General features: G+C 43.7%; 1 protein-coding gene across 2 annotated transcripts; it reads left to right on the top strand.

The window, feature by feature from the left end:
• Positions 1 to 38629: 38629 nt before the first annotated feature.
• Positions 38630 to 43928, top strand: LOC120066117 (calcitonin gene-related peptide-like). 2 transcript variants are annotated; one of them, XM_039017244.1, is made up of 5 exons: positions 38630 to 38712; positions 39780 to 39871; positions 40589 to 40732; positions 42767 to 42955; positions 43266 to 43928. In XM_039017244.1, the coding sequence occupies exons 2-4, from the start codon at positions 39786 to 39788 to the stop codon at positions 42927 to 42929; spliced, it is 393 nt and encodes a 130-aa protein (XP_038873172.1). In that variant the 5' UTR covers positions 38630 to 38712; positions 39780 to 39785; the 3' UTR covers positions 42930 to 42955; positions 43266 to 43928. The 2 variants fall into 2 exon arrangements, with proteins under 2 accessions (XP_038873172.1, XP_038873171.1); XM_039017243.1 differs by lacking the exons at positions 42767 to 42955; positions 43266 to 43928 and adding an exon at positions 41604 to 42067.
• Positions 43929 to 72089: the final 28161 nt, after the last annotated feature.

Raw genomic sequence — 72089 nt, 5'->3', positions numbered from 1 at the left:
GTGGTTCAGAGGTGATCTATAATTATTAATTTGAAGTAATCAATAGATTATACTTGTACAAAGCCTGATTTAGATTAATGTAGATAATAGATAAACAGCCATGTTACTTGGTTCTCCCCTGAATAGTCAGGGTTTAGAAGTTCTGACTGACAGCTGTGATGGCTCTTCTGTGTGTGGTGTTGTGTGGGACACTTGCATGCTGGGACATGGTGTGTCTTTTGATGTGCTATCGTTTCATGCTGCTCTGACAGGTGTGATTGTCCGATGGAGAAGCTTGACTGGCAGTCTCCGGGCTCTGGGCCTTCTGTGTCCATCCAGCCTTTGGAGAGAGGAGGAGAAAATGAGACCATGTATGAGGAGGAAGCCCAAGCTATCCCTTTGTGGGTAGTCCCCAGCTAGTCCCCCTTTTGCCTGTCAACCATGTCATGTGAAATCAACAGGTGGTCTCAGAGGGGTTCATCTAGGAAGATATCACTCAGGACCATTACCTCAAGGGAAGGGTGATCTAGGGAGGTCTTTTGATGTAATAGAGAATAACTCCAAATGTGTTTCAAACCCCCAGGTGCAGCACGGATGTTGTTGCAACACACACATAGCTTATTGTGAAATAAACACAAATGACTTCTTCAAAATTCATGACAGGCACATGAATAAATCAACTATTTTGTGTGTATTGCACGATTTTCATCACAACGCATTTTGTGTGTATTACACAAATGTTCTTTCTTCATAACGCATTCGTGTACATTACACAAATTCAAATTTGTTGTGGCTAAATTTTAGCCAGGCTAGTTGATGGCTAACATTAGGTAGGCTAGGAGTTAAGGTTAGGTTTAGGGTTATGGTTTAGGGTTAGGTAAAATGCTAGCTAAGGAGTTAAAGTAATTAAGGTTAGGAGTTAGGTTAAAGTGAAGGGTTAGCTAACATGCTAATTAAGTTGCAAAGTCGCTAAAAAGTAGCAAGTAGCTGCAAAGTTACTCATTAGCTAAAGTTGTCTGTGATAAGATTTGAACAAGCAACATTTGGGTTGCTAGACGATCGTGTTATACGTTCAACCAACCAACCACCATCCTATCGTTTCTGTGTTAAGTTACGTACTGTCTTTATCTGTGATTGAAATTCACGGTATACAAAATTGAAAATTTACTTTTTCTTGTGGCTGTCACGAATTTCCAATTTGTGAATAAGCAATTTGTGTCTATTTCACAATATGTGATACTGGGTTGGTTTATCATGACTGATTTCCTGGCAAGGTGTCACGACTTCAGCCGAAGTTGGTTCCTCTCCTTGTTCGGGCGGCGCTCGGCGGTCGGCGTCGCCGGTCTACTAGCCATCGCCGATCCACTTTTCATTTTCCATTTGTTTTGTCTTTGTTTCTACACACCTGTTTTTCATTCCCCTAATTATTGTTCATGTATTAACCCTCTGTTTCCCCCATGGTGTTGTGCGGGATTGTTTTATGTGATGTTTGGTATGTTGGTGACTGGTTATTTCGACGGGTGCTGTTTCTTGCCCGTGCCTAAAAGTTGATGTTTGTGTTTGGGCAAGTGTATTGTTTTACCTTGCACCATTCATTATTCTGAGTAAAGTTACGTTGCTCCCAATTCTCTGCTCTCCTGCGCCTGACTGCATACACCAGCTACACCCACCATTCTGACACAAGGTTACTCATATCACTAGTGAGAGTGGAAGGTGGAGTGAATTTTCTGAGATAATTAGAAGCTTTTGTCATTCTCATTTCAAAGCATCTAACATATTCCCTGCCTAAAATAGTACATAAAGATTATTGGCTTTTTCAATAAAAAAAATAATCACACAAGCACTGACAGACAAAACGCAACTCTCTCCATACTGTATGACAAAGGTAATTCAAAAAGTGCCTCAGCACCATCTGTTTCTTCAACTTCCTCCTTTGTGGGTATTGATGGAGAAAACGGTCGATGCCAAGTCTGGGAAGCAAGAAGACGTCAAATCATTACCGAACTCAAAGTATTTCCCTGGCTCCACAGCAAATGCTCAAACATTAATTGCATTTGCTCATCCGATACTGTTCTTTTGGATTAGCTAATGTGAGATGGTCACTTTTTGAGATGGGAGAGATTCTTGGCTCCACTTCACCTGTTTTATGAGCAGTCTCTTTAATTTTGTCACATTTTTTTCTCTGGAGCTCCACAACAAATATGTGAGCTGCTCTTTAAGCCTTCATGGGTTGGGTACCCACTGGGCAAAAACTGGTTGAATCAACATTGTCTCCATGTTATTTCAACCCCCAAAATCTATGTGTTGACATTGAACCAACGTGGAAAACAGATTGAATTTGGAAAAAGTAATCAACCTAAGGGAATTTCGTATTTTTTTCACCCAACTTTTAACCTAAATCCGATGATATGGTGACCTTTTTGATTGATTTCGCGTTGAATTCACATTAGTTGAAACCTCAACCAAAAGTAAATCAAAACTAGACATTGAACCGATGTCTGTGCCCATTGGGTATGAGATGATATTCCTCAGGAATGTGTCCTTAGTTAATCTCCTGTGAAGCACAGTATTTTATATTTTCCTAAAACTGACTATATTATAACATGCTGACCACGCTTGCGTTGCGTGCACAAGCGCAAAATAAATGTACACATACACGCGCGTTCCCAGTCTAGACAGCATGTAACTCATCAACAATAATACTGTGTTATAAATAAGGTTACAAATCCCAGGTGGAAAATTATTGGAATCAGCTGGGTTAAGGAGAAGATCCATGAATCTTCCAACCAGGATTTCCACAAAACCTGGTAATTTTGGGAAAGTTACCAGAATTTTTCATCCCTAGTTATAAAAATACAAATATTATTTATGAAAACACAGCAACACTATTGTAAACTTTAGCTATCTCGGAAACACAGAACTAATTGCGTCAGATGGTCGATACATAGTCTGTCCACGAGAGATTAGCGCACCTCAGATATCTCAGTTTATTCCGATGAGCATTGTATTTCTCTCTTTAGCCAGTAAATATTGTGTGCCTTCACAGCATTGTGTACTAATTGATTTAAGACACCCAATAACCAATTCAAATTACTGTCAATGTCTGTTTGACAGTTTTGAGATTAATGTTGTACACATTTATAGAACACAGATTATTTCAAAAAACATGACAGTTTTAGACAACACATACAAGGTAATGGTATGATATTATTATGAGGACAGGAGATTTAGACAACACATACAAATATGACGTAAAAGTTGGTGATTGATTCATACCCTTCATTTCAGTATATAATGTAATCCAGGTCAGACAGAAGGATACAGACAGAAGTGTTCTACAGGGATCGATTGGCCTTCTGGCAATTCTGGCAGATGCCAGATGGGCTGGACCATTTTGTAGTTGGGTGGGCTGGTCGAAACTGACACACACCCCAAAAATGTTTTGTATTAAAATAAACAATGAAAAGGTTGACAAGGCCTGTGGCCCATGGGCCTGTTAAGATATGTTTTAAAGATATTTGCACAATTTTTCTGTTATACTAATCTATAATGAGCCTTTGGCTGATCAGTGGGCAGTGACGGCCACTCTACCAAGATGGGCCGGCTCGGTTTTCTGATAGGCTGAGCTGAGGTCATGCAATCTCATATTCAAAGTCAAACGCGGCATCAGTAAAGAACCTGCTCCGACTTGTCATCAGTTAAATAGCCAAGATCATGTATCATAAAAAACAGAAAGGGTACCTATAAACGTTGAAAGAACACATTGTCACCTCTATCAAAACGTCCTACTTATGTGGCGGCTAAAACCATGATTTGGTCAAACAGTAAAGTGCATTATCCCCATGATTCCTGTAATGAAAGTGTCTGTCCTGCCCCAGTGCCCTTGCTGGGCCCTGCTGCTGTGATGAGCGAACCACTCTCTCCTCCCCACATGCGCTCGAGAGAAAAATACATTCGATCTTATAACGTTTCAAAATGCAATTGCTGGAAAAACACAGTGTTGGTTGCTTCGTCTCCTTGTCCCTGTCAAATAGAGGAGGGTCTCAACTCTCTGTAGGTATACTTTTTATTTCTCAGCTCTCAACATTCAGCTCAATAGCAACTATTTTACAACCAAGATATTTGATATGGCTTTGAGATATACTGTATACCCACATGGGTGATTGAATTCTACAGGCAATTCTCTGAGCGGTTGATGCCTTTTTTTCTCCCTATGATCAAGGACTGTCTGGCCAAAAAACAGCTTCCTTATACTTTATGTCTTGCAGCTATTACTTTACAGAAAAATAAAGACAAAAATAACACGTTGTGCTCCTCCTATAGACCAGTGTCACTTTTAAATGTTGATTGATAAAATATTAACTCTGCACCTAGAATCTGTGCTGCTCAATCTCATTGACAAAGACCAAACAGCTTTTGTGCAGGGTCGTCTCTAATCTGATAATTTACGTAGATATTTTGACATTCTTTTTCATATAAATGATCTTATTACCCTAAATGTTGTAGTCTCCCTTGACGCTGAAAAAGCATTTGACAGAGTGGAATGGAAGTACCTTATGTCTGTATTATCAAGGTTTAATTTTGGTCCAATATTTATCTCTTGGATTCAAATTCTTTATAATTCACCAATGGCCAACACCCAATACTCAGCCCCCTTCCTGTTGTCTCGAGGGACAAAGCAAGGCTGTCCGGTCAGCGCAGGACTTTTTGCTTTGTCATAGAACCCGTTGCTGCCATTGTTATAGGCTTTGTTTTTTCTATTCATGTTTTAAGGTTGGACTTTAGCGCGTATAGCTCTTTAGCACGTAGGGCGCACTGATTGGTGTCACCTCGTTAGTCAGTATGTGTTACAGCTGTGCTGGTTGCCATCTCGTTAGTGGGAAGATGTTTCACCTGTGCTGGCCCAGGTACTATTTAAGAGTGGCTGGCCTAGTGCTCCAGTTGTCTTGAGGGATGTGGAGGGTCAACACCCTTAGTTGGCGTGCCCTATTTGATTTATAGAAAAACAATAATTTTTCTGATTATTTTTCTTATTTTTCTGAATAATTTTTCTGATGATTCCCTGGGTTTGTTTAATGTCTTTAAGTTTGGTGTGGGTTTTTCTTTTGTTTGCCTCTTCTTCGGCAAATTTAGTGTGTGTCTTTTAGGTTCCAGTTGTTGCTAGTCAACTTTCAGTGGACACCCCCATGAGTGTCTTTCAGAACCCCTCCTAAAATCCCACCTGTTTCATTTTGGTTGTTGTCAGTGACTCTTAGTTCCCCCTTCTGTTTTGAGTGCCATTTTTGGTGTTCTTGCTGAGGAACATAACACCATGATTAGATCACATGACCAAATTTAAGGAATTACAATTGGCAAAGAATACCATATTATATAATGGTATGCGGATGATGTCTTGCTCTATCTTCAAGACCCCTCATACTCAATTCCAGTCCTCTTGTCATTGCTTGAAGATTTGTTAACTATCTGGTTATAAAGTCAATTGGTCCAAGACAGAGATTATGCCTTCAGAAAGTATTCACACCCATTGACTCCACATTTTGTTATTACAGCCTGAATTTTAAATGGATTAGATTGATATTTTGTGTCCCAGGCCTTCACACAATACCCCATAATGTTAGTGGAATTCTGTTTTAAGAAAAAAAAAAAATATATATATTAAAAGCTGAAATGTATTGAATCAATATGTATTCAACCCCTTTGCTATGACAAGCCTAAGTAAGTTCAGGAGTAAAAATGTGCATAAGTCACATAAGTTGTGCAAAAATAGTGTTAAACATGATTTTAGAATGACTACCTCATCTCTGTACCCTACACATACAATTATCTGTATGGTCCTTCAGTCGAGTAGTGAATTTCAAACACAGATTCAACCACAAAGACCATGGAGATTTTCCAATGCCTGGCAAAGAAGTGCACCTATTGGTAGATGGGTAAAAATTGAAAACAAGTAGACAATGAATATCCCTTTGAGCATGGTGAAGTTATTAATTAGACTTTAGATGTTGTATCAATACACCCTGGTCACTACAAAGATACAGGCGTCTTTCCTAACTCAGTTGCCGGAGAGGAAGGAAACTGCTCAGGGAGTTTAAAGGCTGTGATGGGAGAAAACTGAGGATGGGTCAACAACATTGTAGTTACTCCACAATACTAACCTAAATGACAGAGTGATGACAGAGCAATAAGGCACTAAAGTATAACTGCTAAAAATGTGGCAAAGAAATGAACTTTATGTCTTGAATACAAAGCGTTTGCGGCAAATCCAACACAATACCTCACGTAGTACCACTCTTCATGTTTTCAAGCATGGTTTTGGCTGCATCATGTTATGGGTATGCTTGTCATCGGCAAGGACTAGGGAGTTACAAAAAAACAACAAACGGAATAGAGCTAAGCACAGGCAAAATCCTAGAGGAAAAACCTGGTTCAGTATGCTTTCCAACAGACACTGGGAGACAAATTCACCTTTCAGCAGAGCAATAACCTAAATCACAAGACCAAATATACACTGGAGTTGCTTACCAAGAGGACATTGAATGTTCCTGAGTGGCCTAATTACAGTTTTGACTTAAATCAGCATGAAAATCTATGGCAAGACTTGAAAATGGCTGTCTAGCAATGATCAACAACCAACTTGACAGAGCTTGTAGAATTAAAAAAATAATAATATGCAAATAATGTACAATCCAGGTGTGCAAATGTAACAGTATAACTTTATGGCGTCCCCTCGCCCCGACTCGGGCGCGAACCAGGGACCCTCTGCACACATCAACAACGGTCGCCCACGAAGCATCGTTACCCATCGCTCCACAAAGCATCGTTACCCATCGCTCCACAAAGGCCACGGCCCTTGCAGAGCAAGGGGAACCACTACTTCAAGGTTTCAGAGCAAGTGACGTCACCGACTGAAAGGCTGCTAGCGCGCACCACCGCTACCTAGCTAGCCATTTCACATCGATTACATTCACCCCCCTTTCGACCTCCTCCTTTTCCGCAGCAACCAGTGATCTGGGTCAACAGCATCAATGTAACAGTTTAACTTTAGTCCGTCCCCTCGCCCATACCCGGGCGCGAACCAGGGACCCTCTGCACACATCAACAACTGACACCCACGAAGCATCGTTACCCATCGCTCAACAAAGGCCGCGGACCTTGCAGAGCAAGGGGAACCACTACTTCAGGGTCTCAAAGTGAGTGACGTCACCGATTGAAATGCTATTAGCGCGCACCACCGCTAACTAACTAGCCATTTCACATCCGTTACACTCACCCCCCTTTCGATCTCCTCCTTTTCCGCAGCAACCAGTGATCCGGGTCAACAGCATCAATGTAACAGTTTAACTTTACGTCCGTCCCCTCGCCCATACCCGGGCTCGAACCAGGGACCCTCTGTACACATCAACAACAGTCACCCACGAAGCATCGTTACCCATCGCTCCACAAAAGCCGCGGCTCTTGCAGAGCAAGGGGAACCACTACTTCAGGGTCTCAAAGTGAGTGACGTCACCGATTGAAATGCTATTAGCGCGCACCACCGCTAACTAACTAGCCATTTCACATCCGTTACACTCACCCCCCTTTCGATCTCCTCCTTTTCCGCAGCAACCAGTGATCCGGGTCAACAGCATCAATGTAACAGTTTAACTTTACGTCCGTCCCCTCGCCCATACCCGGGCTCGAACCAGGGACCCTCTGTACACATCAACAACAGTCACCCACGAAGCATCGTTACCCATCGCTCCACAAAAGCCGCGGCTCTTGCAGAGCAAGGGGAACCACTACTTCAAGGTCTCAGAGCAAGTGACGTCACCGACTGAAAGGCTGCTATCGCGCACCACCGCTACCTAGCTAGCCATTTCACATCGGTTACACAAAGCTCTTAGACTTACCCAGAAAGACTCACAGCTGGTATCGCTGCCTAAGTGGTTGCAAATAGATTATACAAGTGATTAGGCATTTTCAACCCACAAATGTTTCTTAAAAATACTTATAAGAGAAGTAGTCAATTTCTCCTCAAACCTCCATCATGAAAGGTTTTCATAAATGTTGTTGATGTTAGTTCTGTGTGTACAGTTAAGGGGAAGGAGTGCTGCCTCGTTTTGAGCCAGCTGCAGCTTTGCTAGGTCTTTCTTTGCTGCACTTGACCATATTGCCAGACAGTAATCAAGATGGGACAAGATCAGAGCCTGAACATCGAGTACAGTTGGTCTTTGTGTCAAAAACGCAGAACATCTTTTTAGATTAGAGATACCTCTCACCATCTTCACTACAACTTTGTCAATATGACTTGACCATAATAACTGAACCTCCAATGTTACTCCTAGGATTTCAGCTTCTTCAACTTGTGGTCACACCATTTATGCGCAACTACAGTTGAGGTTTAGGTCTAAGAGAATGCTTTGAAATAAATACAATGCTTTTGGTTTTCGATGTATTTCAAATCATATTGTATTTGTCACATGTGCCGAATACAACAGGTGTAGACCTTACCATGAAATGCTTACTTACGAGCCCATAACCAACAATGCAGTTTTAAGAAAGAGTTAAGAAAATATTTACAAAATAAACAAAAGTTAAAAAATAAAAAATAAAAAAATAACAATAATGTCGCTATATACAGGGGTTACCGGTACTGAGTCAATGTGCGGGTGTACAGTTTAGTCCTGGTAATTTGTAGATTTAGGTAGGGGTAAAGTGACTATGATTAGATAATAAACAGCGAGTACCAGAATGCAAATAATCCGGGTGGCCATTTGATTAATTGTTCAGCAGTCTTATGGCTTGAGGGTAGAACCTGTTAAGGAGCCTTTTGGTCCTAGACTTTGCACTCCGGTAACTCTTGCCGGGCGGTAGCAGAGAGAACAATCTATGACTTATGGTGACTGGAGTCTTTAACAATTTTTTGAGCCTTCCTCTGACACTGCCTAGTATATAGGTCCTGGATGTCAGGAAATTTGGCCCCAGTGATGTACTGGGCCGTATGCACTACCCTCTGTAGCGCCTTACGTTCAGATGCCATACCAGATGCCATACCATAATGCAACCGGTCAGGATTCTCTCAATGGTGCAGCTGTAGAACTTTTTGAGGATCTGGGGACCCATGCCATATCTTTTCAGTCTCCTGGGGGGGGAAATGTGTTCACAACTTTCTTGGTGTGTTTGGACCATGATAGTTTGTTGGTGATGTGGACACAAAGGAACTTGAAGCTCTCATCGGTGTCAGTGATCAGTGATCAGGCCTACCACTGATGTGTCGTCAACAAACTTAATGATGGTGTTGGAGTCGTGCTTTGCCACGCAGTTGTGGGTGAACAAGGAGTACAGGAGGGGACTAAGCACGCATCCCTGAGGGTCCCTTGTGTTGAGGATCAGAGTGGCAGATGTGTTGTTGCCTACCCTTACCACCTGGGTGCGGCCAGTCAGGAAGTCAAGAATCCAGTTGCAGAGGGAGGTATTTAGTCCCAGGGTCCTTAGCTTAGTGATGAGCTTTGTGTGCACTATGGTGTTGAACGCTGAGCTGTAGTCAATGAATAGCATTCTCACTTACAGTTGAAGTTGGAAGTTTACATACTGTCACATCTGCTCCTGCTACACCCTCTGGTGTTCATCCGGTGTCATCTTGACCTGCAGTTACTCCCCCTGTACACACTTTCTCTCCCTCTCCCTCTCTGTGTGATTGTGTGGTTGGAGACAGGTGTGCTGGAGTCAGAGCAGATCCATACCAGCTGCAACTCGTTCCATAATCAAGACCTCTACAAATACTCAGTCCTGCCACTTCCACTCTGCCAGATCGTAATCTCTGCTCATTACCACTCTGTCTCTGGCTCCAGTCTCCTGTTCCACATCTCACCACCCAACTACCACACTCTGGATTTTACTCACCACCACTACCTTGGATTCCCCTCAGGACCTGTTTACCCTGTTCTACTCAGCTAACTCCAACCTCAGTCTCCACATCTGTTTTTTCTGCAACTCATCCAAGCTTCCCCGGATCTGCACTCCATATCTTCCTGTGTAACAATAAATATTTTGGTTCATTCATCCCTGTTTCCTCATCTGAGTCTGTTCTTGGGTTCCCCTGTGTTGCTCCGCTTAACACATACACCTTAGCCAAATACATTTAAACAACATTTTTCACAATTCCTGACATTTAATCCAAGTAAAAAATGCCCATTTTAGGTCAGTTAGGATCACCACTTTATTATAAGAATGTGAAATGTCAGAATAATAGTGGAGAGAATGATTTATTTCAGCTTTTATTTCTTTCATCACATTCCTAGTGGGTCAGAAGTGTACATATACTCAATTCGTATTTGGTAGCATTGCCTTTAAATTGTTTAACTTGGGTCAAACTTTTTGGGTAGACTTCCACAAGATTTCAACAATAAGTTGGGTGAATTTTGGCCAAATCCTCTTGACAGAGTTGGTGTAACTGAGTCAGGTTTATAGGCCTCCTTGCTCGCACACGCTTTTTCAGTTCTGACCCACACATTTTCTATGGGATTGAGGTCAGGGATTTGTGATTGCCACTCCAATACCTTGACTTTGTTGTCCTTAAGCCATTTTGCCACAACTTTGGAAGTATGCTTGGGGTCATTGTCCATGTGGAAGACCCATTTGCGACCAAGCTTTGACTTCCTGACTGATGTCTTGAGATGCTGCTTCAATATATCCACATAATTGTCCTCCTCATGATAACATTTATTTTGTGAAGTGCACCAGTCCCTCCTGCAGCAAAGCACCCCCACAACATGATGCTGCCAGCCCTGTGCTTCACGGTTGGGATGGTGTTTTTCGACTTGCAAGCCTCCCCCTTTTTCTCCAAACATAACGATGGTCGTTATGGCCAAACAGTTCTATTTTTGTTTCATCAAACCAGAGGACATTTTCCAAAAAGTACGATCTTTGTCCCCATGTGCAGTTGCAAACTGTAGTCTGGCTTTTTTATGGCGGTTTTGGAGCAGTGACTTCTTCCTTGCTGAGCGGCCTTTCAGGTTATGTCGATATAGGACTCGTTTTACTGTGGATATAGATACTTTTGTACCTGTTTCCTGCAGCATCTTCACAAGGTCCTTTGCTGTTCTGGGATTGATTTGCACTTTTCGCACCACAGTATGTTCATCTCTAGGAGACAGAACGCGTCTCCTTCCTGAGCAGTATGACGGCTGCGTGGTCCCATGGTGTTTATACTTGCGTACTATTGTTTGTACAGATGAACGTGGTACCTTCAGGCGTTTGGAAATTGCTCCCAAGGATGAATCAGACTTGTGGAGGTCTACAATTGTTTTCTGAGGTCTTGGCTGATTTCTTTAGATTTTTCCATGATGTCAAGCAAAGAGGTACTGAGTTTGAAGGTAGGCCTTGAAATACATCCACAGGTACACCTCCAATTGACTCAAATTATGTCAATTAGCTTATCAGAAGCTTCTAAAGCCATGACATAATTTTCTGGAATTTTCCAAGCTGTTTAACAAGCTAATATTAGCTGGCTGGCTCGTTAGCTAATATATGTTACGTGACTTGTGTGTGTGTGATCTTACATGTTGTTTACCTAGCTAGCTAGCTACATGTCTTAAGCTAAAGTGTACAACACCTGTTGAATATGTCCGGTGTCAGTAAATGTCTGCAAAAAAGTGTAATGAAATTGTTGCCAGCAGAGCTGGTTAAGCTGTTTTCAAGTTATCCACAGGTGAACAAATCATCGACCAGAGCGTCAAGTGTGCCCTCTGAACGCTCCGAGAGCAAATCGAGATGGGTGAGGCTAAAGCTTAAGAGGGTGTGAACGATGCTGAATGGGTGTAGACAAAGAAGAGCTCTTCACTAGATAGCAAAACATTTAAAGGCCATTTTCTCAAAAGTGAGTTTACAAGTTTATCAACTTTCAAAGCAGAATTGCTTTCCCATTGTTCCTCAAATGCAGTGTATGATATACCATTTTGTAGCTCTGAGTCTCTTTTATCCAACGTAAAAAACACCATTTCAACTGTTGCTACATAAGACCGAATCCAGGTGGTGAGTCACAAATGGACTTGGTATTTTACTAAATCTTCTGTATACCACCCCTACCTTCACCCCAGAACTCAAACACATTAAGAAGGAAAGAAATTCCACAAATGAACTTTTAACAAGGCACACCTGTTAATCGAAATGCATTCCAGGGGACCACCTCATGAAGCTGATTGACAGAATGCCAAGAGCGGGCAAAGCTGTCATCAAGGCAAAGGGTGGCTACTTTGAAAAATGTTCAATATACTGTATTTTGATTTGTTTAACACTTTTTTGGTTACTACATGATTCCATATGTGTTATTTCATAGTTTTGATGTCTTCACTATTACTATACAATGTAGAAAGGAGTAAAGTAAAGAAAAAGCCTTGAATGAGTAGGTGTATCCAAACTTTTGACTGGTACTGTATGTAATTCATTTCTATTGAACAAAAATCTGGAAATTCTGGAGTCCTATTTTGACAGTAAAATAGCAACTATAGTCTTAATTGTCAACCCAAAATATTTGACAATCAGTGGATTAGGTTGCACATCAAAATATCTTGAATCATGCATTTCTGATTGGATGTGTTAGATGAAACAACTTCTTGAATACCTCAGTAGTCTATTATATTTCTTAATAAAGCACTATGAATGACTTTATAAAATGATTACTCATTTGTGATGGGCTGGTGCCACCAACTGTAAAAGTTAGTGGCACCAGGGGAATTTTTTTATCTGGAGCCATGTTATCAGGTTTCAGGTATGACTCAGATGCAGACAGTGTCGAAGAAACAAAAGTTTATTTCTAGTACAGGGGCAGGCAAACGACAGGTCAACGACAGGAGGTCAGTAATCCAGAGAGGGTGCAAAAGGCCCAGAACGGCAGGCAGGCTCAGGGCAGGCAGAACAGTCAAAACCGGGAAGGACTAATAAAAAGGCGCAAGAACAGACAGGAGCAGGGGAACAAACACTGGTAGGTTTCAGGAAACAAAACGAACTGGCAACAGACAAACAGAGAACACAGGTATAAATACACAGGGGATAATGGGGGAGATGGGCGACACCTGGAGGGGGGTGGAGACAAGCACAAAGACGGATGAAAGAGATCAGGCTGTGACACATGTAGTAGTAGATAACACTTAGGGTAGGTGTTGATTCAGGGGAAAACACATGTCCGGCACTAATAAGTCATTAGCTTGGCTTTTATAGCGTATAAGGCTTGAGCATACGGACGGACGGACGGATAGATAGATAACAGGAAGTACAGAGTTGGTGGCGCATGCAGGTGTGTATTAAATGCCAGGGCCAAATTCTTGTCCCAGTCCACCCTGTGGAACTGTATCCCATCAAAGAGGACTGAGCATGAGAGCAAAATAGGACAGAGAACCTTGTTGATCAATATTGTGGGTACAGACATGGAAAAATACAATCCATGCTATCAAGAGCTTAACAAATACGTATTTCTGTGTACTTCGGACACTTTTGAATGAACTCATGAACTTACTATGGGACATTTAACAGGAGAACGCTTAGCAAAATAAAACTCTGAAATTGCATGTGGAGACTTTTTTAAACTAAATTGTGTTGTCATTTACAGGTATTTTTATTTCCTGTGGTAGATAGTGAAACTTCAGGCCAGGATTCATATAGCGGTTTCCCACATTGTGCTTTCAAAGTTGTTTGATTTGCACAGCAGCATATCTGTTATAAAGGGGGTTGAAATACATAATACACAATCAGAAATACACAATCTTCTGTTGATTGAATCTCAGCCTTAATACAGTTGCGCCTGATCCTAGATCAGCTATCCTACTCTAAGACCACTTGATGAATACCAGCCCAGCGATTAAAAAAACAAGTTACCAGTCAATGTCCTCATCATAACAACTGTCTGGGTTTGCATACAAGCCTACTAAGATCTAATGCTATAAGTTAGTGTTGCAGGAGTTAGGTGGGTCACGAGTGGTCAAGTGTTGTTCCTGAGCTACCTGGCTGCTCCTCTGGCTAATCAATTCATTAAAGTCGTTAATGGGCTCTTGTGCTTTGGAATCCATCAAGTCACAATAATGGCTTTTTAAGATTGACAACTTTTACTGCGTTTGACTAATTGGCCCCATTTCCAAGCGCGGAGGGAAAATGCAATCGCTGCATCTGAACATGGTGTATTAATTTCATCGTCGCCACACCATCCAAGCCATTAGCTTCAAGACTCAATTACGCCAATGAGGGTGACACAGCCATAGAGGTGAGAGAGTAGTGTCAGAGGTGAAGAATGGGATGGCCTCCTGCCGCCTCCTGCTTCGGTTCCTCTGAAGAGATGCAACATGCATGAAGTGAATGGTGGCCATGGATGACAAGGAACTCAGACGGTGTATCGATTGTTCCAGGTCCTCTCTTCAACGAGCAGGTTGACTGACATGCATGAAGTAGCGCTCACACTAGTCCTACACAAGAGTAACAATACAATCCATTTTCTGCCCTTAATCATCAATAAAATAGTTAGCCTATGTATATTAGATTTTTATACCTGTGTAGTAACTTATACCTGTGTAGTAACACTTATTTATTAATACAATAACATTGTTAAAACACATTATTTCAGTAATTGCGTTGTGATTGCTCAACTATTACCATGTGATTATAATGCAGTTACTAAAGTACCATTTAACAACATGCTATTACAATGTTATTACTGTAGCAATACAGGGTTATTACACAGGTAATAAAGCAAGTTAATGTCAAGTGTTACCGCGTTTTTCAATGACTCAGCGATCTGGTTGTAGACCAGATATTTTAACTAGTCACTTCAGAAATTAAATGCTCAGAATCTGAGACTCTTTCCTTTTAAACTCTCAGCTTTGCTGTGGATGCAGAAATAACGGCAGACATTAGCGTCTGCCATGTTTCGTACCCGCATACCGTTTAACTTTCTATAAATACCGTGGGACTCGGTCCAAGTTGATCAAGTGTGATTGAATCTGAAATGGCTCCAAATGTGGGAGCCAAGTTTTCTTGAGGGGAATTGCTTGCCTCCATTCTGGCTTCTGAAAGGGCACCCTTCTGATTTCTTCTCCAGTGGTGATTGAGCCAAGCACACAGTGGTGTCGCTGCAATATCAGTGCCCCAAAGCAAGATGTGTATCTTTTAGAAGTGTAGAACTGAGCCATGTATATTGCTGCATTAGATACATGTAATGTGCCACTGTGTGAAAGTATCTCATTGGTGTTCCTTAACTCTGATCAACACAGATGACTATGTTAAATGTCAATTGGAAGAGCTTCATTTGTTCCTTCATATCGAATCCTATCCCAGGGAAACCAAATACCAATCTCACGTATAAGTGGATATGGATCCCAGGGGGATATCAGATATATGAAAAATAACCAGTGAAAATATCTGTTGTTGCAGGTGATATGAGTTGAACAGTTAAGACTTTAACAATACATAATGGCTGGAATGCATGTGATGCTCCACCTGCAACATTTGTTCTGCCTATTTGTGATGAGCCATATGCATTATAACCAAACCTTGTCTCTGTGGTTGTACATTTCTAAGTGTTTTTCACCGTGTAACTTTCACATGCAACAACTTCATGAAATATTTAAGACATTTTTCAAAGGCACTTTTCAGAAATCTTTTTTATTCTCTCAAACCACATCATTTTAAATGTCTAGAGCAGTGCATGAAGTAGAATGAAAAGGGAGCCGGTACTCATGGTACTGTATAAAGATCCAGCACTCAGATCTGTTAGCCCAGCACCAGCCCACATCAACCACTGGTCTAGACGTTGATTGTTGAGGGGGATATTATATCTCTGGACTTTTTCTTGAACGGGAGTGGAGGAAGCAGTCTACTAGAGTAGCAGAGCTGTGCTTGTAGAGAGCATTGGATGATATCAGGGCTAGTCAAGCTTCCTCCCACGCATTATACGCCACGGCCATCTAATTGATGCCCCAAAGTTTCAACGATTAAATGTAATTTCCCTAACACTGGGTGAAAAGGGTCCATATCAGGGGATATCTTTAAATGACACATTTTTGATGTTCTAGAAAATACAGACCATTTCCAATGCATATTTTGAGTTTTGTGGATTTTAACCATATTCGAATCTGGATATGTCTTTTAGACATATACGATATTCGGATTACTCCGAATATCACACGTGGAAATTTCCTATGGTCAGATATGGACTCATTCAATATTCTGAGATACTTTTGTAAGTATAGTGTACGTGGACACCCCTATTTCAGCCACACCGTTGCTGACAGGTGTATAATATCGAGCACACAGCCATGCAATCTCCATAGACAAACCTTGGCAGTAGAATGGCTTTACATGAAGAGCTCAGTGACTTTCAACAGAGCAACGTCATAAGATGCCACCTTTCTAAAAAGTCAGTTTGTCAAATTTCTGCCATGCTAGAGCTGCCCTGGTCAACTGTAAGTGCTGTTATCGTGATGTGGAAACGTTTAGGAGCAACAACAGCGCAGCCGCGAAGTGGTAGGCCACACAAGCTCACAGAATGGGACCATCGAGTGCTGAAGCGTGTAGCGCGTAAAAATGTTCTGTTCTCGGTTGCAACACTCACTACCGACTTCCAAACTGCCTCTGGAAGCAACGTCGGCACAAGAACTGTTAGTCGGTAGCTTCATGAAATGGGTTTCCATGGCCGAGTAGCTGCACACAAGCCTAAGATCACCATGCGCAATGCCAAGGGTCGGCTGGAGTGGTGTAAAGCTCGCCGCCATTGGACTCTGGAGCAGTGGAAATGTGTTTTCTAGAGTGATGAATCATGCTTTGTATTAAATTGGACGATGTTGGCTTTGTTCATGCCTAAGTACAAAGGCTTAGATATGTCAGCATGTTGACACATACCCTTTCTGGTGTGCGTAATGATGGATCCCAGGACTGGTGGTTAGTATACCGGCGACATCGAACGGAGGAGCGGAGGAGCGGGAGTAGACATGACAGGAGTGGGAGTAGACGTGATTTGGGGATCCAGAATGTCTGGTCTGAGAAAGGAGACATAAAAAGAAGGTGAGATACGGTAGTCACAGGGAAGCTGTAACCTATACGTCACCTCGTTGACCCTCCGTGGAACCTTGAACAGCCCCACAAACCGGGGGCTCAGTTTCTTGCAGGGCAGGCGGAGTGGAAGGTTCCTGATAGAAAGCCAGACACGATCCCTAGGGTGGAACACAGGGGTCGCACTGCGGTGACAGTCTGCCTGCTTCTTTTGACAGTGGACGGCACGCTGGAGTCTCACGTGAGCATCGCTCCACACTTCTTCTGCGTGCCGGAACCACTCATCAACCACAGGAGCTTTGGTTAGGCCCGGGGTCCACGGAGCCAGGGCTGGCTGACAACCCAGAACACAGTGGAAAGGGGTCAACCCAGTAGAGGAGTGACGTGGCAAGTTCTGGGCGCACTCTGCCCATGGAAGGAATCGAGCCCACTCTCACTGCCGGTCCTGACAGTGATTCCTTAGGATCTTCCCCTGCTCCTGGTTCATCCTCTCCACCTGAGGCCGGTACCCGGAAGTGAGGCTGACCGTGACCCCGAGCAGCTCCATAAACGCTCTCTACACCCGTGGGGGCCACGGTCGGAGACGATGTCCTCCGGAAGGCCATAATGCCAGAAGACCTGCTGAAATAGTGCCTCAGCAACCTGGAGAACAGTAAGGAGACCAGAAAGAGGGATTAAACGACATGATTTTTAAAATCTATCAACAACCACCAAAATGGTGGTAACACCATCAGAGGAGGGGAGATCAGTAACAAAGTCAAGGGATAGATGGGACCAGGGACGCTGAGGTACGGGAAGGGGAAGGTGTTTCCCTGCTGGAGTGTCCGGGGGGATTTGGTTTGGGCACATACGGAACAGGAGTTGACGTAGCGGGTGACATCCTTTGCCAAGGTGGGCCACCAGTATTTCTCAGATGGATTGGGTAGTGCGAGAAATACCTGGATGTCCAGGGACGACAGCTGTGTGTGCACAGGTCAGTAGCTTATCCCCGTAGGAATGTAGATGTGCTCAGGAGGACAGTTAGTGGGTGCGGGCTCCCTCGCCAGAGCCTAGCGGATGTCCACATCTATGTCCAAGACCACAGGGGCAACGACTCGGAAGGATGGGATTATATGTGCATTCTGGACAGGACCCTCTCCCGAATCGTAGAGGCGGGACAGGGCATCGGCCTTGTTGTTCTTTGAAGTCAAAGCTTGTGAAGAAAAGGGACCAACTTGCTTGGCGCGGATTCAGCCTCCTCACTGTCCATATGTACTCCAGCAACCGATGGTCGGTGAGAATGACAAATGGTTCCTTGGCGCCCTCCAGCCAGTGTCTCCACTCCTCTAATGCCAACTTCAACACCAGGAGCTCACGATCACCAACGTCGTAATTCCTCTCTACAGGGGACAGTTTCTTCGAGTAATATGCACACAGATACAATTTCTGGGGATTATCCTGTTGTTGAGACAGAACTGCCCCCACGCCCACATCTGAAGCGTCCACCTCCACCACAAAGGATATTGTGGGATCTCGGTGTTTGAGCAATGGGGCGGAGGTGAAACGTCCCTTGAGTAGACAGAAGGCCTCATCGGCTGCTGGGCTTCACGCCAACCTACGGGGACGACCCTTAAGGAGAGAGGTGAGAGGAGCGTTCCTGATGAAACGGAGGTAGAGGTTGGCAAACCCCAAAAACCGTTGTAACCCCATTATGGTTGTTGGGACTGGCCATGACCTGACTGCATCTACCTTCTTGTCATCCATCCTCACTCCCTGCGGGCTGATTTGGTAGCCTAAGAAGGAGACAGCCCTCTTCTCAGCCTTGACGAACACGTGGTTAGCCAGGAGGCATTCCAGGACTGCTAGAACGTGAGTGATGTGATCCTCCAGGGTAGCCGAGTAGACCAGGTTGTCATTGATATACACGACCACCTGACGTCCGAGCATGTCCCTGAACACCTCGTTAACGAATGCCTGGAACACTGACGGAACATTGGCTAAGCCAAATGACATTATTAAATGCTCGTAGTGACCAGACATCATGCTAAACTCAGCTTCCACTCATCCCCCTCCCAGATTTGAATGAGATTGTGACCACTTCGCAGGTCCAGTTTGGTAAAGAACCGGGCCCCGCAGATCGGTTCGATGGCTGCCGGCACTAACGGGAGAGGGTACCGATACTTTGTGGTGATTTCACTGAGTCCTCTGTAATCAATGCATGGACGTAATCCTCCATCCTTCTTGGCCACGAAGAAGAAACCAGCCGACGCAGGAGAAGTGGATATGCGGATGAAACCTTGGAGCGCCTCTTGGATGTAATCCTCCGAGGCCCACAGCCATCGACATAGGGTAGAATAGTCTGTGTGGAGGCGCTGAACTTGCAAGCAGGTCGATGGCACAGTCCCAGTCCCAGTCCCACAGTCCCAATGGTGCCAAAATCCTAGTGGCCGACTATTGAGGGCTTGAATCGGGAAAGGAGAGGAGAGCAGGTATGAGATGATTTTAAGAGAGGAGGCAAGGATCTGGTCAATAAAGTTCTCCGCGGCCCCGGAATCCACTAACACTGTAGACACAATACATGAGGGACAGTCAACTAGTGTGATGGACACCAAAAAGAGTTTAGCAGAGAGTGATTAAGATGGAATACTCACTCCTGCCTCAGGAGGTGGAAGATCAAGTGACTTTCACTCTGCTCTTGTAGAGCCCGGATTAGGAAGTGCCAGACACCGCTGGAGCTGGTGCCCTCCTTGACCACAATACCGACAGAGCCCCAGCTGTCTTCGTCTGCGTAGCTTCGCCGTGGAGAGGTGTGTGACCCCTACCTCCATGGGTTCAAGCTCTGATCCAGTGTTCACTGAGGGGGGAGAGAAGCGATCAGAGTACCGACGCTCCCGAAGTAGGTTATCCAGACGAATGACCATCGCAATGAGTGTGTTCAAGGAGAGCTTGTCATCTCGACAGGCCAGTTCCGTCTGGACCTTCTCGCGCTGTCCTCTTCTGAATAGCGTACAAAGCGCGGGCTTGTTCCGTCCGCTGGATGCTGCTACTGTGAGCGTGTAGGTGAGCGTGTACTCGGCAGCCGTCTGGTCCCCCTGCCGTAATTGGAGAAGAGGCTCAACCCCCTCTCAACCCCCATATGAATCTAGCTCCTCCTCTCCTCTCTCCCAAATGGCCGTGGCCCACTCCAACGCCTGCCAAGTCAGCAGAGAAATAACCGTGGCAACCTTGGACCTACCGGTGGTGGGAGCTCCCCTCTGGTGCGTAAAGTAGAGGGAGCACTGAAGTAGGAAGCCACAGCATTTAGATGGGGTGCCGTCATATTGATCGGGGAGGGACAAACGGGCATTGCTGACCTGAGCGGGTTGCTGAATGGGCTGTTGTGCTGGCTCCCTGGGTCGACTGGTTGTAGAGTATCTTCCACTAGTTGACTACAACGCCTCATGGGTATGTTCGAGACGTTGCACACTGCAAAGAACTTCTCCCACATCCGTCCCCAGTTGTGCCAGCTGGTCCTGTTGATGCCGTAGAAGGTGTCCCTGCTCGTTGACCGTCTGAGAGATATTTTGTTTTCCTGCTGCTTCCATTGTTTGAGTCAATATTCTGTAACGAAGACGCTGTGAGTCGAAAAGCAGGTGCAGGTGAAACGTTTAATAAAACCACAAATATGGAATGAAACAACATAACAGTAGCGTCTTTGCATAAACACAGGATCGATACTGACTGGGGAAGTTAGTACACCGGCGACGTCGGAGGGGAGGAGAGGGAGCAGATGTGACAAGCCTGTCCAAATTTGAGATTTTTGGTTCCAACCGCTGTGTCTTTGTGAGACGCAGAGTAGGTTAACGGATGATCTCCGCATGTGTGGTTCCAACATGAAGCATGGAGGAAGAGGTGATATGGTGTGGAGGTGCTTTGCTGGTGACACTTTCTGGGATTTATTTAGAATTCAAGGCACACTTAACCAGCATGGCTACCAAAGCATTCTGCAGCGATACGCCATCCCATGGTTTGTGCTTATTGGGACTATCATTTGTTTTTCAACAGGACAATAACACAACACACCTCCAGGCTGTGTAAGGGCTATTTGACCAAGAAGGAGAGTAATGGGGTGCTGCATCAGATGACCTGGCCTCCACAATCACTCAACCTCAACCCAATTGAGATGGTTTGGGATGAGTTGGACTTTTAGAGTGAAGGAAAAAGCAGCCAACAAGTGCTCAGCATATGTGGGAACTCCTTCAAGAGTGTTGGAAAATAATTCCAGGTGAAGCTGGTTGAGAGAATGCAAAGAGTGTGCAAAGCTGTCATCAAGGCAAAGGGTGTCTACTTTGAAGAATCTGAAATCTAAAATATATTCGGATTTGTTTAACACTTTTTTGGTTGATTGATTCCATATGTGTTATTTCATAGTTTTGATGTCTTCACTATTATTCTACAATGAAAATAGTAAAAAAAAAAAAAAAAAACTTGAATGAGTAGGTGTGTCCAAACTTTTGACTGGTACTGTATAGACTGAATAAAAATATAAATGCAACATGTAAAGTGTTTAATGATCTGAAATAAAAGATCCCAGGAATGTTCATCCCTTTTAGTGAGCATTTCTCCTTTGCCAAGATGATCCATCTCCCTGACAGGTGTGGCATACCAAGAAGCGGATTAAACCGCATGATCATTACACAGGTGCACCTTGTGCTGGGGACAATAAAAGGCCACTCTAAAAGGTGCAGTTTTGTCACACAACACAACGCCACAGATGTCTCAAGTTTGGAGGGAGTATGCTTACTGCAGGAATGTCCACCAGAGCTGTTGCCAGAGAATGGAATGTTAATTTCTCTACCATAAGCCAGAGTCATTTAAGAGAATCTGGCAATACATCCAACCGGCCTCACAACCGCAAGCCACGTGTAACCACGCCAGCCCAGCACCTCCAGATTGGGCTTCTTCAACTGCGGGATCATCTGAGACCAGATAGCTGATGAAACTGGGGAGTATTTCTGTCCGTAATAAAGTCCTTTTGTAGGGAAAACTAATTCTGATTGGCTAGGCCTGGCTCCCCAGTTGGTGATGGCTGCACCCCTACCCAGTCATGTGAAATCCATAGATTAGGGCCTAATGAATATATTTCAATTGACTGATTTCCTTTAATTTGAACTGTAACTCAGTAAAATCTGTCAAATTCAGTATTCAGATCCCTTTACATTTTGTTTTACATTACAGCCTTATTCTAAAATTGATTAAATCGTTTTTCCCCCTCATCAATCTACACACAATACCCCATAATGACAAAGCAACATTTTTTTTTTTTTTTGAAATGTTTGCTGATTTATAAAAAAACTAAATGGAAATATTACATTTACATAAGTATTCATACCCTTTACTCAGTACTTTGTTGAAGCACCTTTGGCAGTGATTACAGCCTCGAGCCTTCTTGGGTATTGTAACGGCAGTCTAAGTCCTCCTCATCCTCAGACGAGGAGAGGCGAGAAGGATCGGAGGACCAATGTACAGCGTGGTAAGTTTCCATGATTTAATAACAAGAAAACTAGACAAAATACAAAAACAACAAACGTACTAACCGTCACAGTCCCGTGTGGCACAAACACTGACACAGGAAACAACCACCCACAAAATCCCAACACAAAACAAGCCACCTATATATGATTCTCAATCAGGGACAACGATTGACAGCTGCCTCTGATTGAGAACCATATTAGGCTGAACACAGAAACAGACAAACTAGACACACAACATAGAATGCCCACCCAGCTCACGTCCTGACCAACACTAAAACAAGAAAAACACATAAGCACTATGGTCAGGACATGACAGGTATGACGCTACAAGCTTGGCACACCTGTATTTGGGGAGGTTCTCCCATTCTTCTCTGCAGATCCTCTAAATCGGTGTCTGCTTGGATGGGCAGCGTTGCTGCACAGCTATTTTCAGGTCTCTCCAGAGATGTTCAAGTCCGGGCTCTGGCTGGGCCACTCAAGGACATTCAGAGACTTCTCCCGAAACCACTCCTGCGTTGTCTTGGCTGTGTGCTTGGGGTCGTTGTCCTGTTAGAAGGTGAACCTTCGTCTCAGTCTGAGGTCCTGATCGCTCTGGAGCAGGTTTTCATCAAGGATCTTTCTGTTCTTTGCTCTGTTCATCTTTGCCTTGATCCTGACTAGTCGCCCAGTCCCTGTCACTGAAAAACGTCCCCACAGATCCTTTTCACCATAATGATGGTGCCAGGTTTCCTCCAGACGTGATGCTTGGCATTCAGGCCAAAGAGTTCAATCTTGGCTTCATCAGACCAGAGAATCTTGTTTCTTATGCTCTGAGAGTCTTTAGGCGCCTTTTGGCAAACTCCAAGCGGACTGTCATGTGCTTTTTACTGAGGAGTGGCTTCCATCTGGCCACTATACCATAAAGGCCTGATTGCTGAGTGCTGCAGAGATGGTTGTCCTTCTGGAAGGTTCTCCCATCACCACAGAGGAACACTAGAGCTCTGTCAGAGTGATCATCGGTCACCTCCCTTAGTCACCTCCCTGACCAAGGCCCTTCTCCGATTGCTCAGTTTGGCCGGGCGGCCAGTTCTAAGAAGAGTCTTGGTAGTTCCAAACGTCTTCCATTGATTGATGGAGACCACTGTGTTCTTGGGGACCTTCAATGCTGCAGAAATGATTTGTTGGCCATCTCCAGATCTGTGCCTCAACACAATCGTGTCTCGGAGCTCTACTGACAATTCATTCGACCACATGTGTCACGATCGTCAATGGGAGAGAGAGAGGACCAAGGCGCAGCGTGTTGAAAATACATCTTCTCTTTAATTGGAAGAAGGACAACGAAACAAAACAACAAACAGACGACCGTGAAGCTATAAATCCAGATAGTGCTGACACAACCACTACACATAGACACAGACAATTACCCACAAAAACCTAGTGCCTATGGCTGCCTTAAATATGGCTCCCAATCAGAGACAATTAATGACATCTGTCTCTGATTGAGAAACCTTCAGGCAACCATAGACACAGCTAGACTTCTATACTAAACATAAACCCAACTACTCTAATAAACCCCCTAACCTTACAACCACCCTAGACACTACAAAAACACATACATTCACCATGTCACACCCTGACCTAACTAAAATAATAAATGAAAACAAAGATAACTAAGGCCAGGGTGTGACAACATGGCTTGGTTTTTTTCTCTGACATGCACTGTCATCTGTGGGACCTTTATATAGACAGGTGTGTGCTTTTCCAAATCATGTCCAATCAATTTAATTTACCAATCAAGTTGTAGAAACATCTCAAGGATGATCAATGGAAACAGGATGCAGCTGAGCTCAATTTCGAATCTCATAGCAAAGGGTCTAAATTCTTACATAAATAAGGTATTTCATTTTTTTTTATATATACATTTGCAAAAATATATAAAAACCTGTGTTCTTTTTGTCATTATAGGGTATTGTGTGTAGATTGCTGAGGAAAAACATGTATTTTAGAATAAGGATGTAACGTAACAACATGTGGAAAAAGTCAAGAGGTCTAAATACTTTCCGAAGGCACTGTAGATAAAGATATCCCCTGATATTGACCAGTTTCACCCAGTGTAATGTTCCCAGGATGAACAACAGCAATGCCAGCAAGTGCTTGGCTGCTCTTACAAGTCAAGTGGCACTTCCCATGGGCCTTTAAGTAATGACCTGTCCACAAATGTGAGCTTGGTATTTGTTTGAGCCTCCTATCCCGTTAGCATAATGGATTAATATATTTATGTTGTAGGTGTGTTTGTGTGTGCATGTGTGTCGCCAGGTGTTCAAATGTTCCCTCAAATGTTCCCAAATGTTCCCTTAGCTTGGTCACACACTTGAACTTTCATTTAATCAAGGGAGAGCATCCTTGCTGGTGGTGGTGTACAGCACTGATTAGATTCGGAGATTGAGAGCCATTACAGAAGGTCTGCTAATGACTTAAGTGCTGTTGCTTTTTCCTTTCTCTTGAGGAAGTGATTTATCTGGGCAGGGTACTTGCCCCGAAACTCGGAGCACCTAGCAGTGACCGATAGATCCATAGATCATATCACCCCACTTTGGCCCTTTCACGATAAGCATGTATCTCTGATATCAGGATTTACGGTCTCTGTACATCACATGTGATATTTGTCATCCATATTGTTGTACTTTGTAACATTCAAAGGTGTCTATATCCTCATAAATCTTTTTCTGTCATTAAAAGGTTAAATATTTCGCTGGCGTCATCTTAATGTTGTATAGTACTTACTGTACTTCTGATAATCCCTTGCAAAGAACAACAGTAACATGTTTTAAACTAATGAATTAACTAGAAATGTCCTGAAGAAAATGTGGGTGTTTGCTTTAGCAGTCTAAATGTATGTGTAACGATAGTCTATATCGTCCTCCTCATCGGACGAGGAGAGGCGAGAAGGATCGGACCAATATGCAGAGTGGTTCGTGCTCATGATGATTTATTAAAACCGAAACTGAACACTGAAATACAAAACAATAAACGAAGTGCAGAAAACCGAAACAGTACCGTGTGGTGAAAACACTAACACTGTAGACAAACACCCACAAAAAACACGTGATACCCCGGCTGCCTAAGTATGATTCTCAATCAGGGACAACAATTGACAGCTGCCTCTGATTGAGAATCATACCAGGCCGAACACACAAAACCCCAACATAGAAAACAACACATAGACAACCCACCCAACTCACGCCCTGACCATACTAAAATAAATACAAAACAAGGGAAAACAGGTCAGGAACGTGACAGAACCCCCCCCTTAAGGTGCGAACTCCGGGCGCACCACCTAAAACTCTAGGGGAGGGTCTGGGTGGGCGTCTGTCCGCGGTGTTTGTCTACCGTGTTAGTGTTTTCACCACACGGTACTGTTTCGGTTTTCTGCACTTCGTTTATTGTTTTGTATTTCAGTGTTCAGTTTCGGTTTTAATAAATCATCATGAGCACGAACCACTCTGCATATTGGTCCGATCCTTCTCGCCTCTCCTCGTCCGATGAGGAGGACGATATAGACTATCGTTACAGAAACACCCACCATACCAGGACCAAGCAGCGTGAATCAAGGCAGCAGCAGCGAACGCACGATTACAGGAATTGGGAGGAAATTCTGGACAGCGGAGGACCCTGGGCACAACCGGGAGAATATCGCCGCCCCAAAGCTGAGCTGGAGGCAGCGAAAGCAGAGAGGCGGCGTTTTGAGGAGCTAGCTTGGCAGCATGAGAAGGATCTGGGCTATACAACCTGGGAGGAAATAGACAGGTGGTCGGTCGACCCAGGGAGAGTGCCGGAGCCCGCCTGGGATTCGATGGAGCAATGTGCGGAGGGATACCGGCGAATGGAGGCAGCACGGCGACGCGGTAGGAAGCCTGTAAGTCAAGCCCAAAAATGTATTGGGGGGTGGGGGGGGCTAAAGGGTAGTGTGGCGAAGTCAGGTAGGAGACCTGCGCCAACTTCCCGATCTTACCGTGGAGAGCGAGAGTACGGGCAGACACCGTGTTATGCGAAAGAGCGCACGGTGTCTCCTGTACGTGTGCATAGCCCGGTGCGGTACATTCCAGCTCCTCGTATCGGCCGGGCTAGATTGGGCATTGAGCCAGGTGCCATGAAGCCGGCTCAACGCGTCTGGTCTCCAGTGCGTCTCCTCGGGCCGGCATACATGGCACCAGCCTCACGCATGGTGTCCCCGGTTCGCCAACACAGCCCAGTGCGGGTTATTCCACCTCCCCGCACTGGTCGGGCTACGGGGAGCATTCAACCAGGTAAGGTTGGGCAGGCTCAGTGCTCAAGGGAGCCAGTACGCCTGCACGGTCCGGTATATCCGGCGCCACCTCCCCGCCCCAGCCCAGTACCACCAGTGCCAACACCACGCACCAGGCTTCCAGTGTGTCTCCAGAGCCCTGTTCCTCCTCCACGCACTAGCCCTGTGGTGCGTCTCTCCAGCCCGGTACCACCAGTTCCGGCACCACGCACCAAGCCTCCTGTGCATCTCCAGAGTCCTGTGCGCCCTGTTGCTGCTCCCCGCACTAGCCTTAAGGTGCGTGTCCTTAGCCCGGTACCACCAGTTCCGGCACCACGCACCAGGCCTACTGTGCGCCTCAGCCGGCCAGAGTCTGCCGTCTGCCCAGTGCCGCCTACACTGCCCGTCTGCCCAGAGCCGCCTGCGCTATCCGTTTGCCCAGCGCCGTCTGAACTGCCCGTCTGTCCCGAGCCGTCAGAGCTGCCCGTCTGTCCCGAGCCGTCAGAGCTGCCCGTCTGTCCCGAGCCGTCAGAGCTGCCCGTCTGTCCCGAGCCGTCAGAGCTGCCCGTCTGTCCCGAGCCGTCAGAGCTGCCCGTCTGTCCCGAGACGTCAGAGCTGCCCGTCTGTCCCGAGCCGCTAGAGCCGTCCGTCTGTCCAGAGCCGTCCGCCAGACAGGAGCAGCCAGAGCCGTCCGCCAGACAGGAGCAGCCAGAGCCGTCCGCCAGACAGGAGCAGCCAGAGCCGTCCGCCAGACAGGAGCAGCCAGAGCCGTCCGCCAGACAGGAGCAGCCAGAGCCGTCCGCCAGACAGGAGCAGCCAGAGCCGTCCGCCAGACAGGAGCAGCCAGAGCCGTCCGCCAGACAGGAGCAGCCAGAGCCGTCCGCCAGACAGGAGCAGCCAGAGCCGCCCGCCAGCCATGACCAGCCAGAGCCGTCAGCCAGCCATGACCAGCCAGAGCCGTCAGCCAGCCATGACCAGCCAGAGCCGTCAGCCAGCCATGGCCAGCCAGACCCGTCAGCCAGCCATGACCAGCCAGAGCCGTCAGCCAGTCCGGAGCTGCCCCTCAGTCCGGAGCTGCCCCTCAGTCCGGAGCTGCCCCTCAGTCCGGAGCTGCCCCTCAGTCCGGAGCTGCCCCTCAGTCCGGTGCTGCCCCTCAGTCCGGTGCTGCCCCTTAGTCCAGTGGGGTTAATATGGAGGGTGGCCGTTAGGAGGAGGCCACGGAAGCGGGGATTGACTATGGTGGGGTGGGGACCACGTCCAGAGCCAGAGCCGCCACCGTGGACAGATGCCCACCCAGACCCTCCCCTAGAGTTTTAGGTGGTGCGCCCGGAGTTCGCACCTTGAGGGGGGGGTTCTGTCACGTTCCTGACCTGTTTTCCCTTGTTTTGTATTTGTTTAGTATGGTCAGGGCGTGAGTTGGGGTGGGCATTCTATGTTATGTGTTTCTATGTTTAGGTTCATTGTTAATTAGCCTGATATGGTTCTCAATCAGGGGCAGGTGTTTTACGTTTCCTCTGATTGAGAACCATATTAAAAACTTCTTGAGCCTATGGGGGGTGCTATTTCGATCTTGGAAAAATTTGTCTCCAAATTAAACTGCCTCGTACTCAATTCTTGCTCGTACAATATGCATATTATTATTACAATTGGATAGAAAACACTCTCTAGTTTCTAAAACCGTTCGAATTATGTCTGTGGGTGAAACAGAACTCTTTCTACAGCGAAATCCATGACAGGAACTGCGAAGGTCTGAAAACTAGGCTCTGCTCTCAGTTCAGTTTAAAGCTCTGTCTGTATCCTATGGGTCGACATGAACTGCACCCGCCTTCCCCTGGATGTCAGTAACCAATGAGAAGTGGAATGGACTTTCTACGTAGCTCTGAGTTCATAAAAGGCCAAGGAACGAGGGGACCTCTCTTTTCAACGCTCGCCATTACGCAAAGCAAGACCTCAGGATGGCGTTTTGAAATGCTCAGTTATCGACCTTAGATATATCCATCTGTAATTTAATTCGATATAGGTGTTAGAAACATCATAACGAAGTTATTTTAAACCGAGTTATATCAGTTTATGCGAGTATATTGCTATTTTCTGAATTTCCTTAGTATTGAGTTTGAGGATTTGGGCATGCTGTGGCCGCATAGCTATTGGTAGCTGCTAATTCCGAAGTTGAACACGACGTTTTACAACCAAGCAACAATTCTTTTGGACAAAGGACCACTTCGCCAAGATTCTGATGGAAGCTCGTCCAAAAGTAAGAGCTATTTATGATGTTATTCCGTATTTATGTGGAAAAATGTAAACGTATTTGTCCGCCATTATTGCGGCACTAGTCTGGCTGTAACGCACACTGTATGTCTAGTAACGTTAATTTTAAAAATCTAACTCAGCGATTGCATTAAGAACTAATTTGTCTTTCAATTGCTGTCCAACCTGTATTTTTTTAGTCAAGTTTATGAATAGCTTTCGATAAGAATAGGTGCCTTTCCAAGATGGCGCAGGACAGATTGCTTGATTTTTTGCCCACTAATCACGTTGTGTAACCACGAATTGTGCGGCTAAATATGCACATTTTCGAACCAACTCTATATGAATTGTGTAATATGATGTTACAGGACTGTCATCTGAAGAATTCTGAGAAGGTTAGTGAAAAAATTAATAGCGTTTGGTGGTTTATAACGTTATTGCTATTTTTGCCTTGAATCAATGCTGCTGTGTGACTGACTATTGTAGTAAGCTAAGATAACGCTATATTGTGTTTTCGCTGTAAAACACTTAGAAAATCTGAAATATTGGCTATATTCACAAGATCTGTGTCTTTCATCTGCTGTACGCTGTGTATTTTTAAGAAATGTTTTATGATGAGTAATTAGCTAATACACGATGGTCTCTGTAGTTATTCTAGTCATTTTAGTGAGAGTTGTGATGGGGGCTGCAATTGTAAACTATGATTTATACCTGAAATATGCACATTTTTCTAACAAAACCTATGCTATACAATAAATATGTTATCAGACTGTCATCTGATGAGGTTGTTTCTTGGTTAGTGGCTATTTATATCTTTATTTGGTCGAATTTGTGATAGCTACTGATGCAGTAAGAAAATGGTGGAGTAAGAAAAGTGTTGTCTTTTGCTAACGTGGTTAGCTAATAGATTTACATATTGTGTCTTCCCTGTAAAACATTTTAAAAATCAGAGATGATGGCTTGAATCACAAGATCTGTATCTTTCATTTGGTGTCTTGGACTTGTGATTTCATGAACATTTTATTTTATGATATCCCTGTAACTTTAGGCTAGGCTATGCTAGTCAGCTTTTGTGATGGGGGGGATCCCGGATCCGGGTTTGGGAGGTGTTAGAGGTGGTAGGCTGTTCACACCGTTTGTTTGTGGGTGATTGTTCCTGTGTCAGTGTTTGTACCACATGGGACTGTTTCGTTTCGTTCGTTCGTTCGTGTGTTCCGTCCTGTTCGTGCGTTCATGTGTTTTGGTTCTCAAGTTCAGGTCTGTTCACGTCATTTGTTATTTTGTAGTTTGTTCAAGTGTTTTTTCGTCTTCGTTAAAAATAAAAGAAGATGTATTCACTTCACGCTGCGCCTTGGTCCACTCTTTCACCGAAAGACGATCGTGACAGTATGGATGTGTCCGGAGACCCATATTTGCATCCTAAATAGTAGGTTGTTTGGGTATGCAAAAATAGAATGTTTTCTAGTAGGGTTAAATTTTGAAAATGTTGTATGACATCCTGAATGCCAGGATGTCATACACATTTCGGCTTTTCATCTAGTACAAATTCGCTGCATGCTACTGAGGAAGAGAACAGTGTTTACAGATCCACGTGTGTTTGACAAACAGCTGATAATCAGATAAGGGGATGGGCTGTACCAAAAAGAATGAATGGTGTGAACCCATACATGTCACAAACGTTGTTGGAAGAATCGGACCAAAATGCAGCGTGGTTTGGGTTCATCATCTTTTATTATGAGAACCGGCACAAAAACAATAAAGAGCAAAGAAACGAATGTGCAGCTTTGTCGTGCTCAAAGGCAACAATACAAAAACAAGATCCCACAACCAACAAGTGGGAAAAGGCTGCCTAAATATGATCCCCAATCAGAGACAACGATAGACAGCTGCCTCTGATTGGGAACCATACCAAGCCAACCTAGAAATAAAGAAAGTAGAATGCCCAACCTAGGCACACCCCAACCTAACCAAAATAGAGAATACAGATCTCTAAGGTCAGGGCGTGACAGTACCCCTCCCAAAGGTGCGGACCCCGGCCGCAAAAGCTGACTATAGGGGAGGGTCCGCGTCGGCATCTAGCCCCGGTGGCGGCTCCGGTACGGAACGTAGACCCCGCTCCGCTCGCGGATCCACCCACTTCGGTGGCGACTCTGGTGCGGGGATCGTCGCCTGAAGCTCCGGACCATGGATCGTCGCCGGAGGAACCGGACCGTGGATCATTGCCGGGGACTCCGAACCGTAGATCGTTTCCGGAGGAGCCGGGCCATGGATCGTCGCCGGAAGCTCCGGCCCGTAGATCTTTGCCGGAGGAACCGGACCAGGAACCCTCGCTGAAGGCTCTGGACTGGGAACCCTCGCAGGAGGCTCTGGACTGGGAACCCTTGCAGGAGGCTCTGGACTAGGAACCCTCGCTGGAGGCTCCGGACTGGGAACCCTCGCAGGAGGCTCCGGACTAGGAACCCTCGCAGGAGGCTCTGGACTGGGAACCCTCGCAGGAGGCTCTGGACTAGGAACCCTCACTGGAGGCTCTGGACTGGGAACCCTCGCAGGAGGCTCTGGACCATGGATCATCACTGGAGGCTCCGGGCCATGGATCATCACTGGAGGCTCCGGGCCATGAATCATCACTGGAGGCTCCGGTCCATGGACCATCACTGGAGGCTCCGGGCCATGGATCATCACTGGAGGCTCCGGGCCATGAATCATCACTGGAGGTTCCGGGCCATGGATCATCACTGGAGGCTCCGGGCCATGGATCGTCACTGGAGGCTCCGGACTGGGAACCGTCGCTGGAGGCTCCGGACTGGGAACCGTCGTTGGAGGCTCCGGACTGCAGACCGTCGCTGGAGGCTCTGGGCTGCAGACTGTCGCTGGAGGCCTGGTGCGTGGAGCTGGCACTGGGCGTACCAGGCTGGGCAGACGCACTGGAGGCCTGGTGCATGGAGCTGGCACAGGGCGTACCGGGCTGTGGAGGCGCACTGGAGACACAGTGCGTAGAACCGGCACAGGACATAATGGGCCGCGGAGGCGCACTGGAGGTCTGGAGCGTAGAGCTGGCACAACGTGTCCTGGACAGATGACAACCTTCGCACAGCAAGTGCGGGGAGCTGGCACAGGACGCACCGGGCTGTGGAGGCACACTGGAGACACGGTGTGTAGAACCTGCACACATTGTACCGGAACAATGACACGCTCCTCAAAGCGAGTGCGGAGAGCTGGCACAGGACGTACTGGGCTGTGGAGGCGCACTGGAGACCTGGTGCGTGGAACCGGCACAGATGGTACCGGACAGATGAGACGCTCCTCAGGACGAATACGGGGAGCTGACACAGGTGGCATCAGATGGCTAACACGCTCCTCAGGGCGAATGTCTTGCCTCCCCAGCCAAACCAACAGCTCTTCCGCTTCAGTCTCTTCACATTTCGCCAACCACTCCTCAACGGTATCTATCTCACCCCTCCGTTCACTCTCTCTCAATCTATCCAACGCTTCCTCCATGTTCTCTAACTCACCCCTCAGCTTCGCCGACCACCCCGTGTGCCCCCCAAATTTTGGGGGGAGGCTGCTTCTTGGGCCTACGTCATGGCCGCAAACCCCGGTTTCGTCGCTGTCCCTCCTTCGCTGCTTCCGCCTGCTTCCATGGCAGGCTTTTGTCTCCTGCCATTATTTCGTCACACGTCCAGGATGTCCTCCACTCCTGGCGTTCCTCCCAGGCCCAGGATCCCTGCTCTTCCTGGGCACGCTGCTTTGTCAGTGGGTGGTGGGATCTTCTGTCACCAACGTTGTTGGAAGAATCGGACCAAAATGCAGCGTGGTTTGGGTTCATCATCTTTTATGAGATCCGGCACAAAGACAATAAAGAGCAAAGAAACGAATGTGCAGCTTTGTCGTGCTCAAAGGCAACAATACAAAAACTGTGTTGGCTTATAAATACATTTGTCTCATTAACATATTACCCAGTGTGCCTTTCTGCAAGTTGTATTTCACTTTATTTTAGTCAATTTACTTGTTAGTGGGCAGTTTTTTCCCCGGTCATGTCATTTTATTAATAGAATTCCAGTAGTTAAATAAATGTAATTACAGTTTATTTTCCCCAATGTTACTTTCCCGTATGAGATTAGACACTCATAATTGTTTTTTAACCTTTTACTGCAGTGGGCTAAATCAGGGTCACACGGTGTTTCTTGGTCATCTTAAACAAATCTACTTTGAAGCAAAAGTATACACCTCATACACATGGTTATGGGCTTAAAAAGAAGTAACCTGTTCCATGTCAGATATAGAGTTGAAATGCATTCAATATTGTATTCATCCCAATATTACACTTTATATACAGCACAGAAGAATGAAATACAGTGGCAAGAAAAATTATGTGAACCCTTTGGTGTTAACTGGATTTCTGCATAAATTGGTCATCAAATTTGATTTGATCTTGATCTAAGTCACAACAATAGACAAACATAGTGTGCTTAAACTAATAACAAACAAATTATTGTATTTTTCTTGTCTATATTGAATACATCATTTGAACATTCACAGTGTATGTTGGAAAAAGTATGTGAACCCTAGGCTAATGACTTCTCCAAAAGTTAATTGGAGTCAGGAGTCAGCTAACCTGGAGTCCAATCAATGAGACGAGATTGGAGATGTTGGTTGGAGCTGCCTTGCATAATAAAAAATGCTCACAAAATTTGAGTTTGTTATTCACAAGAACCATTGCCTGATGTTAACCATGCCACGAACAAAAGATATCTCAGAAGACCTAAGATTAAGAATTGTTGACTTGCATAAAGCTGGAAAGGTTTTCAAACGTATCTCTAAAAACCTTGATGTTTATCAGTCCACGGTAAGACAAATTGTCTATAAATGGAGAAAGTTCAGCACTGTTGCTACTCTCCCTTGGAGTGGCCGTCCTGCAAAGATGACTGCAAGAGCGCAGCGCAGAATGCTCAATGAAGTTAAGAAGAATCCTAGAGTGCCAACAAGACTTACAGAAATCTCTGGAACATGCTAACATCTCTGTTGAAGAGTCTACGATACGTAAAACACTAAACAAGAATGGTGTTCATGGGAGGACACCACGGAAGAAGCCACTGCTGTCCAAAAAAATCTGTGGGCAGATGAAACTAGAGTTGAGTTGTTTGGAAGGAACACACAACACTGTGTGGGGAGAGAAAAAGGCACAGCACACCAACATCAAAACCTCATCCCAACTGTAAAGTATGGTGGAGGAAGCGTCATTGTTTGGGGCTGTTTTGCTACCTCAGGGCCTGGACAGCTTACTATCAGCGACGGAAAAATGAATTCCCAAATGTATCAAGACATTTTGCAATTGAAGCTCAACAGAAGTTGGGTGATGCAGCAGGACAACGACCCAAAACACAGAAGTAAATCAACAACAGAATGGCTTCAACAGAAGAAAATACGCCTTCTGGAGTGGCCCAGTCAGTCCTGACCTCAACCCGATTGAGATGCTGTGGCATGACCTCGAGAGCAGTTCAAACCAGACATCCCAAGAATATTGCTGAACTGAAACAGTTTTGTAAAGAGGCATGGTCCAAAATTCCTCCTGACCGTTGTGCAGGTCTGATCCGCAACGACAGAAAAAATTTGGTTGAGGTTATTGCTGCCAAAGGAGGGTCAACCAGTTATTAAATTCAAGGGTTCACATACTTTCCCCACCCTGCACTGTGAATGTTTACACGGTGTGTTCAATAAAGACAGGAAAACGTATAATTGTTTGCATGTTATTAGTTTAAGTGTCACGACTTCCGCCGAAGTTGACTCCCCTGCCTGTTCGGGCGGTGCTCGGCGGTCGTCGTCACCGTCCTACTAGCCGCCACCGATCCCTTTTTCGTTTGTCTGGTTGTTTTGTCTTATTAGTTGCACCTGTTGTTTTTGTTTCGTAATGAGCTTCCCTATAATTAGGAGTTTGACCCGCCCTTGTTTTGTGCGGGATTGTTTTTGTTACGTGTGTGTATGTTGGGTGTTTGGCAAGTGTTTTCACTGCGCCCTGGATGTTCGGGCTTATTCAGTTTGTTGTAAAAAAGTAAATATAAGGATTATTTTTCCTAAGCGGCTCTCTCTCTGCGTCTGGTTCTTTCGCTCACCTAGTCCCGCGTGACATTAAGCAAACTGTGTTTGTCTATTGATGTGACCTAGATGAAGATCAGATCTGTAACGCTCGTCGTTAGGAGAAAGAGAGGAGGACCAAACTGCAGCGTGGTGAGTATTCATATTCCTTTTAATGAAAACCGAAATACTCGAACAAAATAACGATAAACGAGAATAAACCGAAACAAAACAGTCTTGTCTGGTGACATACACAAAGACACAGGAAACAAACACCCACAAACCAAAAGTGAAACCCAGGCTACCTAAGTATGATTCTCAATCAGGGACAACGATTGACAGCTGCCTCTGATTGAGAATCATACCAGGCCGAACACAAAACCCCAACATAGAAAACCCCACATAGACTGCCCACCCCAACTCACGCCCTGACCATACTAAATAAAGACAAAACAAAGGAAATAAAGGTCAGAACGTGACAAGATCAAATTTCATGACCAATTTATGCAGAAATCCAGGTATTTCCAAAGGGTTCACATACGTTTTCTTGCCACTGTATTAACCGTTGATTAATGTTGATTAATTATGAAACGATGAAAATATGAATAACGTTCCACCCATGAGGCCACTAGGTCATTTGACTGCAGGAAAGGGCTACATTACAACTTTGACTTCAAAATCATCACTTCTTACAGTATCATAAACCTTGAGTGTTGTCATGAAAACCACATGAAATACATACACATAGCGATCCAGGACAAATCTGAAAGGCTCCCTCTCCTCGAAATGGGGAAATCATTCAGTTTGTTCTGTAGTAAGTTCCACTAGGATAGGTGAGCTGAACCAAGCTGGAAGAGGCCAGTCATGAAAGGTTACTGTATCAACTCCAAACTCAAAAGGTTGTTTTTCAAGAGAGAACATTGTGGACTCATGATTCCCATGGCTGCTTGTGCTGCACACTGACATAGATGGAGGAATACTCATTCTCTCTCACGCACGCATGCACACACACACACACCCTCTCCCTTCCATCAGCAGTAGGGGCTGGGACCCCTGGACGGTCCATTTTGCAGTGATTTAGTGCCTGTGACATCGGCCCGGCTCACTCTTCAATAGCACTAAAAGGGTCATCCTGTCTAATGGGGCTCCTCTGCGACGCATGCAGGGAAAGGCCCCCCCACTCTCCTCCTCTTACACACACGCTCTCTCTCTCTCTCTCTCTCTCTCTCTCTCTCTCTCTCTCTCTCTCTCTCTCTCTCTCTCTCTCTCTCTCTCTCTCTCTCTCTCTCTCTCTCTCTCTCTCTCTCTCTCTCTCTCTCTCACAAACACACACACACTGAGTATACCAAACATTAGGAACGCCTTCCTAATATGTAGTTGCAACCCCCTCCCCCTTTTTGCCCTCAGAACAGCCTCAATTTGTTGGGGCATGGACTCTACAAGGTGTCAAAAGAGTTCCACAGGGATGCTGGCCCATGTTGACTCCAATGCTTCCCACAGTTGTGTAAAGTTGGTTAGATGTCCTTTTGGTGGTGGACCATTCTTGATACACACAGGAAACTGTTGAGCGTGAACCCCAGCAGCATTGCAGTTCTTGACACAAACTGGTGCGCCTGGCACCTACTACCATACCCCGTTCAAAGGCACTTAAATATTATGTCTTGCCCATTCACCCTCTGAATGGCACACATACACAATCCATGTCTCAATTTTCTCAAGCCTTAAAATCCCTCTTTAACCTGTCTCCTCCCCTTCATCAACACTGATTGAAGTGGATTTAACAAGTGACATCAATAAGGCATCATAGCTTTCACCTGAATTCACCTGGCCAGTCTGCCATGGTTCCTAATGTTTTGTACACTCAGGGTAGATAGAGTGGTTTAGACAGGGCTTAGACTGTTATTAGACTGTTATTGGTTAACCTGTCTCCTACCTTTCATCTACACTGATTGAAGTGGATTTAACAAGTGACATCAATAAGGATTCATAGATTTCACCTGGATTTACCTGGTCAGTCTATGTCATGGAAAGAGCAGGTGTTCTTAATGTTTTCTATCCTCAGTGTACACACACACACGCTCATATGCACGCACGCACGCAAGCACGTACGCATACACACTTTATGATGCTTTGCCCGCTAATGAAAAGGAAGGGGAATTAGATGATGCCAACTGACAAACAGTTTTGTAATTGCTTTTGAAAAACAACTATCGTTGTCATGACTGATTCTGCATTGATTCCCTGTTGTCCACTTCATTTATCCACTGTAGAGGGATAATCAGGGATTTATCCACTGTAGAGGGATTATCAGGGATTTATCCACTGTAGAGGGATAATCAGGGATTTATCCACTGTAGAGGGATAATCAGGGATTTATCCACTGTAGAGGGATAATCAGGGATTTATCCACTGTAGAGGGATAATCAGGGATTTATCCACTGTAGAGGGATAATCAGGGATTTATCCACTGTAGAGGGATAATCAGGGATTTATCCACTGTAGAGGGATAATCAGGGATTTATCCACTGTAGAGGGATAATCAGGGATTTATCCACTGTAGAGGGATAATCAGGGATTTATCCACTGTAGAGGGATAATCAGGGATTTATCCACTGTAGAGGGATAATCAGGGATTTATCCACTGTAGAGGGATAATCAGGGATTTATCCACATTCAAGAGGGACTGGGGCAGAGATAATCATTATAAAGCATTAGCCATGTTATCATAATTCATACCACTGTTATCTTTTAGCATGAGTATAACATGTTACATTAATAAAGCAGTTATGAACCCTCTATAAACCCGTCATAAGGGTACCTTAATTTAAAGTGTTACTGTGGATAATTTAGAAAGACTCGTACTCATAAACTCAACTGAGATGACATGAAAACCATTATCGGATGATTCAAATCTAAACTCTTGGATCATATGACATAAAATCCTATCATTCTGAGGAGTTGAAGTCGTTGCAGTGATTGTATTCATGATGGTAATAAATCCTCTTTTGTTCAACTGCTCATATCATTGTGAACTTAATTGAGTAGAACAATTTGAGTTTCAGCCTGAGACGGTGGAATTGACTGGTGAGTAGGACCAACCCAGAAGTGGATGGGACTGCAGTACACCGTCGCTCCCAGTAGATGGCCCTGCCTACAAGTACTTTGCTGTGGGCTTATCGATTTGGCATTTGCAAAATAGCATGCATGTAACATTTTCTGGAATCCTATAAAATATTTATTGCTGGGGATGGTTTCTGTGGCCATTCATTAGATTAGCTCTGGTTTAATGAATGACCTCAATGCAAATGTGGATATCAAATGGTCCAAATGACAGTGGATTTTGTGAATGGAGCACTTAGTGACAAAAGAATGACGTCATTGCAAAGCCATATCCCTTATTAGTGTGCCAGAAGTAAGGGGCATCGTCCCATTGGCCCGCGGGCGCATCTCATCGACGGGATTGGCCGACAGGCGATAATTAAACACCTACACAGTCAATGCACATATCCAAGTGGTGGATATATAGGCTTGTGCATCGGCACTGCATGCAACACAACCAAGAGTTGGTCTTCAAGTTGAGAGAAGTCAACTTAGGCGTTTCATATAAAGCTATATATTTTTTTTGCCTGTTGATTAACACAAAAGGTAAGTGGATACTTTAAACCAGATTCACATGGTGGACGGGCTGTATTTAGATGGAAGGTTGACTTAATGGGTTGTGTCTTAGTGCTCCATTGTAACTCGTCAGATATGGAGAGTGTTGACCTGAGTTTTGGTGCAGTGTGATGTGATGGCGACGAAAATGCGATTGAAAGGGGGCCGTAGAGGTCACAATTCTCCCTCAGTGAGGGTCCGGTCTGCTCTGTGGTGGAGGCAGAACAGAAAAGAGGGAAAGAAAGATGGAGAGAGCGAGAAAGATATAGAGAAAATGTGAGTAAGAGCGAGTGAAAGACCAAATAGTAAGTTAGAGAGAGAAAAACACAGAAAGAAACAGCGAGTAAGCTAGAAATAGAGCGAGAGAGAGGGATGGATGAATGGAGGCTGGAGGCTCTCTGAGAGGAGAGATGGAATGCCTGTATGAGAGAGTGGTAGCAGCTCATTACACTAACGCACTGGTCCCCCCCCCCCCCCCCACCCCCCCCCCCCCCCCCCCTGAGAGTTGGCACGCTGGATGGAGCCACTCTCCCCTCACAGCGGCTAGCTAATGCTACGTCCCCTCAGTTCGCACCGAGCAACAGGCTTGGACCCCGTTCATGCCTGGACACGCCAAGGCTCAACTCAGACAATGTCCTGTCCTGTACTGGGGATGGCGAGACGGAGGGATAGTTTGCTCCATGGAGAAGAGTGCAGGACTATCACGTGGATCCGTTTCCTTTTGGCTGTTTGGATGGAGGGTGTCATGGAGCGATAGAAGGATGGATGTGTAGCTTGAGAGATCAGTGGTACTGAGCTGAGCTAGCCGAGTAGAGCGGAGTCTGCCATCTCAATACAGAGTTAGAAAGAGCCATCTATGTAGTAGCTCACTTCACATTTAACGAAGGAGTCCTTTCAAAACAATTTGTGTTACATTAGCCGTACAATGCTTAATCTCATTCTGGTAAATGTACACTGATCATTATTGTGATGGCGACCTGCTTCTCTCTTGTTAAATGTAGATGTTAATGTAATTGTATCAAGTCTGTGGAGCTCATGGGACTGTCTCTTTGCTGTAGGGAACCATGGTTATGTTGAAGATTTCTGCTTTCCTTGTTGCTTATGCCCTGGTCATTTGCCAGATGTACAGCTCACAAGCAGCCCCCTCCAGGTGAGACAGACAGACTTGCTGACAGACAGACGGAAATTACGAAATTACACTCAACGCACAAACACATACACACACACACACACACACACACACACACACACACACACACACACACACACACACACACACACACACACACACACACACACACACACACACACACACACTTGTTTAATATGACATGAGAATATGGATTGGAAGTACTACCAAATACACATTTATTATTTAATAATGAACATTTGGGGGGAAATTCATAATTTTTCTGTGATTAAAGGAATATAACACATATATTTTTTTCTGTGAATTTAGACTACAGATTTTTTTGGTAATTTAGTCTACTGTTACAAATACATAAATTCATATGTTCCTTAATCCAATATCACAGAAGTGCACTCCAGTTAAGTGTAAAAGGGCTGTAATAAAAAAATGACACAATAAAAAAACAAGTAATTTAATTTAGAAGAGATACATTTGATATATAAAAACATCCAAGCCACTCCCGGTTCTCATGAAGCTATTGATTTTGTCATAAATAGTCGGCTCTTTTAGATGGAGGCTGTTTTCAATGTTGGCTAGGGTCCCTTCCAGTCCCACGTCATACCTTTTAGACTTAGTGACGCTCCATGCATGTTATTTATTTTATTTTTTACTGCGGTTGATAACTTTGTTTTTATGCGGATCCCTGTGCTTCACCCACCTTCTTCCTTCCTCCTCTAGACCGGGCATAGAGTCCATGACAGACCGAGTCACCCTTACGGACTACGAGGCAAGAAGGTTACTCAACGCCATAGTCAAGGAGTTTGTGCAGATGACAGCCGAAGAGCTGGAGCAGCAAGAGAATGAAAGCAACGAAGGCAATAGGTACAGACAACTGCTTCTTATTCCTTTCTGCATTCTTAACAATACATGAGTTTTCCTCCTCGCTCAGGGCTACCAATTAATAAGGGATTGATGATGAATTAAACGTGATGGTCAGTATTGACGGTAAGAGCAACTTTCATATGGAGTGGAAGTGCGTCAACGGTCCATTGACCAAAGGTTTTAAGCTAAGAATGAACTCGTACAATTGTAACCACAATTTTGTTACCTGTCTGGAGATATGTTTTTTAGCCACCTTAGCAGTGTGTCCTGCTGGAGTTTAATTTAAGCCATACAGAGAGGTATGTGCTCAGAGAAATTGGTTCTCTCCATTTTAAGGACGGATATCCTACCTAATCCCTCCCAACAATATCTCTATCGTAACCCTCCCGCATGGATGAGTTTGATTTATTCATTTATTTGAATGGACGAATGTTAACAGCCTGTTTGCCTGCTGAAGATATTATATTAGCGGGGAATGCTTAACCTTGCTGGATAACTGCATGCTCTCAGTTAGTGGAGGCGGAAAGAGTCGCATGACAGCGGGAAGCTATACCCGTTCTGTTCTGTTTGGGTTGATATGAGGGTGGGTGTGACGACGTCAATGGAGTTGGAGCATGGGGTTTGATATGTTAACGTTCTTCAAGTGATTGGAAGGAAGCATGATGTTTTGGAAATGTTCATTTCTTGCCTATGACAGCATGTCTGACAATGCATTTTGTAGGGAAAATGCATGAAGGAAAGGGGGTGATACAGTACTAACATGAGAGCGAGAGAGCGATAGCGAGAGTGTGAGTGCGGGAGAGAGAGAAATCTGCATGTGTCCTGCTACTATGAGCCTGTTTTCTGCATGTTTATCTCTCCCCTCTGACAGCATGGAAAGACCCATTACCAAGCGCTGCTCTAACCTCAGCACCTGCGTGCTGGGCAAACTGTCCCAGGACCTGCACAAATTACAAACGTTTCCCCGCACGGACGTGGGCGCGGGCACGCCTGGCAAGAAACGCAGCGCGCCCGAGAGCGAACGCTATGCAAGCTACGGGAAGACATTTGACAGCATCTAACCCTCCGCCCTCCTCCTATTCCCTCTCTTTTCATTATAACGTCCTCCTGGTTTTTGTTTGACAAGTCTCAGTGCATGTGGATTTTTTCCTGCTTGATTGACCCTAGAGCGAATCTCCCATTGCAACCCCCCCTTCTTAGTTTTTGTATTCTTCTTTTGACAATTCCTTTCCGTTTTCGGCAAAGAATGACATGTTGTATCTGTTCAGACAATCAACTCTTCTAAATCACAATTATTCAAAGGAATGAATCAAAATATAGAGATTTTTTCCCCAGTGTGTATATTCATATAATTTGATTGCATTTCAAATTCCTGATAACCCAAATTCCCAAGAGATAACCTAAGTAACATTCAACCATAATAAATAGTTTCTTCATGCGTCACCATGTTTCTTGTTCAATAAACCTATTTTTCTACCAGGAAGGCTTTTACTTTTTTTTCTTAAGAAATAGAATATTAGTAATGAAACAGTTTGTTTTATGGACCTAGCTTTGGCTCTTCCAACAAAGGCATTCAATATTTTTTCATTGCAGGATAGAGTAAATCATAGTTATTATAGCATTTCCAATACCCTTGAACTATCTCTAGAACCTTCACCAAGTCTCAAGGTAAGAATTATGATCGACTGAACCATTCTAATGATCTAACATTTTCAGAGACTATATTAATCCACGGTCTACTTTTTATGTGTTTAGATGTAATTGTTCTACTCCTGTTAATGACAATGACACTTTCATTTCATGGATGTGTTGCAAAGCAGATGTTTTAATTACATTGAATAGTATTGCTTGATTAGATAAGGAAATAGTGTGTGTGTGTTTGATAGTGTGTGTGTTTGTGCGGACAGCTTGTGCGTGTGCTTGAGTATGTGTACATTTGTAAGTGTCTGGTATGAGTGCGAACACAAATGCTTTTGTGCGTCTGTGTACTGTATGTGTATTGAGGTACTGTTAACCCCGTCTCCATTCCTGAAGCAGCGTTACAGCACAGAAGCGAGCCTGCAATACGGCCACCTGCGTGACTCACCGCCTGGCAGACTTCCTGAGCCGGTCGGGGGGCATGGGCAACAGTAACTTTGTCCCCACCAATGTGGGCTCCAAGGCTTTCGGCCGGCGGAGGAGAAACACCCAGATGTGAACATTCCAACAACCTTCAGGGATACGGTGAATACTCCTCCTCCTCGTCTTTGTCCTTTCTGTCTCTGTTCTATCAGCTATCTCTTATTTAAATGCTGTAGCTTTTTAATTAGTTAAATGCCTGACATCACCATAGGCAAATAGTTTACTTGACTAAATTAAGATACCATTTTTTGAATTAAGATTTTACATTGAGAATTGATTTCCTGTGTTAATGAAAAATAATTGCTTGGTCTTATTTTTTGTTCAGAGATGTACGTTTTGTGACAGAAAGAAGGCGCTGGGCTCTAAGTTGTTGACTTGTCCTTTCTCTCTTCCTCTCTCTCTTCCCTTTCAGAGGTTGATCCTTCTTAACGCGATGACATCAGAACATATCTGGGGGAAAACAACAAAACAAACAAAGAGAAAAAACACACTGGCCCCTTCATCCACTCCCCCACATCTACAGAAATAAACCCCTTCAGATATTAGGACTCCTCCTCAATACCATAATGTTATGAAACTTTAATTTAGCTTTTGGCAAACCAGAGAAAAAAAGGGGGAGAATGACGGCAACCTCCATTATGTACATTGACAGCTGAATCCCCAAATCCCAAAGAAAATTTCCAGATTCCTTTTTTTTTTATACATGAAATTCATTTAAAATGAATTGGAAAAAAGCACCAGTGCTTATTTATTCTTATTTATTCTGTCTATAGAGCACATTTGTACCATGTGAACCATTCTCCCCGTCACTCATCCCTCCCTGTCCCCACCGGCACCTGTTTGCTGTGCTGTGCCCTGCAGGGATCGACATTAAAGATCAGCCTTCCCTAGGCTCCCTCACAACGGCTGTGTCTTGTGCCTTGATGTAAAACACTTTACATCACATGACTGTATAGTATGTATCAAGATTATAAGAAGACTACGAAGAGAATGTCACCGAAAAAATATTCAAGAGATTAATATTGTAACAATTGTGAATTTCAGCAAGATTAAAATGTATTTTAGATACATTCGGGTTTGGGGTACTTGTGTTGTTCTTCAAGGTTTAATGAAGTATTTAGGTGAAGAGAGAACCGTTGAGTTGTTAATTTTTTTCACCTTTACTGTACATGCGATGAGTAGCTTTTAGACCATGCCGGTTTCTCCTGAACTCCCCTGAACTTGTGAATGCATTGGTCTCACTGTGACACACGTTGGGAATTCTACAGCACAGAAATCTGTCCAAACTAGTTCAGTCCAAACCGTTCACACTGTTTTAAACATACTGTACACAACTTATGCAAATGGTCCTGTGACACAGAAAGGTCCTGTGACACATCCATTTCCATACAAAAGGTAAACCTTTCATAGTAAATCCCAAAAAGTGGAAACCAAAATTGTCAAACAAATATTTTCCTATTGTGAAACTAGACTATTCCACCTCAATTGGAATAGGCTAAAGGAGAAGAGAATTCAAGCATGCTTTGTCCCAGTCACTGACCTACATTAATACTAGGTTGAAGGTAACATGAACACATTCATATGAGTTTGAATAAGAAAATAAAACTATAAAATAAGAGACAATAGAAATGAATTGCGCAATAAAATCAGCAAAACCTTAAGCCAGTGTTCACTTGGTCTTGCTCAGTCTTTGAAAGCGTTGTGTTGCATTGTCTCCGTCAGACAATTCAAGTGTAAATGGTATGATACATTGTTTTAGCTTAAGAGGCACAACCCTCCTCCAACCAGCTGTTTCTCTGAGTCAATGAAGGCTTATAAGGATTCTATTACATTTCCATATTTCCATCATATCTATTTTTACATACACCGCTTACAGGGAACACAACTTCATTTCAACATGGATAATTGGGTCATATTTGGTTGAGACATTGATCAAAAGTTAGTTCAATTTCCAATGTGTCATCACTATGTTTTCAACAATCTAAAAGCACAACCAAATTCCAATGGAAAAACAATGTCTGATTTTTGATTTAGTTGTCACACGTGTCTTGGGCTGTGCTTTGTTAATACCCTGGATGGGAGACAAGGGTAGCTATAGATCAATTCTCCAGTAGGAGGTGCTGCCCAGTATTTATTTTTTTATAGTGGATATAAAAGTGAAGATCTGGCGTTGTTTTAAAGGTACAAATTCAATATACAGTACCGGTCAAAAGTTTTAGAACACCTACTCATTCAAGGGTTTTTCTTTATTTTTTACTATTTTCTACATTGTAGAAAAATAGTGAAGACATCAAAACTATGAAATAACACATATGGAATCATGAGGTAACCAAAAAAGTGTTAAACAAATCAAAATATATTTTACATTTGAAATTCTTCAAATAGCCACCCTTTGCCTTGATGACAGATTTGCACAGTCTTGGCATTCTCTCAACCAGCTTCACGAGGTAGTCACCTAGAATGCATTTCAGTTAACAGGTGTGCCTTGTTAATTAACAGTTCATTTGTGGAATTTCTTTCCTTCTTAATGCATTTGAGCCAATCAGTTGTGTTGTGACAAGGTAGGGGTGGTATACAGAAGATAGCCCTATTTGGTAAAATACCAAGTCTATATTATGGCAAGAACAGCTCAAATAAGAAAAGAGAAACAACAGTCCATTACATTTAAGACATGAAGGTCAGTCAATATGGAAAATTTCAAGAACTTTGAAAGTTTCTTGAAGTGCAGTTCAGAAACCATCAAGCGCTATGATGAAACTGGCTCTCATGAGGACCGCCACAGGTATGGAAGACCCAGAGTTACCTCTGCTGCAGAGGACAGGTTCATTAGAGTTACCAGCCTCAGAAATTGCAGCCCAAATATATGCTTTGGCCTTCATGGTCTAATTGCTGCAAATAAACCACTACTAAAGGACACAAATAATAAGAAGAGACTTGCCTGGGCCAAGAAACACAAGCAATGAACATTAGACCGATGGAAATCTGTCCAAATTTGAGATTTTTGGTTCCAGTCGCAGTGTATTTGTGAGACGCGGTGTGTGGGTGAACGGATGATCTCCGCATGTGTATTTCTCACCATTAAGCATGGAGGAGGAGGTGTGATGGTGTGTGGGTGCTTTGCTGGTGACACTGTCAGTGGATTATTTAGAATTCAAGGCACACTTAACCAGCATGGCTACCACAGCATTCTGCAGCAATACGCCATCCCATCTGGTCTAGGCTTAGTGGGACTATCATTTGTTTTTCAACAGGACAATGACCCAAAACACCTCCAGGCGGTGTAAGGGCTATTTTACCAAGAAGGAGAGTGATGGAGTGCTGCATCAGATGACCTGGCCTCCCCAATTCCCCGACCTCAACCCAAATTGAGATGGTTTGGGATCAGTCAGACTGCGGAGTGAAGGAAAAGCAGCCAACAAGCGCTCAGCATATGTGGGAACTCCTTCAAGACTGTTGGAAAAGCATTCCAGGTGAAGCTGGTTGAGAGAATGCCAAGCGTGTGCAAAGCTGTCATCAAGGCAAAGGGTGGCTATTTGATTTGTTTAACAGTTTTTTGGTTACTACATGATTCCATATGTCTTATTTCATATTTTTGATGTCTTCACTATTATTCTACATTGTAGAAAATAGTACAAATAAAGGAAAGCCCTTGAATGAGTAGGTGTTCTAAAACTTCTGACCAGTAGTGTATTTTATAGAAGGTTTGTCTATGTTGATATTTGGTTACCATGATGACATAATCCTGTGGTTGATTCCATCCTGTGTTTTTTAAATTCACGTGGAATTGTCAAGTACAACTATTCATTTAAAGCAGGGATTGGCAACTGGTGGCCCATGGGCCGCATGCACCCTTTTGTAGGCCCGCGGATCAATTTCCTTTTTTTACGAACTTTGTCGGGGACTCAACTTACTGTTGAGAGTTAGAATAGTAGAATACACAAGGTGCAATTTCAAAATTTGGTTGTGCATCTACAGTTCTTCCTTTGTATTGTCAGTCACTGACAGTCACTCAATTAGCCCATGTCAGCTACCATTTTTTAAATTGGTAAGTTAAAGACCGGGGGCCCTTATTGATTTTGGTAGTCACTCTCACTCAGATATCATGAGTCAGGTTAAAATGTGTAGAATTTAAATAAATTTGCTTAGAAACTGCAAACATTTCTCTGCACCCTATTGAAAATGTGTAGAATTGCAGGAAATTAGCTGTAAAACTGCACATTTTTCTCTCCGCCCCATGGCAAAATGAGCAGAATTGCATGAAATTAGTTATACAGTTGCAAAATGTTCTCTTCGTACATGGCAAAATGTGTAGAATTGCAGCAACTTAACTCTAAAACAGATTTTTTTTATTTTAGAGGCCCCCCTGGCTCTGATTGCATGTGTGGGTATGGATGTGGGTAAGCAGACCTGTGAGCCACTGCGGACCCGATGATAAATTCAGATTTTTTGTGTTCCTCATCCCATCAAAGTTGTCCATCCCTGGTTTAAAGTGATCATTCTGTATTTGTCTTGTTTCCTAATTTAGCATCGAATTGCATTGTATTTCTTTTCCAGGACATGCTTCAAACCTACATCACTACAGGTGTTAGTTTATAGGGCGATGCTAAACTACTGTAGCCTGTCACCTATGGATGTAGGGTTCTCTTATTTTACAACAATGTTCCAACAGGTGGCGATAAAACAGCCTTTGCATAAATGGACTACACGTCACAAATCAAATTTTATTGGTCAGATACACATATTATGCAGATGTTATTGTGGGTGTAGCGAAATGCTTGTGTTTCTAGCTCCAACAGTGCAGTAGTATCTAACAAATCACAACAATACACACAAATCTAAAAGTAAAAGAATGGAATTAAGAAATATATAAATATTAGATTGAGCAATGTCGGAGTGGCATTGACTAAACTACAGTATAATTAAATACAGTATATACATATGAGATGAGTAAAGCAGTATGTAAACATTATTTAAACATTATTGAAGTGACCAGTGTTCCATTATTAAAGTGGCCAGTGATTTCAAGTCGATGTATATAGGGCAGCAGCCTATAAGGTGCAGGGTTGTGTAACCGTGTGGAAGCCGGCTAGTGATGGCTGTAATTCTACAAGATCCACCAATATGAATTAAGGACTATTTACAGTAGTTTAGCAGACGCTCTTATCCAGAGCGACTTACAATATTGAGTGCATACTTTGTTTTCTCCGTACTGGTCCCCAGTGGGAACAATCACACAACATTACATGGTATCATCAGTATGGTGAAGCACAAATTCAGTAAGCGTGTGGCCTCTATTGTGAGTTGCTACCAGAATACCTATAGGTCAGTGCATAAGGCTTGAGTCCCAATTCTCCACTCTTTTCCAGAAGTGTGCACTTGCACACTCCCCATCATGGAGTTAAAAACATAGGATTGGTGTAAGCATTGCCTAGAGGGGACACTGTAAAGTCCATGGAGAATAAGAGCACCTCCTCCCAGCTGCCCACTGCACTGAGGCTAGGTAACACTGTCACCACCGATAAATCCACGATAATCGAGAATTTCAATAAGCATTTCTCTACAGCTGGCCATGCTTTCCTCCTGGCTACCTCAACCCCGGCCAACAGCTCCGCGCCCCCCGCAGCTACTTGCCCAAGCCTCCCCAGCTTCTCCTTCACCCAAATCCAGATAGCAGACATTCTGAAAGAGCTGCAAAACCTGGACCCATACAAATCAGCTGGGCTAGACAATCTGGACCCTCTCTTTCTAAAACTATCCGCCGCCACTGTTGCAACCCCTATTACCAGTCTGTTCAACCTCTATTTTGTATCGTCCGAGATCCCTAAAGATTGGAATGCTGCCGCGTTCATCCCCCTCTTCAAAGGGGTGACACTCTAGACCCAAACTGTTATAGACCTATATCCATCCTGCCCTGCCTTTCTAAAGTCTTCAAAAGCCAAGTTAATTAACAGATCACTGACCATTTCAAATCCCACCGTACCTTCTCTGCTGTGCAATCCGGTTTCTGAGCTGGTCACGGGTGCACCTCAGCCACGTTCAAGGTACTAAACGATATCATAACCGCCGTCGATAAAAGACAGTACTGTGCAGCCGTCTTCATTGACCTGGCCAAGGCTTTCGACTCTATCAATCACCGTATTCTTATCGGCAGACTCAACAGCCTTGGTTTCTCAAGTGACTGCCTCGCCTGGTTCACCAACTATTTCTCAGACAGAGTTCAGTGTGTCAAATCGGAGGGCCTGTTGTCCGGACCTCTGGCAGTGTCTATGGGGGTACCACAGGGTTCAATTCTCGGGCCGACTCTTTTCTCAGTATATATCAACGATGTCGCTCTTGCTGCGGGTGATTCCCTAATCCACCTCTACGCAGACTACACCATTCTGTATACATCTGGCCCTTCTTTGGACACTGTGTTAACTAACCTCCAAACGAGCTTCAATGCCATACAACACCCCTTCCGTGGCCTCCAACTGCTCTTAAACGCTAGTAAAACCAAATGCTTGCTTTTCAACCGTTCGCTGCCTGCACCTGCCCGCCCGAATAGCATCACTACTCTGGACGGTTCTGACTTAGAATATGTGGACAACTACAAATACCTAGCTGTCTGGCTAGACTGTAAACTCTCCTTCCAGACTCATATTAAACATCTCCAATCCAAAATTAAATCTAGAACCGGCTTCCTATTTCACAACAAAGCCTCCTTCCGATCCTCGACTTCGACGATGTAATTTACAAAATAGCTTCCAATTCTCTACTCAGCAAACTGGATACAGTCTATCACAGTGCCATCCGTTTTGTCACCCAATCCCCTTATACCACCCACCACTGCGACCTGTATGCTCTAGACGGCTGGCCCTCGCTACATATTCGTCGCCAGACCCACTGGCTCCAGGTCATCTATAAGTCTATGCTAGGTAAAGCTCCACCTTATCTCAGCTCACTGGTCACGATAACAACACCCATCCGCAGCACGCGCTCCAGCAGGTATATCTCCCTGGTCATCCCCAAAGCCAACACCTCCTTTGTCCGCCTTTCCTTCCAGTTCTCTGCTGCCAATGACTGGAACGAATTGCAAGAATCGCTGAAGCTGGAGACTTATATTTCCCTCACTAACTTTAAACATCAGCTATCTGAGCAGCTAACCAATCGCTGCAGCTGTACATAGCCCATCTGTAAATAGCCCACCCAATCTACCTACCCCATCCCCATATTGTTTTTATTAACTTTTCTGCTCTTTTGCACACCAGTATTTCTACTTGCACATCATCATCTGCTCATCTATCACTCCAGTGTTAATTTGCTCAATTGTAATTACTTCGCCACTATGGCCTATTTATTGCCTTACCTCCTCACGCCATTTGCACACACTGTATATAGACTTTATTTTTTTCTATTGTGTTATTGACTGTATGCTTGTTTATTCCATGTGTTACTCTGTGTTGTTGTTTGTGTCGCACTGCTTTGCTTTATCTTGGCCAGGTCGCAGTTGTAAATAGAACTTGTTCGCAACTAGCTTACCTGGTTAAATAAAGGTGAAATAAAAAAAATTAAAAGAGGGAGTCTTAGTGTGCAAGTGTAGACTTCGGAGAAGGGTGGAGAATCAGGATGCAGCCTACATACACGTACTGGATCAGTGAGTTCCAGACCGCTCCAGTTAAGATGCTGCATCAGGATCAGTGAGTTCCAGACAGCTCCAGTTAAGATGCTACATCAGGATCAGTGAGTTCCAGACCGCTCCAGTTAAGATGCTGCATCAGGATCAGTGAGTTCCAGACAGCTCCAGTTAAGATGCTGCATCAGGATCAGTGAGTTCTAGACCGCTCCAGTTAAGATGCTGCATCAGGATCAGTGTGTTCCAGACCGCTCCAGTTAAGATGCTGCATCAGGATCAGTGTGTTCCAGACCGCTCCAGTTAAGATGCTGCATCAGGATCAGTGAGTTCCAGACCGCTCCAGTTAAGATGCTGCATCAGGATCAGTGAGTTCCAGACAGCTCCAGTTAAGATGCTGCATCAGGATCAGTGAGTTCCAGACAGCTCCAGTTAAGATGCTACATCAGGATCAGTGAGTTCCAGACCGCTCCAGTTAAGATGCTGCATCAGGATCAGTGAGTTCCAGACAGCTTCAGTTAAGATGCTGCATCAGGATCAGTGAGTTCTAGACCGCTCCAGTTAAGATGCTGCATCAGGATCAGTGAGTTCCAGACAGCTCCAGTTAAGATGCTACATCAGGATCAGTGAGTTCCAGACCGCTCCAGTTAAGATGCTGCATCAGGATCAGTGAGTTCTAGACCGCTCCAGTTAAGATGCTGCATCAGGATCAGTGTGTTCCAGACCGCTCCAGTTAAGATGCTGCATCAGGATCAGTGAGTTCCAGACCGCTCCAGTTAAGATGCTGCATCAGGATCAGTGAGTTCCAGACAGCTCCAGTTAAGATGCTGCATCAGGATCAGTGAGTTCCAGACAGCTCCAGTTAAGATGCTGCATCAGGATCAGTGAGTTCTAGACCGCTCCAGTTAAGATGCTGCATCAGGATCAGTGTATTCCAGACCGCTCCAGTTAAGATGCTGCATCAGGATCAGTGTGTTCCAGACCGCTCCAGTTAAGATGCTGCATCAGGATCAGTGAGTTCTAGACCGCTCCAGTTAAGATGCTGCATCAGGATCAGTGAGTTCCAGACAGCTCCAGTTAAGATGCTGCATCAGGATCAGTGAGTTCTAGACCGCTCCAGTTAAGATGCTGCATCAGGATCAGTGAGTTCTAGACCGCTCCAGTTAAGATGCTGCATCAGGATCAGTGAGTTCCAGACCGCTCCAGTTAAGATGCTGCATCAGGATCAGTGAGTTCTAGACCGCTCCAGTTAAGATGCTGCATCAGGATCAGTGAGTTCCAGACCGCTCCAGTTAAGATGCTGCATCAGGATCAGTGAGTTCTAGACCGCTCCAGTTAAGATGCTGCATCAGGATCAGTGAGTTCCAGAAAGCTCCAGTTAAGATGATGCATCAAGATCTTAGGCCTCTTTGTGAACCTGATCTGAGATAAGTGGAAACAATGAATAACACAATCACAAGTATGTATACAACATCTCCCAGTTGGAACAGTTTGGAGCGGACCGCTATCACACAAATCCACTGATTATACATTCCAGGGAGAGGCTTTGGCAGTGAAGACTACATTAAACTCATCCATATGTTTTAGAAGTCTAATGGCACTGAAACGATGCTACATACAATATGTGCCCCTGGGGCCTTATTCATAAAGCGTCTCAGAGTAGGAGTGCTGATCTAGGATCAAGTCCCCCCAGTCCATTCATTATAATCTAAAAGGCCAAACTGATCCTAGATCAGAACTCCAACACTGAAATGCTTTATTATGAATACGGCCCCTGGTGTTTGTATGTTCCTCTATGCTATTTGTCTACACAGAGACTAGACAGAACTGTGGAGCTGTACTCCATTCCCCTCCGGCAGTATAGAGGCCTCATCTGTCGTTTGGTTATTTTTACAGCCTTACCGCTGTCTCTCTCTGTCTGGGTTGGAATCAGCTACGGAGTAATCGGGGCCATGCTGGAATCCACATGGAAAGTTTTCTTGGATGACGGGGGAAAAAAACTCCATATTTTGATAATTGAGGGAGACTGGAGGTTGAGGGCTGGATTGGGGAGAGTTGTGCGTCTTTCTCTGCAAACCATTCCCGTTTGCCAATGAGATAAACAGACATACTGTAATAGTGAACATCTGCATTTCATTGGGTCATTTGGAAATTAGATGGTTCGTAAGAGCTAGCAGAAAACAGCAATTTCAAGAGAGAAGGATTTACCATTGCTCCAGTTCCTAGAAATATACAGTACCAGTCAAAAGTTTGGACACACCTACTCATTCAAGGGGTTTTCTTTATTTTTACTATTTTCTACATTGTAGAATAATAGTGAAGACATCACAATTATGAAATAACACATGGAATCATGTAGTAACCAAAAAAGTTTTAAACAAATCAAAATATATTTTACATTTGATATTCTTCAAAGAAGCCACCCTTTGCCTTGATGACAGCTTTGTACACTTGGCACTCTCTCAACCAGCTTCACCTGGAATGCTTTTCCAACAATCTTGAAGAAGTTCCCGCATACGCTGAACACTTGTTGGCTGCTTTTCCTTCACTCTGCTGTCCAATTCATCCCAAACCATCTCAATTGGGTTGAGTTCGGGTGATTGTGGAGGCCAGGTCATCTGATGCAGCACTCCATCACTCTCCTTCTTGGTAAAATAGCCCTTACACATTCTGGAGGTGTTTTGGGTCGTTGTCCTGTTGAAAAACAAATGATAGTCCCACTAAGCCTAGACCAGATGGGATGGCGTATCGATGCAGAATGCTGTGATAGCCATGCTGGTTAAGTGTGCCTTGAATTCTAAATAAATCACTGACAGTGTCACCAACAAAGCACCCCCACACCATCACACCTCCTCCTCCATGCTTCATGGTGGGAACCACACATGCAGAGATCATCCGTTCACCTACTCTGTCTCACAAAGACACGGCGGTTGGAACCAGAAATCTCAAATTCGGACCAAAGGACAGATTTCCATTGCTCGTGTTTCTTGGCCTAAGCAAGTCTCTTCTTCTTATTGGTGTCCTTTAGTAGTTGTTTCTTTGCAGCAATTAGACCATGAAGGCTTGATTCATGCAGGTTCCTCTGAACAGTTCATGTTGAGATGTGTCTGTTACTTGAACTCTATGAAGCATTTATTTGGGCTGCAATTTCTGAGGCTGGTAACTCTAATGAACTTATCCCCTGCAGCAGAAGTAACTCTGGGTTTTCCTTTCCTGTGGTGGTCCTCATGAGAGCTAGTTTCATCATAGCGCTTGATGGTTTTTGCGACTGCACTTGAAGTAACAATCAAAGTTCTTGAAATTTTCCGGATTGACTAACCCACATGTCTTAAAGTAATGATGGACTGTCTTTTTTCTTTGGTTATTTGAGCTGTTCTTGACATAATATGGACTTGTTCTTTTACCAAATAGGGCTATCTTCTGTATACCAACCCTACCTTGTCACAACACAACTGATTGGCTCAAACGCATGAAGAAGGAAAGAAATTCCACAAACGAACCTTTAACAAGGCACACCTGTTAATTGAAATGCATTCTAGGTGACTACCTCATGAAACTGGTTGAGAGAATGCCAAGAGTTTTCAAAGCTGTCATGAAGGAAAACGGTGGCTACTTTGAAGGATCTCAAATATAAAATATATTTTGATTTGAGCAGGTGTCCAAACTTTTGACTGGTACTGTATACAACAACCCAACTCTTGTTTCAAAACCTAGGACTTTGACGCTGATTCAGTCAGTTGAACAGTCAGGATAAGTGAGGATTACCTTCACATCTTCCAATGTGACTCTCTCTGCCACATACAGTGACTTCAAACACTTACCTGTTGCTAATGTCAGGAAATTAGCTAAAATTAATGAGGAAATTAGCACGCTTGGAGTCAGATTATCTGACACGCAATACTTATTAATCCTACACTCCGGCATACCATAAAACAGATACCCTTGTATGTGTGTTTGTGTGTGCGTGCGTGTGTGTGCGTGCACGCTCTTGCATACATACAAACATGTATGAATGCATTAGTGCACATAACTGAACCTTAGGGCTCCCGAGTGGTGCAGCTGTCTAAGGCACTGCATCTCAGTGCTAGGGGCGTCACTACAGACACCCTGGTTCAAATTCAGGCTGTATCACAACCAGCCGTGATTGGGCGGCGCACAATTGGCCCTGGTTTGGCCGGTGTAGACCGTCATTGTAAATAAGAATTTGTTCTTAATTGACTTGCCTAGTTAAATAAAGGGTAAATAAAAAAATAACTGACCAATTAATCACTCAAACGTGTTTTAACTATGGCTAGGAGTTTCTGCGGACCTTGTGACCAGACCGGGAAAAACTCTGGGTCCTAGCAAGAAGCAATGCAGACCCGCCAAAGACTCCATGTGTTTCCTCGTAACGCAAACCACCCGACTCTTATTTAAAGCTACCAATTTTTCCAGGAGGTAGTCATTTCCAACCCTGATGTGCAACCAGACACCCTGAAAGGCTCATGGTAAAAGTCCAGAAACAACACACTCACAGCCACAGCCTCTTACCTTCCCAAAACCCCTTTTTCTCCTGTGACTTCTCAGAGGAAGGTAAACACCCTTTCGCCGTGTCAGAAATGTGATTTAATTCTGCTGCGATGGCAAGTTCTGCCGTCTGGCTCTTTTTTTCACCCCTTTTCTTCTTCTTCTCCCCCTCCCTCTGTTCCCACATCTGGATCCCAGTTCCTCATTTATTTATGTGGTCTCCCTTGTTTTTGTGGGACTTTAAAAGTCCTTTACCTTGTTCACTTGGCAGTTTCTCCACAAATCTGATGAGGTCTACAATTACATTTTGCCATAACTGGTCAACTCAGCAATTACATGCTTGACCACAAATTCTCTCCAAAATACAGTGCTGCGGCTCATATGGCAGACAGAAATAGAATAGTTTTCATGTCTGTTTGGACGGCCGCCCAGCTGAAACTATGCTCCGCTGCTTGACTGACAGAGGGATGTGGGCTTTTTCTCCCCAAGAAAAACCTTAAGGTCACAAATCCTTACGAAAGACTGAGGGAGCTCCTTCCAGTTGAGCTACCAGTTCCTCAGTTAAACTGCGAGGAGAGAGGAGCTCGCAGGGCACTGGTAGAGGCTTGCTCCTCGACAATGAAAACTCCAGGGGACACTTAACCTTTACGACGCTGACCTGAGGCTGGGGTAAGTCTGGCAAACACTCCCCCTTGTGTTTACTCCCTGGGAAATCACGTACGACGGGTCTTGTGAGGTTGTCTGTACTTCTTTAAGAGATAAGTAACGTCACAATGGGATAAACTTGAGAGTTGTCTATTACTACCTGGTGTCTGACTAAGTCCTGGGTAGCATCATTTGCCTCTTGCTCACTCACCTCTAAGCTCATAGAGAGCTCAGGGCATCTTTGAGACCGTTTCTCACTGTTACCGCTGTTACGGTGTTAGTTGATTCAAAGACTCTGTTACCCACATTACAATAGCATCTCCCATGGCAATGCTATCTTCATCTGCGGGTCAGGATATTTAACTGGAGATGAAGTTAGTGCCCGTCAGGGGCACGGTGGTAGCGCCAATACTGATATTTTAATGGAGTAACTTTTGCCTAAATCACAGACAGGTATCACAGTTGTAAATGCTACATAACAACACTATAACATAGTGTACCGACATTGATTAGGTTGCAAGAACAAAGTAATAACATTGTTATTACAATGGTAAAAGGTCTTTGCATTACAAAGCAGAACAGATTATTGTTGAAAGTGGCACTATCACTTAAATGTTGTTCTGCCATTATTACCAGGCAACCCAATAGTGAAGAAATAAAATCTATGAAATAACACATATGGAATCATGTAGTAACCAAAAAAGTGTTAAATAATTCAAAATATATTTTATATTTGATTTCTTTAAAGTAGCCACCCTTTGCCTTGATGACAGCTTTGCAAACTCTTGGCATTCTCTCAACCAGCTTCACGAGGTATTCACCTGGAATGCATTTCAGTTAACAGGTGTGCCTTGTTAACAGTTCATTTGTGGAATTTTTTCCTTCTTCATGCATTTGAGCCAATCAATTGTGTTGTGACAAGGTAGGGGTGGTATACAGAAGATAGCCCTATTTCGTAAAATACAAAGTCCATATTATGTCACGAACAGCTCAAATAAGCAAAGAGAAACGACAGTCTATTATTACTTTAAGACATGAAGGTCAGTCAATCCGGAAAATGTCAAGAACTTTGAATGTTTCTTCAAATGCAGTCACAAAAACCATCAAGCGCTGTGATGAAATTGGCTCTCATGAGGACCGCCACAGGAAAGGAAGACCCAAAGTTACCTCTGCGGCAAAGGATAAGTTCAATAGAGTTTCCCAGCCTCAGAAATTGCAGCCCAAATAAATGCTTCACAGAGTTCAAGTAACAGACACATCTCAACATGAACTGTTCAGAGGAGACTGTGTGAATCAGGCCTTCATGGTTGAATTGCTGCAAAGAAACCACTACTAAAGGACACCAATTGCTTGGGCCAGAAACACGAGCAATGGACATTAGACCAGTGGAAATCTGTCCTTTGGTCTGATGAGTCCAAATTTGAGATTTTTGGTTCCAAACGCAGTGTCTTTGTGAGACGCAGAGTGGGTGAACGGATGATCTCCGCATGTGTGGTTCCCACCGTGAAGCATGAAGGAGGAAGTGTGATGGCGTGGGGGTGCTTTGCTGGTGACACTGTCAGTGATTTATTTAGAATTCAAAGCACACTTAACCAACATGTCTATCACAGCATTCTGCAGAGATACGCCATTCCATCTGGTTTGTGCTTAGTGGGACTATCATTTGTTTTTCAACAGGACAATGACCCAACACACCTCCAGGCTGTGTAAGGGCTTTTTGACCAAGAAGGAGAGTGATGGAGTGCTGCATCAGATTATCTGGCTCCAACAATCACCTGACCTCAGCCCAATTGAGATGTTTTGGGATGAGTTGGACCGCAGATTGAAGGAAAAGCAGCCAACAAGTGCTCAACATATGTGGGAACTACTTCAAGACTGTAGAAAAGCATTCCAGGTGAAGCTGGTTGAGAGAATGCCTAGAGTGTGCAAAGCTGTCATCAAGGCAAAGGGTGGCTACTTTGAAGAATCTAAAATAGAAAATATATTTTGATTTGTTTAAGACTTTTTTGGTTACTACATGATTCCATATGTTATTTCTTAGTTTTGGTGTAGTCACTATTACTCTACAAAAAAAATAGTAGGTGTGTCCAAACTTTTGATTGGTACTGTATTTGAGAAGTGTTTGTGTATAGTAAGTGCTATTCTCTGCACAGTCAAACTGAGAGACAAAGATTCACACCACTCTTAACAGTACAGGGAATCATGTGCCCTAACAGAGAAACTGCCAACTCACTGTGCCCCCACCTTGCCCATACATCCCCCAACTTGCCAATTGCTGCCATCAAGACAACATCATGGCCTACCCTGCCTCTCATAGAGCAATATGTGCCAGGCCAAACCACTCAGTGGATCCAATTCTCTCTTTGTGTCCCTCCACAGAAAATATGCTTTGCGTGTGTTTTTCCAGAGTCATGCCCGGGCTGTAAACCACTGAGAGGCCACGGCTGGCTGGAGTCTGTAAATTTTTGGAGTGGGTGTGGGTGGATATGGACGCAAGCTTTGTTTGCTGTGGAAGATGACAGTGATTATAGTGATGCTAATGATAATGATGAGTAGGCAACAATGATAGGTCTGTCTGTCTGTCTGTCTGTGTGTGTGTGTGTGTATGTGTGTGTGTGTGTGTGTGTGTGTGTGTGTGTGTGTGTGTGTGTGTGTGTGTGTGTGTGTGTGTGTGTGTGTGTGTGTGTGTGTGTGTGTGTGTGTGTGTGTGTGTGTGTGTATGCCACGTGCATGCATACGTTCATGGTTGTGTGTTATTTGGATCTACTGGCTGCTTGCCTGCCACATTAGAAGAGAGTCTCTCTCATTCTTCTCAGGCCTGTTGAACAGCTGGGAAGGGGAGTGGCCTGCCTGACTAACTAATGTGAACCAACCGTGTAGGTGTGGCCCCTAGCTCTGGCTCCTGACTAAACTACCATACTGTTTAATTAGATTCTCTCTGTGGGTGGGGTAATTGGTGGCTTCAACTTTTTTGAAAAAACCTCCTCTCTCCTCCATCATGACCCTCCACCCGTAGTAACTACTCATCATAAGAGAGCTATGATGGGATAATGTGTTGTCGTCGCCTTTGTCAGATCATGGGTATAGCATGATTGTTGTGGCTGAGTCCAGTGACAACTACTATAGTTGGAACCCATTATGTTTCAGCTTACTTAAATGTGTTTTATTACAGTGGTGGAAAAAGTACCCAATTGTCATATTTGAGTAAAAGTAAAGATACCTTTATAGAAAACGACTCAAGTAAAAGTGAAAGTCACCCAGTAAAATACTACTTGAGTAAAAGTCTAAAAGTATTTGGTTTCAAAATATACTTGAGTATCAAAAGTAAATGTAGTTGCTAAAATATAGTTATGTATTGAAAGTGAAAGTTAAAGTATAAATCATTTCAAATTTTCTGTATTAAACAAACTAGACGGCACCATTTTATTTTTATTTCTTTATTTACGGATAGGCAGGGGCACACCAACACTCAGACATAATTTACAAACGAAGCATTTGTGTTTAGTGAGTCCGCCAAATCAGAGGCAATAGGGATGACCAGGGATGTTCTCTTGATAAGTGCGTGAGTTGGACCATTTTCCTGTCCTGCTAAGCATTCAAAATATAACGAGTACTTTTGGGTGTCAGGGAAAACATATGGAGTAAAAAGGACATTATTCTCTTTAGGAATGTAGTAAAGTAAAAGTAGTCAACAATTTGAATAGTGAAGTAAAGATACCCCAAAACACTACTTAAGTAAAAATACTTGAAAGTACTACTTGAGTACTTTACCCCACTGTTTTATTGTAATGTCTAGCTTAGCTGGAAACTTTGTGCTTCTTGTAGCTGAGCTACCAGAGTAGGTTCCTCCAGGTAATAAATGGAGAATGAAGCTCTACAGAGACATTTAAAATAATAAAAACGTTAACATATCCTTGTAAATAAAAGTATACTAAATATACCATTAAAGGGCGGGTTTCTAGACACAGATTAAACCTAATCCAGGACAAAAAAAATATTTCTCAATGGAGAATTATTATTTTTTGATCAGGAAAAGGCTTAATCTGTGACTGGGTAACCGGCCCATAGAGTTAATGTTTTATGGTTATCTTCTTAGATTGGCGACCTGTTGTTTTCTATCACCATGAATTCTGACCTTAAATGATAAGAGTTTGGCCTCCAGTTATCATTTTGCCTCCAGTTATCATTTTGCCATGCCCATGACGTTTTAGCTGTGTCTGGACGTGGCAAGTATCTTTTTCCACAAGTGGCTACTTTCCATCCTTCTCGGTTGTTATTCTCTGTCTCTCCTCTTCTGTCTGCATCTGTGTGGCCGAAGCGTGAGTCAAGGCGAGGTCAGTTCGGGTTTCGCTCCCTACTGTCTGGAGTCCCTTGGCTTAATCCATCGCTCACATGGTGTCGGCCTGCTCTCGTCTTCACATTTCCAACCCAAGCTAATACTGTGTTTTTCTCAGGGCCCGTATTCATAAAGCATCTCAGAGTGCAGGATCTAGGATCAGTTTTTCCTTTTAGGTCATTATAAATAAGATTATATGGACAGGAAGGGACCTGATCCTAGATCAGCACTCCTACTCTGAGGTTTCACAGATTTCTCCTTCAAACCCGACTCAAAGTCAGAATACGCTCTAAAACTTTGTCAGACCTCTTTTCTCTTCTCTTGAGATGTTTTTTATGGAAACGTCCACTGCCAAAAGAGTAAGTTAGTGCAATCCCTGATGAATTGCAAATGTTTCAAAAGTTGGCAACAACTGAAGTGGTTAGCTGTGTTTAAAGACACAGTCATGCTGCTATTAGTCATGACAATACTTTGCCAGGTTAGCAGACCGTCCCTACGTGAAACTCCATACGCAAAAACAAACTTTGTCTTCTGTTTAGTTTCATCAAGCTTCTCCACTGACCAATTGAGAGCAGAGATGAGAGCCGGGCCCATTCCAGAACCATTCCCAATTTTAGAAACATTCCAGGCAGGCATTGCCATGACAACATGCCGGTTGACTCCCAGCTGTTGACTTTTAACCCCAGAAAGGAGTTCAATGTATCGCCCTCCACATGGAGCCAGATGCCTGTCTCTGTCACTAATAATAAAAGAGTAGGCTAGCATTACACGAGCTCGCCACCGCTTAAATGCTAACTGCTAACAAGCTAAAGACAAGACACCTAGTCAATTGCAGACAAACGTTACCTAATGGGCCTGCCAAGGTTAAGCATGAGCTTCTGCTGTCATTTTTTATTTGCAGCAGAAATATGGATGACAGGCATTAACCGTTGGACATCTCTGGGTTCTTTATTGTGGACAGTGAGGCTGTTGATGCATCGGCGAGAGAAAGGGAGCTTGTGACTCAGTGGAGGCTCTCCCCATTGTGGGGCTCCTATTAAGAGGGTGCATGTATACTTTTCCGCGTAGTGGTGCACACACTGGTTGAATCAACATTGTTTCAATGTAATTTGTCAACTTATTGTGACGTGGAATCAACGTGGAAAATACATTGGATTTGAAAAAAATCTAATTTTCTACCAGCGTTGTAAACATTGAAATTCCTTGGGTGGTTGAAATGATGTAGAATCTTATACTTGATTAGACATCTTTTATTTGACCTTGTTTCAATGTTGATAGTAAAATGGTATGTTTGAATCAACGTCATGCTGTCTTACTGAAATAAAGAGGTATATTGAAATACAGTATATTGTGAAGCTACAGTAAAACAATTCATGCCTGAATAGGGATTCCTACGGGTATATGAGGGGTAGTGCACTTCAGTGAGAACAAGTCTAGCATCCAGATTACTACCTCTGTCCCCTGCTTAGCTTTGGAAGCAAACTGTGTTACTTTCAGCTGAGCTGTCACGTCGACCAGTGGAGACCGCTGAGAGGAGGACGGCTCATAATAATGTCTGGAACGGACTCAACGGAATGGGATCAAACACATCAAACACGTGGGTTTTCATGTGGTTGATACCATTCCATTGACTCCATTCCAGCCATTATTATGAGACATCCTCCCCTCAGCAGCCTCCACTGCTTTCAACACATTTAGACAGTGATCATCTTCCACACTCATTTGAGTAGACTACTTCAATAACATTGAATATATAGTTAAAAGTAATTCCTAACTTTTCTCACACAAGCTGTATGTGAAAGTAAATTTGGAGTGAGGTTGGGTTTATGTAGGCTACATTGACATCTGATTTGTCCAACAAAGGACACCATCATTTCAACGTGAAGCTAGGTATACTATCATTCATCCATGGTTGATTGGATGTTTAGAAGTAGTTACCATTAGCCCTATTAATAGCATGCCAAATGCGTAATATTAATAATACACTTTTACCTTTGCATGTTGTCTTGTGTATATGAAGGATGGTTGGTTGATTTGAAATGTAATCTACACGTTATTAATATGTTGGTTTCATGTCTCCATCTCAACCAAAAATCTAAGTTGAAAAATAGGACGAAATCAAATCAAACATTATTAGAAGTGCATTTAAAGATTGATCGATTTTTTGGTTGAGATGGAGACGTGAATCCAACGTATCAATAACTAATTAATAGACAAACAGGATGTTGTGAACGCAACCAAATCTCAACATTTTTTGGAGATGTAACTTGTGCTTGGATCGCACGGGGCCTTCAGAAAGTATTCATACCCCTTGACACATTATTCCATATTGTGTTGTGTTACAGCCTCAATTCATAATGGATTCAATATTTTTGATTTTCTCACCCATCTACACACAATAATGACAAAGTGAAAACATGTTTTTAGAAATGTTTGCACATTTATTGAAAATGAAATACAGAAATATCTAATTTACATAAGTATTCACACCCCTTTGCTATGACACTCCAAATTGAGCTCAGGTGCATCTCATTTCCTTTGATCATCCTTCAGATGATTAGAGTCCACCTGTGGTCAATTAATGATTTAGAAAGAAACACACCTGTCTGTATAAGGTCCCACACTTGACAGTGTATGTCAGAGCAGAAACTATACCATGAAGTCCAAGGAGCTGGCTATAGGATATAAAACAATTTCTAGAGTGTTGAAAGTTTCCAAGAGCACAGTGGTCTCCAAAAATATGGAACAACCCAGACTCTGCCTAGAGCTGGAGTTTGCAGAAAGACTGAGAGCATTAGGCAAAAGATCCTGTGGTCTGATGAGACAAAAATGTAACTATTTCACCTGAATACGAAGGGCTATTTCTGTAGAAAACCAGGCACAGCTCATCACCCGTCTAACACCATCCCTACCATGAAGCATGGTGGTGGCAGAATCATGCTATGGGGATGCTTTTCAGCGGCAGGGAGTGGGAGACAGGTAAGAATAGAGGGAACAATAAATGGAGCCAAACGCAGGCAAATCCTTGATGAGAACCTGCTTCAGAGTACCACCGACTGTGGCAAAGATTTACATTCCATCAGGACAACGACCCCATGCATACAGTCCTTGAGTAGCCCAGCCAAAGCCCAGACTTGAATCCCATTGAAAATCCACATCTAACAGAGCTTAAGAAAATCTGCAAGAAAGCTTCCAATTGCCTCATTCATCCCCCCTCCTCTCCCCTGTAACTATTCCCCGGGTTGTTGCTGTAAATGATCATGCGTTCTCAGTCAACTTACCTGGTAAAATAAGGGTTAAATAAAATAAAGAATGGGATAAAATTTCCAAATCCAGATGTGCAACGCTGATACAGAAATACCCAAGACAACTGAAAGCTGTAACGTGCTTCTACAAACTATTGACTCAGGGGTGTGAATACTTATGTAAATTAGATATTTATATATTTCATTTTCAATAAATTTTCCCCAAAATATAAAAACATGTTTTCACATTATCATTATGAGGTATTGTGTGTAGATGGGTGGATTTAACTTTTTTTTTCATCCATTTTTAAATCAGTCTAAAACACAACAAAATGTGGAATAAGTCAAGGGTATGAATACATGAATAACATATACAAAAACTATTTCCAAATGTAAAAGTGTATTATTAATATAATGAATTTGACATTCGATTTATAGGGCTAATGTTATTAACTACTTCCAAAGATCCAATCAACCATGGACGAATGACAGCATAGTTAGCTTAACGTTGAAATGTTGTCCTTTGAGCAAATCAGATGTCTATTTAGCCTGCATAAACCTCACTCCGAATGTACTTTCACATACAGCTTGTGTAAGAAAAGTTAGTTACTTTCAACTATTTAATGTTATTTAGGTGGTCTATCAAATGAGTATGGAAGCTGATCAATGTCTCAATGTGTTGACCTGATAGGTCAGCTGAATCAAGCACATCTTGTTTCCAAAGCTAAGCAGCATACATCGAGGTTGGTATTTGAATGGCAGACTTGTTCTCACTGAATGTCACACCCTGGCCTTAGTTATCTTTGTTTTCTTTATTATTTTGGTTAGGTCAGGGTGTGACATGGGGGATGTATGTGTTTTGTCTTGTCTAGGGGTTTTGTATGTTTATGGGGTGTTTATTAGTCTAGGTGTTTGTATGTCTATGGTTGCCTAGATTGGTTCTCAATTAGAGGCAGCTGTTTATCGTTGTCTCTGATTGGGAACCATATTTAGGCAGCCATATTCCGTTGGGTATTTCGTGGGTTATTGTCTATATGTAAGTTGCCTGTGTCTGCACTTGTCATTTATAGCTTCACGTTCGTTTTGTTGTTTTTTATTAGTCTGTTTAGTGTTTCTCTTCGTTTATTAAATAGAAGAATGTATTCGTATCATGCTGCGCCTTGGTCCTCCTCTCTTCCACCATACGACGAACGTGACACTGAAGTGCATTACCCTTCATATACCAGTCAATGTTCAGGCAGGAACTGTTGGACTGTGCCTTACCATTTTATTTCAATATACCTATTTTATTTAGGTTGATAGCATGACGTTGAAACAATGACATAGATTAAAACATAACATTGAAACAAGGACAAATAAAATATGTCTCATCAAATATGAAATTCAACATAATTTCAACCAATTACCCACTGAATTGTCATGACTCTCCTGTGAGGACCCAAAAGATCAGGTTACAGGGGATCAGCTCTACAGAGCTGTCTCTCTCCCACAGAGGGGGAGGGGGATGGATGTGGAGATTTAATGACACCTCATATCGATCGTAAACCATAGGCAGCAGATGATCCTTTTGGTGCCTAATTTGGGCGAATGGAATGTCTTTTTGTGTTACAGAAGAGTTTGCCGCCCAAGAACTTCAACATCAAACAATGGACACTGGGACAATATATTTCAACATCCGAATATTGGGAATGATGAGAAATGGAGAATGGAAAATTAATGTCTATTTTGTGATGTCATTAAAACGATCAGAAAGACTGTATAACGTAACGGAAATACTGTAACTTAGGAAGGAAACACATTCTAACTGTAAAGTTTCCACCCTATAGGATGTTAATACAATATGAAGAATGATTAAACTATGTTTGAAAAGATAGAATTGTGAGTTCAGTCTTCTAACTAAGCCACGCCCATAATGAGGTCAGAGTTCGTGTCAACATGATGGAACCGCCTTTCAGGCCAGAGTGCTTAAAATGACTCACTGAGATTTTAAATACAGACCAGAGAATGTGAGGATGTGGTCCACACGTAGAAATGGTTAACACGATCAGAAAATGGTAAGACCCTCTGAAACTCTTGACGAGTGAAGAAGGTAAAGACTAGACCAAACATTCACAGTGTGGAGCTGGGTATGTAAAGTAGTCTAGGACAATTGACCAAAGACGGGAGGCAAGACAGATCCCTCTCACCACCGTGTGGTACACCTGAAAGAAGCGTTCTAAGAACACTCCAAGACAAAGAGGCCTACAACTAAGAAGGACATTGTAACCTCTGGTGGACAACCAGAGACTTACATCGAACCACTTCCTATAGAACCATCTATGCGTAAATAAACTCAGCAAAAAAAGAAACGTTCTCTCACTGCGTTTATTTTCAGCAAACTTAACATGTGTAAATTTTTGTATGAGCATAACAAGATTCAACAACTGAGACATAAACTGAACAAGTTCCACAGACATGTGACTAACAAAAATGGAATAATGTGTCTCTGAACAAAGGGGGATCAAAATCAAAAATAACAGTCAGTATCTGGTGTGGTCACCAGCTGCATTAAGTACTGTAGTGTATCTCCTCCTCATGGACTGCACCAGAATTGCCAATTCTTGCTGTGAGATGTTACCCCACTCTTCCACCAAGGCACCTGCAAGTTCATGGACATTTCTGGGGGGAATGGCCCTAGCTCTCACCCTCTGATACAACAGGTCCCAGACCTGCTCAATGGGATTGCGATCTGGGCTCTTCGCTGGGCATGGCAGAACACTGACATTCCTGTCTTGCAGGAAATCACGCACAGAACGAGCAATACGGCTGGAGGCATTGTCATGCTGGATAGTCATGTCAGGATGAGCCTGCAGGAAGGGTACCACATGAGGGAGGACGATGTCTTCCCTGTAACGCACAGCGTTGAGATTGCCTGGAATGACAACACGCTCAGTCCGATGATGCTGTGACACACCGCCCCAGACCATGACGGACCCTCCACCTCCAAATCGATCCCACCACAGAGTACAGGCCTCGGTGTAACGTTCATTCCTTCGACGATAAACTCGAATCCGACCATCACCGCTGGTGAAACCGCGACTCGTCAGTGAAGAGCTCCTTTTGCCAGTCCTGTTTGGTCCAGGGACGGTGGGTTTGTGCCCATAGGCAAGGTTATTACAACAGGCCTACAAGCCCTCAGTCCAGCCTCTCTCAGCCTATTGCGAACAGTCTGAGCACTGATGGAGGGATTGTGCGTTCCTGGTGTAACTCGGGCAGTTGTTGTTGCCATCCTGTACCTGTCCCGCAGGTGTGATGTTCGGATGTTCCGATCCTGTGCAGGTGTTGTTACAAGTGGTCTGCCACTGCGAGGACGACCAGCTGTCCGTCCTGTCTCCCTGTTGCGCTGTCTTAGGCGTCACACAGTACAGACATTGCAATTTATTGCCCTGGCCACATCTGCAGTCCTCATGCCTCCTTGCAGCATGCCTAAGGCACGTTCATGCAGATGAGCAGGAACCTTGGGAATCTTTTTTTTGTGTGTTTTTCAGAGTCAGTAGAAAGGCCTCTTTAGTGTCATAAGTTTTCATAACTGTGACCTTAATTGCCTACCGTCTGTAAGCTGTTAGTGTCTTAACGACCGTTCCACAGGTGCAGGTTCATTCATTGTTTATGGTTCATTGATCAAGCATGGGAAACAGTGATTAAACCCTTTACAATGAAAATCTGTGAAGTTATTTGTATTCTTACAAATTATCTTTGAAAGACAGGGTCCTGAAAGAGAGATGTTTCTTTTTTTGCTGAGTTTATATATATATGCTACCATTCAAAAGTTTGGGGTCACTTAGAAATGTCCTTGTTTTTGAAAGAAAAGCAATTTTTTTGTCCATTAAAATAACATCAAATTGATCAGAAATACAGTGTAGACATTGTTAATGTTGTAAATGACTATTGTAGCTGGAAACGGCAGATTTTTTATGGAATATCTACATAGGCGTACAGAGGCCCATTATCAGCAACCATCACTCCTGTGTTCCAATGGCACGTTGTGTTAGCTAATCCAAGTTTACCAATTTAAAAGGCTAATTGATCATTAGAAAACCCTTTTGCAATTATGTTAGCACAGCTGAAAACTGTTGTCCTGATTAAAGAAGCAATACAACTGACCTTCTTTAGACTAGTTGAGTATCTGGAGAATCAGCATTTGTGGGTTCAATTACAGGCTCAAAATGGCCAGAAACAAAGACCTTTCTTCTGAAACTCGTCAGTCTATTCTTGTTCTGAGAAATTAAGGCTATTCCATGCGAGAAATTGCCAAGAAACTGAAGATCTTGTACAACGCTGTATACTACTCCCTTCACAGAACAGCGCAAACTGTCTCTAACCAGAATAGAAAGAGAAGTGGGAGGCCCCGGTGCACAACTGAGAAAGAGGAAAAGTATACTAGAGTGTCTAGTTTGAGAAACAGACGCCTCACAAGTCCTCAACTGGCAGCTTCATTAAATAGCACCCGCAATGTCAACAGTGAAGAGGCGACTCGGGGATGCTGGCCTTCTAGGCAGAGTTGCAAAGAAAAAGCCATATCTCAGACTGGCCAATAAAAAGACAATTTTAAGATGGGCAAAAGAATACAGGTAGTGGACAGAGGAACTCTGCCTAGAAGGCCAGCATCTCGGAGTCGCCTCTTCACTGTTGACATTGAGACTGGTGTTTTGCGGGTACTATTAATGAAGCTGCCAGTTAAGGACTTGTGAGGCGTCTGTTTCTCAAACTAGACATTCTAATGTATTTGTCATCTTGCTCAGTTGTGTATTCCTATTACAGTGAGCGTAGTTTCCAAATGTATGTACGATAAGTCCACTCTCTTTGTCTTTCCCCACCTCCTTTCATATCATGTCAGTCCACTAGGGACTTTTATCTCATGTAAGTGTGTATGGTATTCTGTGTTACAGTTTTTGACAATTGCTTAAACATGATTTCTGAAACTATGGCTCATTTTCTTTAGACTCTACACACACACCACATGCAAAACGTCACATCTCTTGCAACACCAAACAATTAATTAAAAACTATTTTAACCCTTCTCAAAAAGTTGTTTTTGCGTCAACTCTACACACAAACCATCAAATGATTAGCTCCTATACATGCCAACTACACATGGATGTGACAAATGTAACTCACTCTATTTATGTTACTGAATGTTGTGTTGTTAGTGATGTGGTGTTGCAGTTGTTGTAAACGTATGCTGTTGTTTGAAATGACCGTATTCACTATGTGTTGTTCCTGCTGTGCTGTGAACAGCCGGTGTCTTCCTCCATTGAAGGGTCGTCTAGCAATTCTGCAAAAACATGTGAATGGTTAGGGTGCAAGATTTCTTTCAGTATGATATGTTACTGTAGGGCTGTAAGTGCTGCAGTGTTGGAAGTACAGTAGCATGGTATAGAGTGTAGGTTTACTTACCTGTTCTCATTTCGAAATGTCCGGATGACACTTGCTGCAGTGTAACGGCTCAAGCTAGGCTGGACCCTCTGCCCAGCCTCCCTGAAACTCAAACCACGGTTGACCACATGGTCAACCAAAGTGGCCCGGATCTGATCTGTGATTGTTCTCCTTCCTCTTCCTCCTCCTTGTCCTCCTCCTCCTTGGCCTCATCCCCCTCTTACGCTAACTCCTCATCCTCTAACCCTCTCTCTAAAATTGGCCTCGATTGTTGTCCAAACCAAGAAAGCCAACCTGAAGCCTATTTATAGTGCTCAAGCTCTGATTTCTAAGTGAAGAAATTAGCTATAAGTGTTTTCACACGTGAGCAATGGGTGTAGGTAATCGGTAAATGAGTGTGGCATTTTGAATGGAAGTGTTTCCCTAACGAAACGCAAGACCTGTTAGTTTTGAATAATGAACTATGCTTAGTGTTTTGCAAAAAGTGTGTTTTACGATCGCAAACTGAGTGTAAAGCAGATAAGGTGCTTGCAGTTTTGCAGACTTGGTCTGAAGATTAGATACATGAGTTAATGGTTTCACTGAGTGTGCCTCAAGTACCACTTTTAGTGTGTAAGCGATTGTAAAAAAGTTATTATTTAGTTAGTTAATAAATAAATAAATTGGTGTAGTACTGAATATTCAAAAGGGCTAGGGTTCTTGTGAATCCAGGGATATTGCGATGTTCAGAATGAGACTGATGAGGTAATAATTAATAATTGACTGTCATTGATGTAAGAGATATTTATGAATCTTTAGAGTTTAAGTCGGGAGATAGTAACTCGGGAAATATATTTTCCCGTGGTGCCCCAAATTCCTAATGAGTTAATTGTTACATGATCAACTGAATCGAGTAATAACTAAACGTAGTAGTTAATTTTTCGATAAATAGCAGTCATCACATTAATGATAGTCACGTCACGACAGAATATAGGATGAAAAATATGAAAATGTTTTTTACATTTGTACGTGGAATTTTCAACGCACTTTCAACATATACATAGTTCTGATGATTATTTTACCCTTATTTCAATGTTTACAACGCTGGTTGAAATGAGAAAAAAAAAGTATGACTGTAGTTGGTGACTTTTTTTCAAATACAATGTATTTTCCAAGTTGATTCCACGTCACAATACGTTGTCAAATGAAGTTGAAACAACATTGATTCAACCAGTGTTTGCCCAGTGGGGAGTTTCCTCCTAGAGTATGTTACTCCTCTGCCCACCCCCTCTCTAGCTACCTCGCCTGCCTCTCTCTGTACCTCTTGTCTTTCACCCTCTGTCTCTACTTCCTTTGTTTTCCCCTTTCTACCTCCACTGCCTGTCTCTAAACCCCCCTCTCTCTCTAAACTCTGATTGGAAAGGTGGAAGAGGTCTATGAGCTGGAAGGTCTTTTGTATTGGACTATTGGGAGATGGAGTAAGGGAACTTTTGAGTTGAGTGAGTGGGTGAACATAGAAATCCATTGTGTATGTGCAGTACATATAAGGGTCATGTCTATCTATCTCCTCCTTACAGCGAGTGTTGATGCAGTGGAGGGTTCCTCAGGGAGTCTTGAGAGGAGACTTCTCAGCTGCATCGCAAATGGAACACTATTCCCTATATAGTGCACTACTTTAGAACAGGGACCACAGGGCTCTATTCAAAAGTAGTTCACTATAAAGGGAATAGGGTGACATATAGGACGCAGCCCTCCTCACTCTCTCCTCTAGTTTCTGTGGCCTCTCACTTGTACTCCCTCGCTACTTCCTTTACAAGCTGGTCTGTCCTTTAGCAATGGTGCCTGTTCATGCCTGGGAATGTGCCTGTTCATATCAAACGAGACACGACTGACTGAGTGTGTGACCTCTACACACACACGCACACGTTTACTTTGAAACACAAGAGGTGTTTTTGAAGTGGCGTGTGTGCTTAGCGGTTATGTGCCAAGGTTTTCGTACATGCCCAGCAAATTTTCAGACTAAATTTACTTATCTCATTGACCCCATGCGTGCCCCATTTACCATGGGCTTTTGATTGTGTGGTGGAATAACACCCCCCCCCCCCCAAAAGAAAAAAACAGAATTCTACCTTGGCTCTGAAGTGATGCCTGTGTTTATTGGCATGCGTAGGGACTGGGCATAGGACTTGCCCCCCTCTCCACCAACACACACAATTCGCCCCCCTCCTCTAATGTCAACCAGCTGGGCCCTGGAGAATCATTTCCGAGTTGCAAAGGATCGTACTGCCCCGCCCTTTCCCCTCCCTCTCCTCCTCCCCTCTTTCACTTTCATGCCCTCAAGCTTTCTGTGTGTCCCTTTAATGTAGGATTGATTCCACAACCAATGAGGAACCCAACACAGTATCCACACAGTGCAAATGTATGGTTTGGGCATGGGATATGAGGGCCATTATTTACATGGCAGGTGTCAGTGGGTGGGGATGGATGGACAGCGGGTTGTACAGTAAATCTGGCCTATGGATTGATTGCACTTGACTCCTGTATTTTGTAGGTATGTCGTTCTCACAGGCAGCAAACTGTGGCAAAGCCATTGCAAAGGCACTCCATCTAACTGGGGAGCAGTGTCACGGCAACTCCAAAGGCATTGGGAAGAGATTTACAGTAGAAGATTTAACCAAAATGGTGTCATCTGCGATGGCTGAGAATTTACTTCGAAGGACCTTTGGTTTGATCTCTTTCTTGCCATGGGAGACGAACACACCAATCTCATAAAACCTTACCAGAAATATTACGATGTGGCGTATTAGTGGCAGATTTTCTTTCGTGATGTGGCCATTGTTTCATCAATGTCTGTGAATTCAGTCGGTCTCAAATGGTGTCGGTACCGTTACCTGGCTAAATGTTCAGTACAAATGTGCCAATACTGTTACCTGGCCACATTTTCAGTTCAAATGTGTCAATACTGTTACGTGGCCACATTTCCAGTTCAAATGTGTCAATACTGTTAAAAAAAGGGTTCTCCTATGGGGACAACCGAAGAACCCTTTTGGAACTAGTGGAGGCTGCTGAGGGGAGGACGGCTCATAATAATTGCTTAAATGGAGCGAATGGAATGGTATCAAACACATGAAAACAGTAACATGTTTGATACCATTCCATTGACTCCATTCCGGCCATTATTATGAGCCGTCCTCCCCTCAGCAGCCTCCACTGTTTGGAACCCTTTTTTCTAAGAGTGCACTACCACACTACCTGGTCATGTGATAACTGGTCTCCAATAATGACCGTATTACAGGACTCTGTCACCTGTTGTGTTGTGTGGTCTCGTTCGCTCTCTCTACCCCATTCATTATTAATAAGAAGCTCCTGGTGTTTTTTCTCCCCTCCGTTACTCGGTGTCAGGTATAGCAACAATCTCCTCCATTGGACCAAGGCTCAGGATCCATTTGCAGCTTAAGAGTGTGTCTCAAATGGCATACTATTGCCAACATAGTGCTCTAC

This window comes from Salvelinus namaycush, chromosome 21 (assembly GCF_016432855.1).
Source record: "Salvelinus namaycush isolate Seneca chromosome 21, SaNama_1.0, whole genome shotgun sequence".
Taxonomy (NCBI): domain Eukaryota; kingdom Metazoa; phylum Chordata; class Actinopteri; order Salmoniformes; family Salmonidae; genus Salvelinus; species Salvelinus namaycush.
The sequence above is the reverse complement of the archived record's forward strand: the minus strand, read 5'-3'. Positions and strand labels throughout refer to the sequence as shown.

Bases quoted from the DNA above. Each gene is read 5' to 3' on its own strand.
- LOC120066117 (XM_039017243.1), top strand. From the start codon at position 39,786: ATGGTTATGTTGAAGATTTCTGCTTTCCTTGTTGCTTATGCCCTGGTC. The intron at 39,872-40,588 runs GTGAGACAGACA...TTCCTCCTCTAG, and splicing joins TCACAAGCAGCCCCCTCCAG to ACCGGGCATAGAGTCCATGA. The intron at 40,733-41,603 runs GTACAGACAACT...CCCCTCTGACAG, and splicing joins GAAAGCAACGAAGGCAATAG to CATGGAAAGACCCATTACCA.